This window comes from Microtus pennsylvanicus, chromosome 1 (genome assembly GCF_037038515.1).
Source record: "Microtus pennsylvanicus isolate mMicPen1 chromosome 1, mMicPen1.hap1, whole genome shotgun sequence".
NCBI lineage: Eukaryota > Metazoa > Chordata > Mammalia > Rodentia > Cricetidae > Microtus > Microtus pennsylvanicus.
The window spans coordinates 171,336,205-171,408,293 of record NC_134579.1 but is presented as its reverse complement, the minus strand read 5'-3'; positions in this window follow the sequence as shown (position 1 = coordinate 171,408,293).

Sequence of the window (72,089 nt, the reverse complement as noted above, 5' to 3'; positions counted from 1 at the left end):
ACTATGCGTTAGGAACACACTGTCTTCACTATGCGTTAGGAACATACTGTCTTCACTATACGTTAGGAACACACTGTCTTCACTATGCGGTACGAACACACTGTCTTCACTATGCGTTAGGAACACACTGTCTTAACTCTGCATTAGGAAAAATCTGTCTTCACTCTGCTCTAGGAACACACTCTCTTCACTCTGCTCCATGCACATACACCGCAATTCTGCGTTAGGAACACACTGTCTTCAATCATCTCTAGGAACACACTGTCTTCACTGTGATTTAGGAACACACTGTCTTCACTCTGCATTAGGAACACACTGTCTTCACTCTGCATTAGGAACACACTGTCTTCACTCAGCTCTGCGTTAGGAACACACTGTCTTCACTCTGCGTTAGGAACAAACTGTCTTCATTCTGCTGTAGGAACACACTGTCTTCACACTGCATTAGCAACACTGTCTTCACTATGCATTAGGAAAACACTGTCTTCATTCTGCTCTAGGAACACACTGTCTTCACTCTGCTCTAGGAACACACTGTCTTCACTCTGCTCTAGAAACACACTGTCTTCACTCTGCTCTAGGAACATACTGTCTTTACTCTGCTCTAGGAACACACTGTCTTCACTGTGCATTAGGAACATACTGTCTTCACTCTGCGTTAGGAACACACTGTCCTAACTCAACGTTAGGAACACACTGTCTTCACTCTGCTCCATGCACATACTTCGCAACTCTGCATTAGGAACGCACTGTCTTCACTCCGCGTTAGGAAAACACTGTCTTCATTCTGCTCCAGGAACACAGTGTCTTCACTCTGCGTTAGGAACAAACAGTCTTCACTCTGCTCTAGGAACACACTGGCTTCACTCTGCTCCATGCACGTACACCACAACTCTGCGGTAGGGACACACTGTCTTCACTCTGCTCTAAGAACACACTGTCTTCAGTCTGCTCGAGGAACACACTGTCTTCACTCTGCTCTAGGAACACACTCTCTTCACTCTGCATTAGGAACACACTGTCTTCACTCTGCTGTAGGAACACACTGTCTTCACTTTGATTTAGGAACACTGTCTTCACTCTGCTCTAGGAACTCACTGTCTTCACTCTGCATTACGAACACACTGTCTTCACTCTGCTCTAGGAACACACTGTCTTCACTCTGCCTCATGCACATACTTCGCAACTCTGCATTAGGAACACACTGTCTTCACTCTGCCTTAGGAACACACTGTCTTCATTCTGCTCCAGGAACACACTGTCTTCACTCTGTGTTAGGAACAAACTGTCTTCACTCTGCTCTAGGAACACACTGTCATCACTCTGCTCCATGCACATACACCGCAACTCTGCGTTAGGAACACACTGTCTTCACTCTGCGTTAGGAACACACTGTCTTCACTCTGCATTATGCACATACTGTCTTCACTCTGCTCTAGGATCACACTGTCTTCAATCTGCTCCATGCATGTACACCTCAACTCTGTGTTACGAGAACACTGTCTCTCTCTGCTCTAGGAACACACTGTCTTCAGTCTGCATTAGGAACACACTGTGTCCATCTGCTCTAGAAACACACTGCCTTCATTCTGCTATAGGAACACTGTCTTCACTATGCATTAGGAACACACTGTCTTCACTATGCGTTAGGAACACACTGTATTCACTCTCCTCTAGGAAGACGCTGTCTTCACTCTGCATTAGGAACACACTGTCTTCACTCTGCATTAGGAACACACTGTCTTCACTCTGCATTAGGAACACTGTCTTCACTTGCTCTAGGAACTCACTGTCTTCACTCTGCTCCATGAAAATACACTGCACCTCTGTGTTAGGAACACACTGTCTTCACTATGCGTTAGGAACATACTGTCTTCACTATACGTTAGGAACACACTGTCTTCACTATGCGGTAGGAACACACTGTCTTCACTATGCATTAGGAACACACTGTCTTAACTCTGCATTAGGAACAATCTGTCTTCACTCTGCTCTAGGAACACACTGTCTTCACTATGCTCCATGCACATAAACCGCAATTCTGCATTAGGAACACACTGTCTTCAATCATCTCTAGGAACACACTGTCTTCACTGTGATTTAGGAACACACTGTCTTCACTCTGCATTAGGAACACACTGTCTTCACTCTGCGTTAGGAACATAATGTCTTCACTCTGCTCTAGGAACACACTGTCTTCACTCTGCTCTAGGAACACACTGTCTTCACTCTGATTTAGGAACACACTGTCTTCACTCTGCATTAGGAACACACTGTCTTCCCTCTGCTCCATGCACATACACCGCAACTCTGCGTTAGGAACACACTGTCTTCACTCTGCGTTAGGAACACACTGTATTCACTTTCCTCTAGGAAGACACTGTCTTCACTCTGCCTTAAAAACACACTGTCTTCACTCTGCGTTAGGAACACACTGTCTTCACTGTGCTCTAGGAACACACTGTCTTCAATCTGCCTTAGGAACACACTGTCTTCACTCTGCTATAGGGACACACTGTCTTCACTTTGCATTAGGAACACTCTGTCTTTATTTTGCTCTATGAACATACTGTCTTCACTCTGCTCCATGCACATACACTGCAACTCTGCGTTAGGAACACACTGTCTTCAATCTGCGGTAGGAACACACTGTCTTCACTTTGCCTTAGGAACACACACTGTCTTCACTCTGCCGTAGGAACACACTGTCTTCACTCTGATTTAGGAACACTGTCTTCACTCTGCTCTAGGAACTCACTGTATTCACTCTGCATTACGAACACACTTTCTTCACTCTGCTCTAGGAACACACTGTCTTCACTCTGCTCCATGCACATACTTCGCAACTCTGCATTAGGAACGCACTGTCTTCACTCTGCGTTAGGAACACACTGTCTTCATTCTGCTCCAGGAACACACTGTCTTCACTCTGCGTTAGGAACAAACTGTCTTCCTCTGCTCTAGGAACACACTGGCTTCGCTCTGCTCCATGCACGTACACCACAACTCTGCGTTAGGTACACACTGTCTTCACTCTGCTTTAGGAACACACTGTCTTCACTATGCGTTAGGAACACACTGTCTTAACTCTGCATTAGGAACACACTGTCTTCACTCTGCTCGAGGAACACACTGTCTTCACTCTGCTCCATGCACATACACCGCAACTCTGCGTTAGGAACACACTGTCTTCACTCTGCATTAGGAACAAACTGTCTTCATTCTGCTGTAGGAACACACTGTCTTCACTCTGCTCTAGAAACACACTGTCTTCACTCTGCTCTAGGAACACACTGTCTTCACTCTGCTCTAGGAACACACTGTCTTTACTCTGCTCTATGAACACACTGTCTTCACTGTGCATTAGGAACATACTGTCTTCACTCTGCGTTAGGAACACACTGTCCTCACTCAACGTTAGGAACACACTGTCTTCACTCTGCTCCATGCACATACTTCGCAACTCTGCATTAGGAACGCACTGTCTTCACTCCGCGTTAGGAACACATTGTCTTCATTCTACTCCAGGAACACAGTGTCTTCACTCTGCGTTAGGAACAAACTGTCTTCACTCTGCTCTAGGAACATACTGGCTTCACTCTGCTCAATGCACGTACACCACAACTCTGCGGTAGGGACACACTGTCTTCACTCTTCTCTAAGAACACACTGTCTTCACTCTGCTCGAGGAACACACTGTCTTCACTCTGCTCTAGGAACACACTCTCTTCACTCTGCATTAGGAACACACTGTCTTCACTCTGCCGTAGGAACACACTGTCTTCACTCTGATTTAGGAACACTGTCTTCACTCTGCTCTAGGAACTCATTGTCTTCACTCTGCATTACGAACACACTGTCTTCACTCTGCTCTAGGAACACACTGTCATCACTCTGCTCCATGCACATACACCGCAACTCTCCGTTAGGAACACACTGTCTTCACTCTGCGTTAGGAACACACTGTCTTCATTCTGCTCTAGGAACACACTGTCTTCACTCTGCATTATGCACATACTGTCTTCACTCTGCTCTAGGATCACCCTGTCTTCAATCTGCTCCATGCACGTACACCACAACTCTGTGTTATGAGAATACTGTCTCTCTCTGCTCTAGGAACACACTGTCTTCAGTCTGCATTAGGAACACACTGTGTCCATCTGCTCTAGAAACACTCTGTCTTCACTCTGCTATAGGAACACTGTCTTCACTATGCATTAGGAACACACTGTCTTCACTATGCGTTAGGAACACACTGTATTCACTCTCCTCTAGGAAGACACTGTCTTCACTCTGCATTAGGAACACACTGTCTTCACTCTGCATTAGGAACACACTGTCTTCACTCTGCATTAGGAACACTGTCTTCACTTGCTCTAGGAACTCACTGTCTTCACTCTGCTCCATGAAAATACACTGCACCTCTGTGTTAGGAACACACTGTCTTCACTATTCGTTAGGAACATACTGTCTTCACTATACGTTAGGAACACACTGTCTTCACTATGCGGTAGGAACACACTGTCTTCACTATGCGTTAGGAACACACTGTCTTAACTCTGTATTAGGAACAATCTGTCTTCACTCTGCTCTAGGAACACACTGTCTTCACTCTGCTCCATGCACATACACCGCAATTCTGCGTTAGGAACACACTGTCTTCAATCATCTCTAGCAACACACTGTCGTCACTGTGTTTTAGGAACACACTGTCTTCACTCTGCATTAGGAACACACTGTCTTCACTCTGCGTTAGGAACATAATGTCTTCACTCTGCTCTAGGAACACACTGTCTTCACTCTGCTCTAGGAACACACTGTCTTCACTCTGATTTAGGAACACACTGTCTTCACTCTGCATTAAGAACACACTGTCTTCACTCTGCTCCATGCACATACACCGCAACTCTGCATTAAGAAGACACTGTCTTCACTCTGCTCTAGGAACACACTGTCTTCACTCTGCTCCATGCACATACACTGCAACTCTGCGTTAGGAACACACTGTCTTCACTCTGCGTTAGGAACAAACTGTCTTCATTCTGCTGTAGGAACACACTGTCTTCACTCTGCATTAGGAACACTGTCTTCACTCTGCATTAGGAAAACACTGTCTTCATTCTGTTCTAGGAACACACTCTCTTCACTCTGCTCTAGGAACACACTGTCTTCACTCTGCTCTAGAAACACACTGTCTTCACTCTGCTCTAGGAACACACTGTCTTCACTCTGCTCTAGGAACACACTGTCTTTACTCTGCTCTAGGAACACACTGTCTTCACTGTGCATTAGGAACTTACTGTCTTCACTCTGCCTTAGGAACACACTGTACTCACTCAACGTTAGGAACACACTGTCTTCACTCTGCTCCATGCACATACTTCGCAACTCTGCATTAGGAACGCACTGTCTTCACTCCTCATTAGGAACACACTGTCTTCATTCTGCTCCAGGAACACAGTGTCTTCACCCTGGTTAGGAACAAACTGTCTTCACTCTGCCCTAGAAACACACTGGCTTCACTCTGCTCCATGCACGTACACCACAACCCTGCGATAGGAACACACTGTCTTCACTCTGCCTTAGGAACACACTGTATTCACTTTCCTCTAGGAAGACACTGTCTTCACTCTGCCTTAAAAACACACTGTCTTCACTCTGCATTAGGAACACACTGTCTTCACTCTGCTCTAGGAACACACTGTCGTTACTCTCCTCCATGCACATACACCGCAACTCTGCGTTAGGAACACACTGTCTTCACTGTGCTCTAGGAACACACTGTCTTCAATCTGCCTTAGGAACACTCTGTCTTCACTCTGCTATAGGAACACACTGTCTTCACTTTGCTTTAGGAACACTCTGTCTTTATTTTGCTCTATGAACATACTGTCTTCACTCTGCTCCATGCACATACACTGCAACTCTGCGTTAGGACCACACTGTCTTCACTCTGCCATAGGAACACACTGTCTTCACTTTGCCTTAGGAACACACACTGTCTTCACTCTGCCGTAGGAACACACTGTCTTCACTCTGATTTAGGAACACTGTCTTCACTCTGCTCTAGGAACTCACTGTCTTCACTCTGCATTACGAACACACTTTCTTCACTCTGCTCTAGGAACACACTGTCTTCACTCTGCTCCATGCACATACTTCGCAACTCTGCATTAGGAACGCACTGTCTTCACTCTGCGTTAGGAACACACTGTCTTCATTCTGCTCCAGGAACACACTGTCTTCACTCTGCGTTAGGAACAAACTGTCTTCACTCTGCTCTAGGAACACACTGGCTTCGCTCTGCTCCATGCACGTACACCACAACTCTGCGTTAGGGACACACTGTCTTCACTCTGCTTTAGGAACACACTGTCTTCACTATGCGTTAGGAACACACTGTCTTCACTCTGCTCTAGGAAGACACTGTCTTCACTCTGACATAGGAACACACTGTCCTCACGCTGAATTAAAAACACATTGTCTTTACTCTGCTCCATGCACATACACCGTAACTCTGCATTAGGAACACTCTCTCTTCACTATGCATTAGGAACATACTGTCTTCACTCTGCTCTAGGCACACACTGTCTTCACTCTGCTCCATGCACATACCCTGCAACTCTGCGTTAGGAACACACTGTCTTCACTATCTGTTAGGAACACACTGTCTTTACTCTGCTCTAGGAACACACTGTCTTCACTGTGCATTAGGAACTTACTGTCTTCACTCTTCCTTAGGAACACACTGTACTCACTCAACGTTAGGAACACACTGTCTTCACTCTGCTCCATGCACATACTTCGCAACTCTGCATTAGGAACGCACTATCTTCACTCCTCATTAGGAACACACTGTCTTCATTCTGCTCCAGGAACACAGTGTCTTCACCCTGGTTAGGAACAAACTGTCTTCACTCTGCCCTAGGAACACACTGGCTTCACTCTGCTCCATGCACGTACACCACAACCCTGCGATAGGAACACACTGTCTTCACTCTGCGTTAGGAACACACTGTATTCACTTTCCTCTAGGAAGACACTGTCTTCACTCTGCCTTAAAAACACACTGTCTTCACTCTGCATTAGGAACACACTGTCTTCACTCTGCTCTAGGAACACACTGTCGTTACTCTCCTCCATGCACATACACCGCAACTCTGCGTTAGGAACACACTGTCTTCACTGTGCTCTAGGAACACACTGTCTTCAATCTGCCTTAGGAACACTCTGTCTTCACTCTGCTATAGGAACACACTGTCTTCACTTTGCATTAGGAACACTCTGTCTTTATTTTGCTCTATGAACATACTGTCTTCACTCTGCTCCATGCACATACACTGCAACTCTGCGTTAGGACCACACTGTCTTCACTCTGCCATAGGAACACACTGTCTTCACTTTGCCTTAGGAACACACACTGTCTTCACTCTGCCGTAGGAACACACTGTCTTCACTCTGATTTAGGAACACTGTCTTCACTCTGCTCTAGGAACTCACTGTCTTCACTCTGCATTATGAACACACTTTCTTCACTCTGCTCTAGGAACACACTGTCTTCACTCTGCTCCATGCACATACTTCGCAACTCTGCATTAGGAACACACTGTCTTCACTCTGCCTTAGGAACACACTGTCTTCATTCTGCTCCAGGAACACACTGTCTTCACTCTGTGTTAGGAACAAACTGTCTTCACTCTGCTCTAGGAACACACTGTCATCACTCTGCTCCATGCACATACACCGCAACTCTGCGTTAGGAACACACTGTCTTCACTCTGCGTTAGGAACACACTGTCTTCACTCTGCATTATGCACATACTGTCTTCACTCTGCTCTAGGATCACACTGTCTTCAATCTGCTCCATGCATGTACACCTCAACTCTGTGTTACGAGAACACTGTCTCTCTCTGCTCTAGGAACACACTGTCTTCAGTCTGCATTAGGAACACACTGTGTCCATCTGCTCTAGAAACACACTGCCTTCATTCTGCTATAGGAACACTGTCTTCACTATGCATTAGGAACACACTGTCTTCACTATGCGTTAGGAACACACTGTATTCACTCTCCTCTAGGAAGACGCTGTCTTCACTCTGCATTAGGAACACACTGTCTTCACTCTGCATTAGGAACACACTGTCTTCACTCTGCATTAGGAACACTGTCTTCACTTGCTCTAGGAACTCACTGTCTTCACTCTGCTCCATGAAAATACACTGCACCTCTGTGTTAGGAACACACTGTCTTCACTATGCGTTAGGAACATACTGTCTTCACTATACGTTAGGAACACACTGTCTTCACTATGCGGTAGGAACACACTGTCTTCACTATGCATTAGGAACACACTGTCTTAACTCTGCATTAGGAACAATCTGTCTTCACTCTGCTCTAGGAACACACTGTCTTCACTATGCTCCATGCACATAAACCGCAATTCTGCATTAGGAACACACTGTCTTCAATCATCTCTAGGAACACACTGTCTTCACTGTGATTTAGGAACACACTGTCTTCACTCTGCATTAGGAACACACTGTCTTCACTCTGCGTTAGGAACATAATGTCTTCACTCTGCTCTAGGAACACACTGTCTTCACTCTGCTCTAGGAACACACTGTCTTCACTCTGATTTAGGAACACACTGTCTTCACTCTGCATTAGGAACACACTGTCTTCCCTCTGCTCCATGCACATACACCGCAACTCTGCGTTAGGAACACACTGTCTTCACTCTGCGTTAGGAACACACTGTATTCACTTTCCTCTAGGAAGACACTGTCTTCACTCTGCCTTAAAAACACACTGTCTTCACTCTGCGTTAGGAACACACTGTCTTCACTGTGCTCTAGGAACACACTGTCTTCAATCTGCCTTAGGAACACACTGTCTTCACTCTGCTATAGGGACACACTGTCTTCACTTTGCATTAGGAACACTCTGTCTTTATTTTGCTCTATGAACATACTGTCTTCACTCTGCTCCATGCACATACACTGCAACTCTGCGTTAGGAACACACTGTCTTCAATCTGCGGTAGGAACACACTGTCTTCACTTTGCCTTAGGAACACACACTGTCTTCACTCTGCCGTAGGAACACACTGTCTTCACTCTGATTTAGGAACACTGTCTTCACTCTGCTCTAGGAACTCACTGTATTCACTCTGCATTACGAACACACTTTCTTCACTCTGCTCTAGGAACACACTGTCTTCACTCTGCTCCATGCACATACTTCGCAACTCTGCATTAGGAACGCACTGTCTTCACTCTGCGTTAGGAACACACTGTCTTCATTCTGCTCCAGGAACACACTGTCTTCACTCTGCGTTAGGAACAAACTGTCTTCCTCTGCTCTAGGAACACACTGGCTTCGCTCTGCTCCATGCACGTACACCACAACTCTGCGTTAGGTACACACTGTCTTCACTCTGCTTTAGGAACACACTGTCTTCACTATGCGTTAGGAACACACTGTCTTAACTCTGCATTAGGAACACACTGTCTTCACTCTGCTCGAGGAACACACTGTCTTCACTCTGCTCCATGCACATACACCGCAACTCTGCGTTAGGAACACACTGTCTTCACTCTGCATTAGGAACAAACTGTCTTCATTCTGCTGTAGGAACACACTGTCTTCACTCTGCTCTAGAAACACACTGTCTTCACTCTGCTCTAGGAACACACTGTCTTCACTCTGCTCTAGGAACACACTGTCTTTACTCTGCTCTATGAACACACTGTCTTCACTGTGCATTAGGAACATACTGTCTTCACTCTGCGTTAGGAACACACTGTCCTCACTCAACGTTAGGAACACACTGTCTTCACTCTGCTCCATGCACATACTTCGCAACTCTGCATTAGGAACGCACTGTCTTCACTCCGCGTTAGGAACACATTGTCTTCATTCTACTCCAGGAACACAGTGTCTTCACTCTGCGTTAGGAACAAACTGTCTTCACTCTGCTCTAGGAACATACTGGCTTCACTCTGCTCAATGCACGTACACCACAACTCTGCGGTAGGGACACACTGTCTTCACTCTTCTCTAAGAACACACTGTCTTCACTCTGCTCGAGGAACACACTGTCTTCACTCTGCTCTAGGAACACACTCTCTTCACTCTGCATTAGGAACACACTGTCTTCACTCTGCCGTAGGAACACACTGTCTTCACTCTGATTTAGGAACACTGTCTTCACTCTGCTCTAGGAACTCATTGTCTTCACTCTGCATTACGAACACACTGTCTTCACTCTGCTCTAGGAACACACTGTCATCACTCTGCTCCATGCACATACACCGCAACTCTCCGTTAGGAACACACTGTCTTCACTCTGCGTTAGGAACACACTGTCTTCATTCTGCTCTAGGAACACACTGTCTTCACTCTGCATTATGCACATACTGTCTTCACTCTGCTCTAGGATCACCCTGTCTTCAATCTGCTCCATGCACGTACACCACAACTCTGTGTTATGAGAAAACTGTCTCTCTCTGCTCTAGGAACACACTGTCTTCAGTCTGCATTAGGAACACACTGTGTCCATCTGCTCTAGAAACACTCTGTCTTCACTCTGCTATAGGAACACTGTCTTCACTATGCATTAGGAACACACTGTCTTCACTATGCGTTAGGAACACACTGTATTCACTCTCCTCTAGGAAGACACTGTCTTCACTCTGCATTAGGAACACACTGTCTTCACTCTGCATTAGGAACACACTGTCTTCACTCTGCATTAGGAACACTGTCTTCACTTGCTCTAGGAACTCACTGTCTTCACTCTGCTCCATGAAAATACACTGCACCTCTGTGTTAGGAACACACTGTCTTCACTATTCGTTAGGAACATACTGTCTTCACTATACGTTAGGAACACACTGTCTTCACTATGCGGTAGGAACACACTGTCTTCACTATGCGTTAGGAACACACTGTCTTAACTCTGTATTAGGAACAATCTGTCTTCACTCTGCTCTAGGAACACACTGTCTTCACTCTGCTCCATGCACATACACCGCAATTCTGCGTTAGGAACACACTGTCTTCAATCATCTCTAGCAACACACTGTCGTCACTGTGTTTTAGGAACACACTGTCTTCACTCTGCATTAGGAACACACTGTCTTCACTCTGCGTTAGGAACATAATGTCTTCACTCTGCTCTAGGAACACACTGTCTTCACTCTGCTCTAGGAACACACTGTCTTCACTCTGATTTAGGAACACACTGTCTTCACTCTGCATTAAGAACACACTGTCTTCACTCTGCTCCATGCACATACACCGCAACTCTGCATTAAGAAGACACTGTCTTCACTCTGCTCTAGGAACACACTGTCTTCACTCTGCTCCATGCACATACACTGCAACTCTGCGTTAGGAACACACTGTCTTCACTCTGCGTTAGGAACAAACTGTCTTCATTCTGCTGTAGGAACACACTGTCTTCACTCTGCATTAGGAACACTGTCTTCACTCTGCATTAGGAAAACACTGTCTTCATTCTGTTCTAGGAACACACTCTCTTCACTCTGCTCTAGGAACACACTGTCTTCACTCTGCTCTAGAAACACACTGTCTTCACTCTGCTCTAGGAACACACTGTCTTCACTCTGCTCTAGGAACACACTGTCTTTACTCTGCTCTAGGAACACACTGTCTTCACTGTGCATTAGGAACTTACTGTCTTCACTCTGCCTTAGGAACACACTGTACTCACTCAACGTTAGGAACACACTGTCTTCACTCTGCTCCATGCACATACTTCGCAACTCTGCATTAGGAACGCACTGTCTTCACTCCTCATTAGGAACACACTGTCTTCATTCTGCTCCAGGAACACAGTGTCTTCACCCTGGTTAGGAACAAACTGTCTTCACTCTGCCCTAGAAACACACTGGCTTCACTCTGCTCCATGCACGTACACCACAACCCTGCGATAGGAACACACTGTCTTCACTCTGCCTTAGGAACACACTGTATTCACTTTCCTCTAGGAAGACACTGTCTTCACTCTGCCTTAAAAACACACTGTCTTCACTCTGCATTAGGAACACACTGTCTTCACTCTGCTCTAGGAACACACTGTCGTTACTCTCCTCCATGCACATACACCGCAACTCTGCGTTAGGAACACACTGTCTTCACTGTGCTCTAGGAACACACTGTCTTCAATCTGCCTTAGGAACACTCTGTCTTCACTCTGCTATAGGAACACACTGTCTTCACTTTGCTTTAGGAACACTCTGTCTTTATTTTGCTCTATGAACATACTGTCTTCACTCTGCTCCATGCACATACACTGCAACTCTGCGTTAGGACCACACTGTCTTCACTCTGCCATAGGAACACACTGTCTTCACTTTGCCTTAGGAACACACACTGTCTTCACTCTGCCGTAGGAACACACTGTCTTCACTCTGATTTAGGAACACTGTCTTCACTCTGCTCTAGGAACTCACTGTCTTCACTCTGCATTACGAACACACTTTCTTCACTCTGCTCTAGGAACACACTGTCTTCACTCTGCTCCATGCACATACTTCGCAACTCTGCATTAGGAACGCACTGTCTTCACTCTGCGTTAGGAACACACTGTCTTCATTCTGCTCCAGGAACACACTGTCTTCACTCTGCGTTAGGAACAAACTGTCTTCACTCTGCTCTAGGAACACACTGGCTTCGCTCTGCTCCATGCACGTACACCACAACTCTGCGTTAGGGACACACTGTCTTCACTCTGCTTTAGGAACACACTGTCTTCACTATGCGTTAGGAACACACTGTCTTCACTCTGCTCTAGGAAGACACTGTCTTCACTCTGACATAGGAACACACTGTCCTCACGCTGAATTAAAAACACATTGTCTTTACTCTGCTCCATGCACATACACCGTAACTCTGCATTAGGAACACTCTCTCTTCACTATGCATTAGGAACATACTGTCTTCACTCTGCTCTAGGCACACACTGTCTTCACTCTGCTCCATGCACATACCCTGCAACTCTGCGTTAGGAACACACTGTCTTCACTATCTGTTAGGAACACACTGTCTTTACTCTGCTCTAGGAACACACTGTCTTCACTGTGCATTAGGAACTTACTGTCTTCACTCTTCCTTAGGAACACACTGTACTCACTCAACGTTAGGAACACACTGTCTTCACTCTGCTCCATGCACATACTTCGCAACTCTGCATTAGGAACGCACTATCTTCACTCCTCATTAGGAACACACTGTCTTCATTCTGCTCCAGGAACACAGTGTCTTCACCCTGGTTAGGAACAAACTGTCTTCACTCTGCCCTAGGAACACACTGGCTTCACTCTGCTCCATGCACGTACACCACAACCCTGCGATAGGAACACACTGTCTTCACTCTGCGTTAGGAACACACTGTATTCACTTTCCTCTAGGAAGACACTGTCTTCACTCTGCCTTAAAAACACACTGTCTTCACTCTGCATTAGGAACACACTGTCTTCACTCTGCTCTAGGAACACACTGTCGTTACTCTCCTCCATGCACATACACCGCAACTCTGCGTTAGGAACACACTGTCTTCACTGTGCTCTAGGAACACACTGTCTTCAATCTGCCTTAGGAACACTCTGTCTTCACTCTGCTATAGGAACACACTGTCTTCACTTTGCATTAGGAACACTCTGTCTTTATTTTGCTCTATGAACATACTGTCTTCACTCTGCTCCATGCACATACACTGCAACTCTGCGTTAGGACCACACTGTCTTCACTCTGCCATAGGAACACACTGTCTTCACTTTGCCTTAGGAACACACACTGTCTTCACTCTGCCGTAGGAACACACTGTCTTCACTCTGATTTAGGAACACTGTCTTCACTCTGCTCTAGGAACTCACTGTCTTCACTCTGCATTATGAACACACTTTCTTCACTCTGCTCTAGGAACACACTGTCTTCACTCTGCTCCATGCACATACTTCGCAACTCTGCATTAGGAACGCACTGTCTTCACTCTGCGTTAGGAACACACTGTCTTCATTCTGCTCCAGGAACACACTGTCTTCACTCTGCGTTAGGAACAAACTGTCTTCACTCTGCTCTAGGAACACACTGGCTTCGCTCTGCTCCATGCACGTACACCACAACTCTGCGTTAAGGACACACTGTCTTCACTCTGCTTTAGGAACACACTGTCTTCACTATGCGTTAGGAACACACTGTCTTCACTCTGCTCTAGGAAGACACTGTCTTCACTCTGACATAGGAACACACTGTCCTCACGCTGAATTAAAAACACATTGTCTTTACTCTGCTCCATGCACATACACCGTAACTCTGCATTAGGAACACTCTCTCTTCACTATGCATTAGGAACATACTGTCTTCACTCTACTCTAGGCACACACTGTCTTCACTCTGCTCCATGCACATACCCCGCAACTCTGCGTTAGGAACACACTGTCTTCACTAACTGTTAGGAACATACTGTCTTCACTATGCGTTAGCAACACACTGTCTTCACTATGCGGTAGGAACACACTGTCTTCACTATGCGTTAGGAACACACTGTCTTCATTCTGCTCTAGGAACACACTGTCTTCAGTCTGCATTAGGAACATAATGTCTTCACTCTGCTCTAGGAACACACTGTCTTCTCTCTGCTCCATGCACATACACCGCAACTCTGCATTAGGAAGACACTGTCTTCACTCTGCTCTAGGAACACACTGTCTTCACTCTGCTCCATGCACATACACTGCAACTCTGCGTTAGGAACACACTGTCTTCACTCTGCGTTAGGAACAAACTGTCTTCATTCTGCTGTAGGAACACACTGTCTTCACTCTGCATTAGGAACACTGTCTTCACTCTGCATTAGGAAAACACTGTCTTCATTCTGCTCTAGGAACACACTGTCTTCACTCTGCTCTAGGAACACACTGTCTTCACTCTGCTCTAGAAACACACTGTCTTCACTCTGCTCTAGGAACACACTGTCTTTACTCTGCTCTAGGAACACACTGTCTTCACTGTGCATTAGGAACTTACTGTCTTCACTCTGCCTTAGGAACACACTGTACTCACTCAACGTTAGGAACACACTGTCTTCACTCTGCTCCATGCACATACTTCGCAACTCTGCATTAGGAACGCACTGTCTTCACTCCTCATTAGGAACACACTGTCTTCATTCTGCTCCAGGAACACAGTGTCTTCACCCTGGTTAGGAACAAACTGTCTTCACTCTGCCCTAGGAACACACTGGCTTCACTCTGCTCCATGCACGTACACCACAACCCTGCGATAGGAACACACTGTCTTCACTCTGCGTTAGGAACACACTGTATTCACTTTCCTCTAGGAAGACACTGTCTTCACTCTGCCTTAAAAACACACTGTCGTCACTCTGCATTAGGAACGCACTGTCTTCACTCTGCGTTAGGAACACACTGTCTTCATTCTGCTCCAGGAACACACTGTCTTCACTCTGCGTTAGGAACAAACTGTCTTCACTCTGCTCTAGGAACACACTGGCTTTGCTCTGCTCCATGCACGTACACCACAACTCTGCGTTAGGGACACACTGTCTTCACTCTGCTTTAGGAACACACTGTCTTCACTATGCGTTAGGAACACACTGTCTTCACTCTGCTCTAGGAAGACACTGTCTTCACTCTGACTTAGGAACACACTGTCCTCACGCTGAATTAAAAACACATTGTCTTTACTCTGCTCCATGCACATACACCGTAACTCTGCGTTAGGAACACTCTCTCTTCACTATGCATTAGGAACATACTGTCTTCACTCTGCTCTAGGCACACACTGTCTTCACTCTGCTCCATGCACATACCCCGCAACTCTGCGTTAGGAACACACTGTCTTCACTATCTGTTAGGAACATACTGTCTTCAATATGCGTTAGCAACACACTGTCTTCACTATGCGGTAGGAACACACTGTCTTCACTATGCGTTAGGAACACACTGTCTTCATTCTGCTCTAGGAACACACTGTCTTCAGTCTGCATTAGGAACATAATGTCTTCACTCTGCTCTAGGAACACACTGTCTTCACTCTGCTCCATGCACATACACCGCAACTCTGCATTAGGAAGACACTGTCTTCACTCTGCTCTAGGAACACACTGTCTTCACTCTGCTCCATGCACATACACTGCAACTCTGCGTTAGGAACACACTGTCTTCACTCTGCGTTAAGAACAAACTGTCTTCATTCTGCTGTAGGAACACACTGTCTTCACTCTGCATTAGGAACACTGTCTTCACTCTGCATTAGGAAAACACTGTCTTCATTCTGCTCTAGGAACACACTGTCTTCACTCTGCTCTAGTAACACACTGTCTTCACTCTGCTCTAGAAACACACTGTCTTCACTCTGCACTAGGAACACACTGTCTTCACTCTGCTCTAGGAACACACTGTCTTTACTCTGCTCTAGGAACACACTGTCTTCACTGTGCATTAGGAACTTACTGTCTTCACTCTGCGTTAGGAACACACTGTACTCACTCAACGTTAGGAACACACTGTCTTTACTCTGCTCCATGCACATACTTCGCAACTCTGCATTAGGAACGCACTGTCTTCACTCCGCATTAGGAACACACTGTCTTCATTCTGCTCCAGGAACACAGTGTCTTCACCCTGGTTAGGAACAAACTGTCTTCACTCTGCCCTAGGAACACACTGGCTTCACTCTGCTCCATGCACGTACACCACAACCCTGCGGTAGGGACACACTGTCTTCACTCTGCTCTAGGAACACACTGTCTTCACTCTGCTCTAGGAACTCACTGTCTTCACTCTGCATTACGAACACACTGTCTTCATTCTGCTACAGGAACACACTGTCTTCACTCTGCTCGAGGAACACACTGTCTTCACTCTGCTCTAGGAACACACTCTCTTCACTCTGCATTAGGAACACACTGTCTTCACTCTGCCGTAGGAACACACTGTCTTCACTCTGATTTAGGAACACTGTCTTCACTCAGCTCTAGGAACTCACTGTCTTCACTCTGCATTACGAACACACTGTCTTCACTCTGCTCTAGGAACACACTGTCTTCACACTGCTTCAAGCACATACTTCGCAACTCTGCATTAGGAACACACTGTCTTCACTCTGCCTTAGGAACACACTGTCTTCATTCTGCTCCAGGAACACACTGCCTTCACTCTGTGTTAGGAACAAACTGTCTTCACTCTGCTCTAGGAACACACTGTCATCTCTCTGCTCCATGCACATACACCGCAACTCTGCGTGAGGAACACACTGCCTTCACTCTGCGTTAGGAACACACTGTCTTCATTCTGCTCTAGGAACACACTGTCTTCACTCTGCATTATGCACATACTGTCTTCACTCTGCTCTAGGATCACACTGTCTTCAATCTGCTCCATGCACGTACACCTCAACTCTGTGTTACGAGAACACTGTCTCTCTCTGCTCTAGGAACACACTGTCTTCAGTCTGCATTAGGAACACACTGTGTCCATCTGCTCTAGAAACACACTGTCTTCACTCTGCTATAGGAACACTGTCTTCACTATGCATTAGGAACACACTGTCTTCACTATGCGTTAGGAACACACTGTATTCACTCTCCTCTAGGAAGACACTGTCTTCACTCTGCCTTAGGAAAACACTGTCTTCACTCTGCATTAGGAACTCACTGTCTTCACTCTGCTATAGGAACACACTGTCTTCACTCTGCATTAGGAACACACTGTCTTTATTCTGCTCTAGGAACACACTGTCTTCACTCTGCTCCATGCACATACACTGCAACTCTGCGTTAGGAACACACTGTCTTCACTCTGCATTAGGAACTCACTGTCTTCACTCTGCATTAGGAACACACGGTCTTCACTCTGCATTAGGAAAACACTGTCTTCATTCTGCTATAGGAACACACTTTCTTCACTCTGCTCTATGAACACACTCTCTTCACTCTGCATTACGAACACACTGTCGTCACTCTGCCGTAGGAACACACTGTCTTCACTCTGATTTAGGAACACTGTCTTCACTCTGCTCTAGGAACTCACTGTCTTCACTGTGCGTTACGAACACACTGTCTTCACTCTGCTCTAGGAACACACTGTCCTCACTCTGCTCCATGCACATACTTCGTAGCTCTGCATTAGGAACGCACTGTCTTCACTCTGCGTTAGGAACACACTGTCTTCACTCTGCTCTAGGAACACACTGGCTTCACTCTGCTCCATGCACGTACACCACAACTCTGCGTTAGGGACACACTGTCTTCACTCTGCTCTAGGAACACACTGTCTTCACTATGCATTAGGAACACACTGTCTTCACTATGCGTGAGGAATACACTGTCTTCACTCTGCTCTAGGAAGACACTGTCTTCACTCTGACTTAGGAACACACTGTCCTCACGCTGAATTAAAAACACATTGTCTTTACTCTGCTCTATGCACATACACCGTAACTCTGCGTTAGGAACACTCTCTCTTCACTATGCATTAGGAACATACTGTCTTCACTCTGCTCTAGGCACACACTGTCTTCACTCTGCTCCATGCACATACCCGGCAACTCTGCGTTAGGAACACACTGTCTTCACTATGGGTTAGGAACATACTGTCTTCACTATGCGTTAGCAACACACTGTCTTCACTATGCGGTAGAACTCACTGTCTTCACTATGCGTTAGGAACACACTGTCTTCATTCTGCTCTAGGAACACACTGTCTTCAGTCTGCGTTAGGAACATAATGTCTTCACTCTGCTCTAGGAACACACTGTCTTCACTATGCTCCATGCACATACACCGCAACTCTGCATTAGGAAGACACTGTCTTCACTCTGCTCTAGGAACACACTGTTTTCACTCTGCATTAGGAACACACTGTCTTAACTCTGCATTAGGAAACACTGTCTTCACTCTGCTCTAGGAACACACTGTCTTCACTCTGCTCCATGCACATACACCGCAACTCTGCGTTAGGAACACACTGTCTTCACTCTGCGTTAGGAACAAACTGTCTTCATTCTGCTGTAGGAACACACTGTCTTCACTCTGCATTAGCAACACTGTCTTCACTATGCATTAGGAAAACACTGTCTTCATTCTGCTCTAGGAACACACTGTCTTCACTCTGCTCTAGGAACACACTGTCTTCACTCTGCTCTAGAAACACACTGTCTTCACTGTGCTCTAGGAACACACTGTCTTCACTCTGCTCTAGGAACACACTGTCTTTACTCTGCTCTAGGAACACACTGTCTTCACTGTGCATTAGGAACATACTGTCTTCACTCTGCGTTAGGAACACACTGTCTTCACTCTGCTCTAGAAACACACTGTCTTCACTCTGCTCTAGGAACACACTGTCTTCACTCTGCTCTAGGAACACACTGTCTTTATTCTGCTCTAGGAACACACTGTCTTCACTGTGCATTAGGAACTTACTGTCTTCACTCTGCCTTAGGAACACACTGTACTCACTCAACGTTAGGAACACACTGTCTTCACTCTGCTCCATGCACATACTTCGCAACTCTGCATTAGGAACGCACTGTCTTCACTCCTCATTAGGAACACACTGTCTTCATTCTGCTCCAGGAACACAGTGTCTTCACCCTGGTTAGGAACAAACTGTCTTCACTCTGCCCTAGGAACACACTGGCTTCACTCTGCTCCATGCACGTACACCACAACCCTGCGATAGGAACACACTGTCTTCACTCTGCGTTAGGAACACACTGTATTCACTTTCCTCTAGGAAGACACTGTCTTCACTCTGCCTTAAAAACACACTGTCTTCACTCTGCATTAGGAACACACTGTCTTCACTCTGCTCTAGGAACACACTGTCGTTACTCTCCTCCATGCACATACACCGCAACTCTGCGTTAGGAACACACTGTCTTCACTGTGCTCTAGGAACACACTGTCTTCAATCTGCCTTAGGAACACACTGTCTTCACTCTGCTATAGGTACACACTGTCTTCACTTTGCATTAGGAACACTCTGTATTTATTTTGCTCTATGAACATACTGGTCACTCTGCTCCATGCACATACACTGCAACTCTGCGTTAGGACCACACTGTCTTCACTCTGCCGTAGGAACACACTGTCTTCACTTTGCCTTAGTAACACACACTGTCTTCACTCTGCCGTAGGAACACACTGTCTTCACTCTGATTTAGGAACACTGTCTTCACTCTGCTCTAGGAACTCACTGTCTTCACTCTGCATTACGAACACACTTTCTTCACTCTGCTCTAGGAACACACTGTCTTCACTCTGCTCCATGCACATACTTCGCAACTCTGCATTAGGAACGCACTGTCTTCACTCTGCGTTAGGAACACACTGTCTTCATTCTGCTCCAGGAACACACTGTCTTCACTCTGCGTTAGGAACAAACTGTCTTCACTCTGCTCTAGGAACACACTGGCTTCGCTCTGCTCCATGCACGTACACCACAACTCTGCGTTAGGGACACACTGTCTTCACTCTGCTTTAGGAACACACTGTCTTCACTATGCGTTAGGAACACACTGTCTTCACTCTGCTCTAGGAAGACACTGTCTTCACTCTGACTTAGGAACACACTGTCCTCACGCTGAATTAAAAACACATTGTCTTTACTCTGCTCCATGCACATACACCGTAACTCTGCGTTAGGAACACTCTCTCTTCACTATGCATTAGGAACATACTGTCTTCACTCTGCTCTAGGCACACACTGTCTTCACTCTGCTCCATGCACATACCCCGCAACTCTGCGTTAGGAACACACTGTCTTCACTATCTGTTAGGAACATACTGTCTTCACTATGCGTTAGCAACACACTGTCTTCACTATGCGGTAGGAACACACTGTCTTCACTATGCGTTAGGAACACACTGTCTTCATTCTGCTCTAGGAACACACTGTCTTCACTCTGTATTAGGAATAAACTGTCTTCACTCTGCTCTAGGAACACACTGTCATCACTCTGCTCCATGCACATAACTGCAACTCTGCGTTAGGAACACACTGTCTTCACTCTGCGTTAGGAACAAACTGTCTTCACTCTGCATTAGGAACACACTGTCTTCACTCTGCGTTAGGAACAAACTGTCTTCACTCTGCTTTAGGAACACACTGTCTTCACTCTGCTCCATGCACATACACCGCAACTCTGCATTAGGAACACACTGTCTTCACTCTGCGTTAGGAACACACTGTCTTCATTCTGCTCTAGGAACACACTGTCTTCACTCTGCTCCATGCACGTACACCGCAACTCTGCGTTAGGAACACACTGTATTCACTCTGCTTCAGGAACACACTGTCTTCACTATGATTTAGGAACACACTGTCTTCACTCTGCTCCATGCACATACACCGCAACTCTGCTTTAGGAACACACTGTCTTCACTCTGCTCTAGGCACACACTGTCTTCACTCTGCTCCATGCACATACACCGCAACTCTGCTTTAGGAACACGCTGTCTTCACTCTGCTCTAGGAACACACAATCTTCACTCTGCTTTAGTAACACACTCTCTTCACTCTGCCTTAGGAACACACTGTCTTCACTCTGCTCTAGTAACACACTGTTCAGTCTGCATTAGGAACACACTGTCTTCACTCTGCTCTAGTAACACACTGTTCAGTCTGCATTAGGAACACACTGTCTTCACTCTGCTGTAGGAACACACTGTCTTCATTCAGCTCCATACACATACACCGCAACTCTGCGATAGGAACACACTGTCTTCACTCTGTTCTAGGAACACACTGTCTTCACTCTGCATTAGTAATACACTGACCTCCCTCTTCATTAGGAACACACTGTCTTCCCTCTTCTCTAGGAACACACTGTCTTTACTCTGCATTAGGAACACACTGTCTTCACTCTGCATTAGGAACACACTGTCTCCACTCTGCTGTAGGAACACAGTGTTTTCTTTCTCATTTAGGAACACACTGTCTTCACTCTGCTCTAGGAAGACACGGTCTTCACTCTGCCATAGGAACACACTGTCTTCACTCTGCATTAGGAACACACTGTCTTTATTCTGCTCTAGGAACACACTGTCTTCACTCTGCTCCATGGACATACACTGCAACTCTGCGATAGGAACACACTGTCTTCACTCTGCTCGAGGAACACACTGTCTTCAGTCTGCATTAGGAACACAAGGTCTTCACTCTTCATTAGGAACACACTGTCTTCACTCTGCATCAGGAACACACTGTCTTCACTCTGCATCAGGAAGACACTGTCTTCACTCTGCTCTAGGAACACACTGTTCACACTTCCTTAGGAACACACTGTCTTCACTATGCGTTAGGAACATACTGTCTTCACTCTGCTCTAGGAAGACACTGTCTTCACTATGCATTAGGAACACAGTGTCTTCACTATGCTTTAGCAACACAATGTCTTCACTCTGCTTAGGAACACACTGTTTTCACTATGCGTTAGGAACACTGTCTTCACTTGCTCTAGGAACTCACTGTCTTACCCTGCTCCATGCACATACACTGCAACTCTGTGTTAGGAAGACACTGTCTTCACTATGCATTAGGAACATACTGTCTTCACTATACGTTGGAACACACTGTCTTCACTATGCGGTAGGAACACACTGTCTTCACTATGCGTTAGGAACACACTGTCTTAACTCTGCATTAGGAACACACTGTCTTCACTCTGCATTAGGAACAAACTGTCTTCACTCTGCTCTAGGAACACACTGTCTTCACTCTGCTCCATGCACATACACCGCAACTCTGCGTTAGGAACACACTGTCTTCACTCTGCTCTACGAACACACTGTCTTCACTCTGATTTAGGAACACACTGTCTTCAATCTGCATTATGAACACACAGTCTTCACACTGCTCTAGGAACACACTGTATTTACTCTGCGTTAGGAACATAATGTCTTCACTCTGCTCTAGGAACACACTGTCTTCACTCTGCTCAATGCACATACACCGCATCTCTGCAGTAGGAACACACTGTCTTCACTCTGCTCTAGGCACACAGTGTCTTCACTCTGATTTAGGAACACACTGTCTTCACTCTGCTCTAAAAACACACTGTCTTTTCTCTGCGTTAGGTACAAATGTATTCATTCTGTTGTAGGAACACACTGTCTTCACTCTGCTCTAGGAAGACACTGTCTTCATGCTGCATTAGGAACACTCTCTTCACTATGCGTTAGGAACACACTGTCTTCACTCTGCTCTAGGAACACACTGTCTTCACTCTGCTCAATGCACATACACAGCAACTCTGCATTAGGAACACACTGTCTTCACTCTGCTCTAGGAACACACTGTCCTCACTCTGATTTAGGAACACACTGTCTTCACTCTGCTCTAGGAACACACTGTCTTCACTCTGCATTAGTTACAAACTGTATTCATTCTGTTGTAGGAACACACTGTTTTCACTCTGCTCTAGGAAGACAATGTCTTCACTCTGCATTAGGAACACACTGTCTTCACTCTGCATAGGAACACAGGGTCTTCACTGTGCATTAGGAACACAGTGTCTTCATTCTGCTCTAGGAACACACTGTCCTCACTCTGCTCTAGGTACACACTGTCTTCAATCTGCTCCATGAACGTACACAGCAACTCTGCGTTAGGAACGCACTGTCTTCACTCTGCGTTAGGAACACCTTGTCTTCATTCTGCTCTAGGAACACACTGTCTTCACTAGGCATTAGGAACACACTGTCTTCACTATGCGTTAGGAACACACTGTCTTCACTCTGCTCTAGGAAGACACTGTCTTCACTCTGCCTTAGGAACACACTGTCCTCACGCTGAATTAAAAACACTGTCTTCTTCACTCTGCTCCATGCACATACACCGTAACTCTGCGTTAGGAACACACTCTCTTCACTATGCATTAGGAACATACTGTCTACACTCTGCACTAGGCACACACTGTTCACTCTGCTTAATGCACATACCCCGTAACTCTGCGTTAGGAACACACTGTCTTCACTCTGCATTAAGAACTAACTGTCTTCACTCTGTATTAGGAACACACTGTCATCACTCTGCTCCATGCACATACACCGCAACTCTGCGTTAGGAACACACTTTATTCACTCTGCATTAGGAACACACTGTCTTCAATCTGCTCCATGCACGTACACCGCAACTCTGCGTTACGAACACACTGTCTTCACTCTGCTCGAGGAACACACTGTCTTCCCTCTGCATTAGGAACACACGGTCTTCACTCTGCTTTAGGAAAACACTGTCTTCATTCTGCTCTAGGAACACACTGTCTTCACTCTGCTCTAGGAACACACTCTCTTCACTCTGCATTAGGGACACACTGTCTTCACTCTGATTTAGGAACACTGTCTTCACTCTGCTCTAGGAACTCACTGTCTTCACTATGCATTACGAACACACTGTCTTCACTCTGCTCTAGGAACACACTGTCTTCACTCTGCTCCATGCACATACTTCGCAACTCTGCATTAGGAACGCACTGTCTTCACTCTGCGTTAGGAACACACTGTCTTCATTCTGCTCCATGAACACACTGTCTTCACTCTGCGTTAGGAACAAACTGTCTTCACTCTGCTCTAGGAACACACTGGCTTCATTCTGCTCCATGCACGTACACCACAACTCTGCGTTAGGGACACACTGTCTTCACACTGCTCTAGGAACACACTGTCTTCACTGCGCATTAGGAACACACTGTCTTCACTATGCGTTAGGAACACACTGTCTTCACTCTGCTCTAGGAAGACACTCTCTTCACTCTGCCTTAGGAACAAACACACTGTCCTCACGCTTAATTAAAAACACACTGTCATCACTCTGCTCCATGCACATACACCGTAACTCTGCGTTAGGAACACACTGTCTTCACTATGCATTAGGAACATACTGTCTTCACTCTGCTCTAGGCACACACTGTCTTCACTCTGCTCGATGCACATACCCCGCAACTCTGCATTAGGAACACACTGTCTTCACTATGCCTTAGGAACATACTGTCTTCACTATGCATTAGGAACACATTGTCTTCACTATGCGGTAGGAACACACTGTCTTCACTATGCGTTAGGAACACACTGTCTTCATTCTGCATTAGGAACACACTGTCTTCACTCTGTATTAGGAACAAACTGTCTTCACTCTGCTCTAGGAACACACTGTCATCACTCTGCTCCAAGCACATACACCGCAACTCTGCGTTAGGACACACTGTCTTCACTCTGCGTTAGGAACACACTGTCTTCATTCTGCTCTAGGAATACACTGTCTTCACCCTGCGATAGGAACATAATGTCTTCACTCTGCTCTAGGAACACACTGTCTTCACTCTGCTCCATGCACATACACCGCAACTCTGCATTAGGAACACACTGTCTTCACTCTGCTCTAGGAACACACTGTCTTCATTCTGCATTAGGAACACACTGTCTTAACTCTGCATTAGGAACACACTGTCTTCACTCTGCGTTAGGAACAAACTGTCTTCATTCTGCTTTAGGAACGCACTGTCTTCACTCTGCGTTAGGAACACCTTGTCTTCATTCTGCTCTAGGAACACACTGTCTTCACTATGCATTAGGAACACACAGTCTTCACACTGCTCTAGGAACACACTGCATTCACTCTGCGTTAGGAATATAATGTCTTCACTCTACTCAATGCACATACACCGCAACTCTGCATTAGGAACACACTGTCTTCACTCTGCTCTAGGAACACACTGTCCTCACTCTGATTTAGGAACACACTGTCTTCACTCTGCTCTAGGAACACACTGTCTTCACTATGCATTAGGAACACACTGTCTTCACTCTGCATTAGGAGCACACTGTCTTCACTCTGCGTTAAGAACACAGTGTCTTCATTCTGCTCTAGGAACACACTGTCTTCACTCTGCATTAGTTACAAACTGTATTCATTCTGTTGTAGGAACACACTGTTTTCACTCTGCTCTAGGAAGACAATGTCTTCACTCTGCATTAGGAACACACTGTCTTCACTCTGCATAGGAACACAGGGTCTTCACTGTGCATTAGGAACACAGTGTCTTCATTCTGCTCTAGGAACACACTGTCCTCACTCTGCTCTAGGTACACACTGTCTTCAATCTGCTCCATGAACGTACACAGCAACTCTGCGTTAGGAACGCACTGTCTTCACTCTGCGTTAGGAACACCTTGTCTTCATTCTGCTCTAGGAACACACTGTCTTCACTAGGCATTAGGAACACACTGTCTTCACTATGCGTTAGGAACACACTGTCTTCACTCTGCTCTAGGAAGACACTGTCTTCACTCTGCCTTAGGAACACACTGTCCTCACGCTGAATTAAAAACACTGTCTTCTTCACTCTGCTCCATGCACATACACCGTAACTCTGCGTTAGGAACACACTCTCTTCACTATGCATTAGGAACATACTGTCTACACTCTGCACTAGGCACACACTGTTCACTCTGCTTAATGCACATACCCCGTAACTCTGCGTTAGGAACAGACTGTCTTCACTCTGCATTAAGAACTAACTGTCTTCACTCTGTATTAGGAACACACTGTCATCACTCTGCTCCATGCACATACACCGCAACTCTGCGTTAGGAACACACTTTATTCACTCTGCATTAGGAACACACTGTCTTCAATCTGCTCCATGCACGTACACCGCAACTCTGCGTTACGAACACACTGTCTTCACTCTGCTCGAGGAACACACTGTCTTCCCTCTGCATTAGGAACACACGGTCTTCACTCTGCTTTAGGAAAACACTGTCTTCATTCTGCTCTAGGAACACACTGTCTTCACTCTGCTCTAGGAACACACTCTCTTCACTCTGCATTAGGGACACACTGTCTTCACTCTGATTTAGGAACACTGTCTTCACTCTGCTCTAGGAACTCACTGTCTTCACTATGCATTACGAACACACTGTCTTCACTCTGCTCTAGGAACACACTGTCTTCACTCTGCTCCATGCACATACTTCGCAACTCTGCATTAGGAACGCACTGTCTTCACTCTGCGTTAGGAACACACTGTCTTCATTCTGCTCCATGAACACACTGTCTTCACTCTGCGTTAGGAACAAACTGTCTTCACTCTGCTCTAGGAACACACTGGCTTCATTCTGCTCCATGCACGTACACCACAACTCTGCGTTAGGGACACACTGTCTTCACACTGCTCTAGGAACACACTGTCTTCACTGCGCATTAGGAACACACTGTCTTCACTATGCGTTAGGAACACACTGTCTTCACTCTGCTCTAGGAAGACACTGTCTTCACTCTGCCTTAGGAACAAACACACTGTCCTCACGCTTAATTAAAAACACACTGTCATCACTCTGCTCCATGCACATACACCGTAACTCTGCGTTAGGAACACACTGTCTTCACTATGCATTAGGAACATACTGTCTTCACTCTGCTCTAGGCACACACTGTCTTCACTCTGCTCGATGCACATACCCCGCAACTCTGCATTAGGAACACACTGTCTTCACTATGCCTTAGGAACATACTGTCTTCACTATGCATTAGGAACACATTGTCTTCACTATGCGGTAGGAACACACTGTCTTCACTATGCGTTAGGAACACACTGTCTTCATTCTGCATTAGGAACACACTGTCTTCACTCTGTATTAGGAACAAACTGTCTTCACTCTGCTCTAGGAACACACTGTCATCACTCTGCTCCAAGCACATACACCTCAACTCTGCGTTAGGACACACTATCTTCACTCTGCGTTAGGAACACACTGTCTTCATTCTGCTCTAGGAATACACTGTCTTCACCCTGCGATAGGAACATAATGTCTTCACTCTGCTCTAGGAACACACTGTCTTCACTCTGCTCCATGCACATACACCGCAACTCTGCATTAGGAACACACTGTCTTCACTCTGCTCTAGGAACACACTGTCTTCATTCTGCATTAGGAACACACTGTCTTAACTCTGCATTAGGAACACACTGTCTTCACTCTGCGTTAGGAACAAACTGTCTTCATTCTGCTTTAGGAACGCACTGTCTTCACTCTGCGTTAGGAACACCTTGTCTTCATTCTGCTCTAGGAACACACTGTCTTCACTATGCATTAGGAACACACAGTCTTCACACTGCTCTAGGAACACACTGCATTCACTCTGCGTTAGGAATATAATGTCTTCACTCTACTCAATGCACATACACCGCAACTCTGCATTAGGAACACACTGTCTTCACTCTGCTCTAGGAACACACTGTCCTCACTCTGATTTAGGAACACACTGTCTTCACTCTGCTCTAGGAACACACTGTCTTCACTATGCATTAGGAACACACTGTCTTCACTCTGCATTAGGAGCACACTGTCTTCACTCTGCGTTAAGAACACAGTGTCTTCATTCTGCTCTAGGAACGCACTCTCTTCACTCTGCGTTAGGAACACCTTGTCTTCATTCTGCTCTAGGAACACACTGTCTTCACTATGCATTAGGAACACACTGTCTTCACTATGCGTTAGGAACACACTGTCTTCACTCTGCTCTAGGAAGACACTGTCTTCACTCTGCCTTAGGAACACACTGTCCTCACGCTGAATTAAAAACACACTGTCTTGTTCACTCTGCTCCATGCACATACACCGTAACTCTGTGTTAGGAACACACTGTCTTCACTATGCATTAGGAACACACTGTCTACACTCTGCTCTAGGCACACACTGTTCACTCTGCTTAATGCACATACCCCGCAACTCTGCATTAGGAACACACTGTCTTCACTCTGCATTAGGAACTAACTGTCCTCACTCTGTATTAGGAACACACTCTCATCACTCTGCTCCATGCACATACACCGCAACTCTGCGTTAGGAACACACTGTCTTCACTCTGCATTAGGAACACACTGTCTTCAATCTGCTCCATGCACGTACACCGCAACTCTGCGTTACGAACACACTTTCTTCACTCTACTCGAGGAACACACTGTCTTGCCTCTGCATTAGGAACACACGGTCTTCACTCTGCTTTAGGAAAACACTGTCTTCATTCTGCTCTAGGAACACACTGTCTTCACTCTGCTCTAGGAACACACTGTCTTCATTCTGCTCCAGGAACACACTGTCTTCACTCTGCTTTAGGAACAAACTGTCTTCACTCTGCTCTAGGAACACACTGGCTTCACTCTGCTCCATGCACGTACACCACAACTCTGCGTTAGGGACACACTGTCTTCACACTGCTCTAGGAACACACTGTCTTCACTGCGCATTAGGAACACACTGTCTTCACTATGCGTTAGGAACACACTGTCTTCACTCTGCTCTAGGAAGACACTGTCTTCACTCTGCCTTAGGAACAAACACACTGTCCTCACGCTTAATTAAAAACACACTGTCATCACTCTGCTCCATGCACATACACCGTAACTCTGCGTTAGGAACACACTGTCTTCACTATGCATTAGGAACATACTGTCTTCACTCTGCTCTAGGCAAACACTGTCTTCACTCTGCTCGATGCACATACCCCGAAACTCTGCATTAGGAACACACTGTCTTCACTATGCATTAGGAACATACTGTCTTCACTATGCGTTAGGAACATATTGTCTTCAATATGCGGTAGGAACACACTGTCTTCACTATGCGTTAGGAACACACTGTCTTCATTCTGCATTAGGAACACACTGTCTTCACTCTGTATTAGGAACAAACTGTCTTCACTCTGCTCTAGGAATACACTGTCATCACTCTGCTCCAAGCACATACACCGCAACTCTGCGTTAGGACACACTGTCTTCACTCTGCGTTAGGAACACACTGTCTTCATTCTGCTCTAGGAATACACTGTCTTCACCCTGCGATAGGAACATAATGTCTTCCCTCTGCTCTAGGAACACACTGTCTTCACTCTGCTCCATGCACATACACCGCAACTCTGCATTAGGAACACACTGTCTTCACTCTGCTCTAGGAACACACTGTCTTCATTCTGCATTAGGAACACACTGTCTTAACTCTGCATTAGGAACACACTGTCTTCACTCTGCGTTAGGAACAGACTGTCTTCATTCTGCTGTAGGAACGCACTGTCTTCACTCTGCGTTAGGAACACCTTGTCTTCATTCTGCTCTAGGAACACACTGTCTTCACACTGCATTAGGAACACACAGTCTTCACACTGCTCTAGGAACACACTGTATTCACTCTGCGTTAGGAATATAATGTCTTCACTCTGCTCAATGCACATACAATGCAACTCTGCATTAGGAACACACTGTCTTCACTCTGCTCTAGGAACACACTGTCCTCACTCTGATTTAGGAACACACTGTCTTCACTCTGCTCTAGGAACACACTGTCTTCACTCTGCGTTAGTTACAAACTGTATTCATTCTGTTGTAGGAACACACTGTTTTCACTCTGTTCTAGGAAGACACTGTCTTCACTCTGCATTAGGAACACACTGTCTTCACTATGCGTTAGGAACACACTGTCCTCACGCTGCATTAAAAACACACTTTGTTCTTCACTCTGCTCCATGCACATACACCGTAACTCTGCGTTAGGAACACACTGTCTTCACCATGCATTAGGAACATACTGTCTTCACTCTGCTCTAGGCACACACTGTTCACTCTGCTCCATGCACATACCCCGCAACTCTGCGTTAGGAACACACTGTCTTCACTATGCGTTAGGAACATACTGTCTTCAATATGCTTTAGGAACACACTGTCTTCACTATGCGTTAGGAACACACTGTCTTCCCTCTGCGTTAGGAACACACTGTCTTCACTATGCGTTAGGAGCATACTTTCTTCACTATGAGTTAGGAACACACTGTCTTCACTCTGCTCCATGCACGTACTTCAAAACTCAGCGTTAGGAACGCACTGTCTTCACTCCGCGTTAGGAACACACTGTCTTCATTCTGCTCTAGGAACACACTGTCTTCACTCTGCTCCATGCACGTACACCTCAACTATGCGTTAGGAACACACTGTCTTCATTCGGCTCTAGAAACACTCTGTCTTCACTCTGCCTTAGGAACATACTGTCTTCACACTGCTCTAGGAACACACTGTCTTCACTCTGCTCTAGGAACACACTGTCTTCACTCTGCATTTGGAACACACTGTATTCACTCTGCATTAAGAACACACTGTCTTCACTCTACTCTAGGAACACACTGTCTTCTCTCTGCCCCATGCACCTACACAGCAACTCTTTGTTAGGAATACACTGTCTTCACTATGGTGTAGGAACATACTGTATTAAGTCTGCATTAGGAACACACTGTCTTCACACTGCTCTAGAAACACACTGTCTTCACTCTGCTCCATGCACATACACCGCAACTCTGCTTTAGGAACACACTGATTTACTATGCGTTAGGAACATTCTGTCTTCACTATGCGTTAGGAACATACTGTCTTCACTATGCGTTAGGAACACACTGTCTTCACTATGCGTTAGGAACACACTGTCTTCACTATGCAGTAGGAACACACTGTCTTCACTCTGCGTTAGGAACACACTGTCTTCCCTCTGCATTAGGAACACACTGTCTTCACTCTGTATTAGGAACACACTGTCTTCACTCTGTATTAGGAACAAACTGTCTTCACTCTGCTCTAGGGAAACACTGTCTTCACTCTGCTCCATGCACATACACCGCAACTCTGCGTTAGGAACACTGTCTTCACTCTGCTCTAGGAACACACTGTCTTCATTCTGCTCTAGGAACACACTGTCTTCACTCTGCGTTAGGAACATAATGTCTTTACTCTGCTCTAGGAACACACTGTCTTCACTCTGCTCTAGGAACTCACTGTCTTCACTCTGCATTACGAACACACTGTCTTCACTCTGCTCTAGGAACACACTGTCTTCACTCTGCTCCATGCACATACTTCGCAACTCTGCATTAGGAACGCACTGTCTTCACTCTGCGTTAGGAACACACTGTCTTCATTCTGCTCCAGGAACACACTGTCTTCACTCTGCGTTAGGAACAAACTGTCTTCACTCTGCTCTAGGAACACACTGGCTTCACTCTGCTCCATGCACGTACACCACAACTCTGCGTTAGGGACACACTGTCTTCACACTGCTCTAGGAACACACTGTCTTCACTGCGCATTAGGAACACACTGTCCTCACTATGCATTAGGAACATACTGTCTTCACTCTGCTCTAGGAAGACACTCTCTTCACTCTGCCTTAGGAACAAACACACTGTCCTCACGCTTAATTAAAAACACACTGTCATCACTCTGCTCCATGCACATACACCGTAACTCTGCGTTAGGAACACACTGTCTTCACTATGCATTAGGAACATACTGTCTTCACTCTGCTCTAGGCACACACTGTCTTCACTCTGCTCGATGCACATACCCCGCAACTCTGCATTAGGAACACACTGTCTTCACTATGCGTTAGGAACACACTGTCTTCATTCTGCATTAGGAACACACTGTCTTCACTCTGTATTAGGAACAAACTGTCTTCACTCTGCTCTAGGAACACACTGTCATCACTCTGCTCCAAGCACATACACCGAAACTCTGCCTTGGGACACACTGTCTTCACTCTGCGTTAGGAACACACTGTCTTCATTCTGCTCTAGGAATACACTGTCTTCACCCTGCGATAGGAACATAATGTCTTCACTCTGCTCTAGGAACACACTGTCTTCACTATGCTCCATGCACATACACCGCAACTATGCATTAGGAACACACTGTCTTCACTCTGCTCTAGGAACACACTGTCTTCATTCTGCATTAGGAACACACTGTCTTAACTCTGCATTAGGAACACACTGTCTTCACTCTGCGTTAGGAACAAACTGTCTTCATTCTGCTGTAGGAACGCACTGTCTTCACTCTGCGTTAGGAACACCTTGTATTCATTTTGCTCTAGGAACACACTGTCTTCACTATGCATTAGGAACACACAGTCTTCACACTGCTCTAGGAACACACTGTATTCACTCTGCGTATGGAATATAATGTCTTCACACTGCTCAATGCATATACACCGCAACTCTGCATTAGGAACACACTGTCTTCACTCTGCTCTAGGAACACACTGTCCTCACTCTGATTTAGGAACACACTGTCTTCACTCTGCTCTAGGAACACACTGTCTTCACTCTGCGTTAGTTACAAACTGTATTCATTCTGTTGTAGGAACACACTGTTTTCACTCTGCTCTAGGAAGACACTGTCTTCACTCTGCATTAGGAACACACTGTCTTCACTCTGCATAGGAACACACGGTATTCACTGTGCATTAGGAACACAGTGTCTTCATTCTGCTCTAGGAACACACTGTCCTCACTCTGCTCTAGGTACACACTGTCTTCAATCTGCTCCATGAACGTACACAGCAACTGTGCGTTAGGAACGCACTGTCTTCACTCTGCGTTAGGAACACCTTGTCTTTATTCTGCTCTAGGAACACACTGTCTTCACTATGCATTAGGAACACACTGTCTTCACTATGCGTTAGGAACACACTGTCCTCACGCTGAATTAAAAACACACTGTGTTCTTCACTCTGCTCCATGCACATACACCTTAACTCTGCGTTAGGAACACACTGTCTTCACTACGCATTAGGAACATACTGTCTTCACTCTGCTCTAGGCACACACTGTTCACTCTGCTCCATGCACATACCCCGCAACTCTGCGTTAGGAACACACTGTCTTCACTATGCGTTAGGAACATACTGTCTTCAATATGCGTTAGGAACACACTGTCTTCACTATGCGTTAGGAACACACTGTCTTCCCTCTGCATTAGGAACACACTGTCTTCACTCTGTATTAGGAACACACTGTCTTCACTCTGTATTAGGAACATACTATCTTCACTCTGCTCTAGGCACACACTGTTCACTCTGCTCCAAGCACATACCCCGCAAATCTGCGTTAGGAACACACTGTCTTCACTATGCGTTAGGAACATACTTTCTTCACTATGCGTTAGGAACACACTGTCTTCACTCTGCTCCATGCACTGACTTCAAAACTCAGCGTTAGGAACGCACTGTCTTCACTCTGCGTTAGGAACACACTGTCTTCATTCTGCTCTAGGAACACACTGTCTTCACTCTGCTCCATGCACGTACACCGCAACTCTGCGTTAGGAACACACTGTCTTCATTCGGCTCTAGAAACACTCTGTCTTCACTCTGCCTTAGGAACATACTGTCTTCACACTGCTCTAGGAACACACAGTCTTCAATCTGCTCCATGCACGTACACCACAAATCTGCGTTAGGAACACACTGTCTTCACTCTGCTCTAGGAACACAATGTGTTCACTCTGCATTAGGAACACACTGTCTTCACTCTGCATTTGGAACACACTGTATTCACTCTGCATTAAGAACACACTGTCTTCACTCTACTCTAGGAACACACTGTCTTCTCTCTGCCCCATGCACCTACACAGCAACTCTTTGTTAGGAATACACTGTCTTCACTATGGTGTAGGAACATACTGTATTAAGTCTGCATTAGGAACACACTGTCTTCACACTGCTCTAGAAACACACTGTCTTCACTCTGCTCCATGCACATACACCGCAACTCTGCTTTAGGAACACACTGTCTTCACTATGCGTTAGGAACATTCTGTCTTCACTATGCGTTAGGAACACACTGTCTTCACTATGCGTTAGGAACACACTGTCTTCACTATGCGTTAGGAACACACTGTCTTCACTATGCGGTAGGAACACACTGTCTTCACTCTGCGTTAGGAACACACTGTCTTCCCTCTGCATTAGGAACACACTGTCTTCACTCTGTATTAGGAACACACTGTCTTCACTCTGTATTAGGAACAAACTGTCTTCACTCTGCTCTAGGAAAACACTGTCTTCACTCTGCTCCATGCACATACACCGCAACTCTGCGTTAGGAACACTGTCTTCACTCTGCTCTAGGAACACACTGTCTTCATTCTGCTCTAGGAACACACTGTCTTCACTCTGCGTTAGGAACATAATGTCTTTACTCTGCTCTAGGAACACACTGTCTTCACTCTGCTCCATGCACATACACCGCAACTCTGCATTAGGAACACACTGTCTTCACTCTGCTCTAGGAACACACTGTCTTCACTCTGCATTAGGAACACACTGTCTTCACTCTGATTTAGGAGCACTGTCTTCACTCTGCTCTTGGAACTCACTGTCTTCACTCTGCATTAGGAACACACTGTCTTCACTCTGTTCTAGGAACACACTGTCTTCACTCTGCTCCATGCACGTACTTCAGATCTCTGCTTTAGGAAGGCACTGTCTTCACTCTGTGTTAGGAACACACTCTCTTCATTCTGCTCTAGGAACACACTGTCTTCACTCTGCTCCATGCACGTACACCGCAACTCTGCGTTAGGAACACACTGTCTTCACTCTGCTTCAGGAACACACTGTCTTCACTATGCTTTAGGAACACACTGTCTTCACTCTGCTCCATGCACATACACATAAACTCTGCTTTAGGAACACACTGTCTTCACTCTGCTCTAGGCACACACTGTCTTCACTTTGCTCCATGCACATACACCGCAACTCTGCTTTAGGAACACACTGTCTTCACTCTGCTATAGGAACACACTATCTTCACTCTGCTTTAGTAACACACTCTCTTCATTCTGCCTTAGGAACACACTGTCTTCACTCTGCTCTAGTAACACACTGTTCAGTCTTCATTAGTAACACACTGTCTTCACTCTGCTCTAGTAACACACTGTTCAGTCTGCATTAGGAACACACTGTCTTCACTCTGCTCTAGGAACACACTGTCTTCACGCAGCTCCATACACATACACCGCAACTCTGCGATAGGAACACACTGTCTTCACTCTGTTCTAGGAACACACTGTCTTCACTCTGCATTAGTAATACACTGACCTCCCTCTTCATTAGGAACACACTGTCTTCCCTCTTCTCTAGGAACACACTGTCTTTACTCTGCATTAGGAACACACTGTCTTCACTCTGCATTAGGAACACACTGTCTCCACTCTGCTGTAGGAACACAGTGTTTTCTTTCTCATTTAGGAACACACTGTCTTCACTCTGCTCTGGGAAGACACTGTCTTCACTCTGCCATAGGAACATACTGTCTTCACTCTGCATTAGGAACACACTGTCTTCACTATGCGTTAGGAACACACTGTCTTCCCTCTGCGTTAGGAACACACTGTCTTCACTATGCGTTAGGAGCATACTTTCTTCACTATGAGTTAGGAACACACTGTCTTCACTCTGCTCCATGCACGTACTTCAAAACTCAGCGTTAGGAACGCACTGTCTTCACTCCGCGTTAGGAACACACTGTCTTCATTCTGCTCTAGGAACACACTGTCTTCACTCTGCTCCATGCACGTACACCTCAACTATGCGTTAGGAACACACTGTCTTCATTCGGCTCTAGAAACACTCTGTCTTCACTCTGCCTTAGGAACATACTGTCTTCACACTGCTCTAGGAACACACTGTCTTCACTCTGCTCTAGGAACACACTGTCTTCACTCTGCATTTGGAACACACTGTATTCACTCTGCATTAAGAACACACTGTCTTCACTCTACTCTAGGAACACACTGTCTTCTCTCTGCCCCATGCACCTACACAGCAACTCTTTGTTAGGAATACACTGTCTTCACTATGGTGTAGGAACATACTGTATTAAGTCTGCATTAGGAACACACTGTCTTCACACTGCTCTAGAAACACACTGTCTTCACTCTGCTCCATGCACATACACCGCAACTCTGCTTTAGGAACACACTGATTTACTATGCGTTAGGAACATTCTGTCTTCACTATGCGTTAGGAACATACTGTCTTCACTATGCGTTAGGAACACACTGTCTTCACTATGCGTTAGGAACACACTGTCTTCACTATGCAGTAGGAACACACTGTCTTCACTCTGCGTTAGGAACACACTGTCTTCCCTCTGCATTAGGAACACACTGTCTTCACTCTGTATTAGGAACACACTGTCTTCACTCTGTATTAGGAACAAACTGTCTTCACTCTGCTCTAGGGAAACACTGTCTTCACTCTGCTCCATGCACATACACCGCAACTCTGCGTTAGGAACACTGTCTTCACTCTGCTCTAGGAACACACTGTCTTCATTCTGCTCTAGGAACACACTGTCTTCACTCTGCGTTAGGAACATAATGTCTTTACTCTGCTCTAGGAACACACTGTCTTCACTCTGCTCTAGGAACTCACTGTCTTCACTCTGCATTACGAACACACTGTCTTCACTCTGCTCTAGGAACACACTGTCTTCACTCTGCTCCATGCACATACTTCGCAACTCTGCATTAGGAACGCACTGTCTTCACTCTGCGTTAGGAACACACTGTCTTCATTCTGCTCCAGGAACACACTGTCTTCACTCTGCGTTAGGAACAAACTGTCTTCACTCTGCTCTAGGAACACACTGGCTTCACTCTGCTCCATGCACGTACACCACAACTCTGCGTTAGGGACACACTGTCTTCACACTGCTCTAGGAACACACTGTCTTCACTGCGCATTAGGAACACACTGTCCTCACTATGCATTAGGAACATACTGTCTTCACTCTGCTCTAGGAAGACACTCTCTTCACTCTGCCTTAGGAACAAACACACTGTCCTCACGCTTAATTAAAAACACACTGTCATCACTCTGCTCCATGCACATACACCGTAACTCTGCGTTAGGAACACACTGTCTTCACTATGCATTAGGAACATACTGTCTTCACTCTGCTCTAGGCACACACTGTCTTCACTCTGCTCGATGCACATACCCCGCAACTCTGCATTAGGAACACACTGTCTTCACTATGCGTTAGGAACACACTGTCTTCATTCTGCATTAGGAACACACTGTCTTCACTCTGTATTAGGAACAAACTGTCTTCACTCTGCTCTAGGAACACACTGTCATCACTCTGCTCCAAGCACATACACCGAAACTCTGCGTTGGGACACACTGTCTTCACTCTGCGTTAGGAACACACTGTCTTCATTCTGCTCTAGGAATACACTGTCTTCACCCTGCGATAGGAACATAATGTCTTCACTCTGATCTAGGAACACACTGTCTTCACTATGCTCCATGCACATACACCGCAACTATGCATTAGGAACACACTGTCTTCACTCTGCTCTAGGAACACACTGTCTTCATTCTGCATTAGGAACACACTGTCTTAACTCTGCATTAGGAACACACTGTCTTCACTCTGCGTTAGGAACAAACTGTCTTCATTCTGCTGTAGGAACGCACTGTCTTCACTCTGCGTTAGGAACACCTTGTATTCATTTTGCTCTAGGAACACACTGTCTTCACTATGCATTAGGAACACACAGTCTTCACACTGCTCTAGGAACACACTGTATTCACTCTGCGTATGGAATATAATGTCTTCACACTGCTCAATGCATATACACCGCAACTCTGCATTAGGAACACACTGTCTTCACTCTGCTCTAGGAACACACTGTCCTCACTCTGATTTAGGAACACACTGTCTTCACTCTGCTCTAGGAACACACTGTCTTCACTCTGCGTTAGTTACAAACTGTATTCATTCTGTTGTAGGAACACACTGTTTTCACTCTGCTCTAGGAAGACACTGTCTTCACTCTGCATTAGGAACACACTGTCTTCACTCTGCATAGGAACACACGGTATTCACTGTGCATTAGGAACACAGTGTCTTCATTCTGCTCTAGGAACACACTGTCCTCACTCTGCTCTAGGTACACACTGTCTTCAATCTGCTCCATGAACGTACACAGCAACTGTGCGTTAGGAACGCACTGTCTTCACTCTGCGTTAGGAACACCTTGTCTTTATTCTGCTCTAGGAACACACTGTCTTCACTATGCATTAGGAACACACTGTCTTCACTATGCGTTAGGAACACACTGTCCTCACGCTGAATTAAAAACACACTGTGTTCTTCACTCTGCTCCATGCACATACACCTTAACTCTGCGTTAGGAACACACTGTCTTCACTACGCATTAGGAACATACTGTCTTCACTCTGCTCTAGGCACACACTGTTCACTCTGCTCCATGCACATACCCCGCAACTCTGCGTTAGGAACACACTGTCTTCACTATGCGTTAGGAACATACTGTCTTCAATATGCGTTAGGAACACACTGTCTTCACTATGCGTTAGGAACACACTGTCTTCCCTCTGCATTAGGAACACACTGTCTTCACTCTGTATTAGGAACACACTGTCTTCACTCTGTATTAGGAACATACTATCTTCACTCTGCTCTAGGCACACACTGTTCACTCTGCTCCAAGCACATACCCCGCAAATCTGCGTTAGGAACACACTGTCTTCACTATGCGTTAGGAACATACTTTCTTCACTATGCGTTAGGAACACACTGTCTTCACTCTGCTCCATGCACTGACTTCAAAACTCAGCGTTAGGAACGCACTGTCTTCACTCTGCGTTAGGAACACACTGTCTTCATTCTGCTCTAGGAACACACTGTCTTCACTCTGCTCCATGCACGTACACCGCAACTCTGCGTTAGGAACACACTGTCTTCATTCGGCTCTAGAAACACTCTGTCTTCACTCTGCCTTAGGAACATACTGTCTTCACACTGCTCTAGGAACACACAGTCTTCAATCTGCTCCATGCACGTACACCACAAATCTGCGTTAGGAACACACTGTCTTCACTCTGCTCTAGGAACACAATGTGTTCACTCTGCATTAGGAACACACTGTCTTCACTCTGCATTTGGAACACACTGTATTCACTCTGCATTAAGAACACACTGTCTTCACTCTACTCTAGGAACACACTGTCTTCTCTCTGCCCCATGCACCTACACAGCAACTCTTTGTTAGGAATACACTGTCTTCACTATGGTGTAGGAACATACTGTATTAAGTCTGCATTAGGAACACACTGTCTTCACACTGCTCTAGAAACACACTGTCTTCACTCTGCTCCATGCACATACACCGCAACTCTGCTTTAGGAACACACTGTCTTCACTATGCGTTAGGAACATTCTGTCTTCACTATGCGTTAGGAACACACTGTCTTCACTATGCGTTAGGAACACACTGTCTTCACTATGCGTTAGGAACACACTGTCTTCACTATGCGGTAGGAACACACTGTCTTCACTCTGCGTTAGGAACACACTGTCTTCCCTCTGCATTAGGAACACACTGTCTTCACTCTGTATTAGGAACACACTGTCTTCACTCTGTATTAGGAACAAACTGTCTTCACTCTGCTCTAGGAAAACACTGTCTTCACTCTGCTCCATGCACATACACCGCAACTCTGCGTTAGGAACACTGTCTTCACTCTGCTCTAGGAACACACTGTCTTCATTCTGCTCTAGGAACACACTGTCTTCACTCTGCGTTAGGAACATAATGTCTTTACTCTGCTCTAGGAACACGCTGTCTTCACTCTGCTCCATGCACATACACCGCAACTCTGCATTAGGAACACACTGTCTTCACTCTGCTCTAGGAACACACTGTCTTCACTCTGCATTAGGAACACACTGTCTTCACTCTGATTTAGGAGCACTGTCTTCACTCTGCTCTTGGAACTCACTGTCTTCACTCTGCATTAGGAACACACTGTCTTCACTCTGTTCTAGGAACACACTGTCTTCACTCTGCTCCATGCACGTACTTCAGATCTCTGCTTTAGGAAGGCACTGTCTTCACTCTGTGTTAGGAACACACTCTCTTCATTCTGCTCTAGGAACACACTGTCTTCACTCTGCTCCATGCACGTACACCGCAACTCTGCGTTAGGAACACACTGTCTTCACTCTGCTTCAGGAACACACTGTCTTCACTATGCTTTAGGAACACACTGTCTTCACTCTGCTCCATGCACATACACATAAACTCTGCTTTAGGAACACACTGTCTTCACTCTGCTCTAGGCACACACTCTCTTCACTTTGCTCCATGCACATACACCGCAACTCTGCTTTAGGAACACACTGTCTTCACTCTGCTATAGGAACACACTATCTTCACTCTGCTTTAGTAACACACTCTCTTCATTCTGCCTTAGGAACACACTGTCTTCACTCTGCTCTAGTAACACACTGTTCAGTCTTCATTAGTAACACACTGTCTTCACTCTGCTCTAGTAACACACTGTTCAGTCTGCATTAGGAACACACTGTCTTCACTCTGCTCTAGGAACACACTGTCTTCACGCAGCTCCATACACATACACCGCAACTCTGCGATAGGAACACACTGTCTTCACTCTGTTCTAGGAACACACTGTCTTCACTCTGCATTAGTAATACACTGACCTCCCTCTTCATTAGGAACACACTGTCTTCCCTCTTCTCTAGGAACACACTGTCTTTACTCTGCATTAGGAACACACTGTCTTCACTCTGCATTAGGAACACACTGTCTCCACTCTGCTGTAGGAACACAGTGTTTTCTTTCTCATTTAGGAACACACTGTCTTCACTCTGCTCTGGGAAGACACTGTCTTCACTCTGCCATAGGAACATACTGTCTTCACTCTGCATTAGGAACACACTGTCTTTATTCTGCTCTAGGAACACACTGTCTTCACTCTGCTCCATGCACATACACTGCAACTCTGCGATAGGAACACACTGTCTTCACTCTGCTCGAGGAACACACTGTCTTCAGTCTGCATTAGGAACACAAGGTCTTCACTCTTCATTAGGAACACACTGTCTTCATTCTGCTCTAGGAACACACTGTCTTCACTCTGCTCTAGGAATACACTCTCTTCACTCTGCATTTGGAACACACTGTCTTCACTCTGCCTAAGGAACACACTGTCTTCACTCTGATTTAGGAACACTGTCTTCACTCTGCTCTAGGAACTCACTGTGTTCACTCTGCATTACGAATACACTGTCTTCACTCTGCTATAGGAACACACTGTCTTCACTCTATTCCATGCATATACTTCGCAACTCTGCATTAAGTACGCACTGTCTTCACTCTGCGTTAGGAACAGACTGTCTTCATTCTACTCCAGGAACACACTGTCTTCACTCTCCGTTAGGAACAAACTGTCTTCACTCTGCTCTAGGAACACACTGTCTTCACTCTGCTCTAGGAACACACTGTCTTCACTATGCATTAGGAACACACTGTCTTCACTCTGCATTAGGAGCACACTGTCTTCACTCTGCTCTAGGAACACACTGTCTTCACTCTGCTCCATGCACATACACCGCAAATGCGTTAGGAACACACTGTCTTCACTCTGCTCTAGGAACACACTGTCTTCACTCTGCCTTAGGAACACACTGACCTCACTCTGCATTAGAAACACACTGTCTTCATTCTGCTGTAGGAACACACTGTCTTCACTCTGCATGAAGAACACACTGTCTTCACTCTGCTCTAGGAACACACTGTCTACAGACTGCTCTAGGAACACACTGTATTCTTTCTCCTCTAGGAACATTATGTCTTAACTCTGCGTAAAGAACATACTGTCTTCACTCTGCTCTAGGAACACATTGTCTTCACTCTGCATCAGGAACACACTGTCTTCACTCTGCATTAGGAACACACTGTCTTCACTCTGCATCAGAAACACACTGTCTTCACTCTGCATCAGGAAGACACTGTCTTCACTCTGCTCTAGGAACACACTGTTCACACTGCCTTAGGAACACACTGTCTTCACTATGCGTTAGGAACATACTGTCTTCACTCTGCTCTAGGAAGACACTGTCTTCACTATGCATTAGGAACACAGTGTCTTCACTATGCTTTAGCAACACAATGTCTTCACTCTGCTTAGGAAGACACTGTCTTCACTATGCGTTAGGAACACTGTCTTCACTTGCTCTAGGAACTCACTGTCTTCACTCTGCTCCATGCACATACACTGCAAATCTGTGTTAGGAACACACTGTCTTCACTATGCATTAGGAACATACTGTCTTCACTATACGTTGGAACACACTGTCTTCACTATGCGGTAGGAACACACTGTCTTCACTATGCGTTAGGAACACACTGTCTTAACTCTGCATTAGGAACACACTGTCTTCACTCTGCATTAGGAACAAACTGTCTTCACTCTGCTCTAGGAACACACTGTCTTCAATCTGCTCCATGCACATACACCGCAACTCTGCGTTATGAACACACTGTCTTCACTCTGCTCCACGAACACACTGTCTTCACTCTGATTTAGGAACACACTGTCTTCACTCTGCATTAGGAACACACAGTCTTCACACTGCTCTAGGAACACACTGTATTCACTCTGCGTTAGGAACATAATGTCTTCACTCTGCTCTAGGAACACACTGTCCTCACTCTGCTCAATGCACATACACCGCAACTCTGCAGTAGGAACACACTGTCTTCACTCTGCTCTAGGAACACACTGTCTTCACTCTGATTTAGGAACACACTGTCTTCACTCTGCTCTAGGAACACACTGTCTTCACTCTGCGTTAGGTACAAACTGTATTCATTCTGTTGTAGGAACACACTGTCTTCACTCTGCTCTAGGAAGACACTGTCTTCATGCTGCATTAGGAACACACTGTCTTCACTATGCGTTAGGAACACACTGTCTTCACTCTGCTCTAGGAACACACTGTCTTCACACTGCTCAATGCACATACACAGCAACTCTGCATTAGGAACACACTGTCTTCACTCTGCTCTAGGAACACACCGTCCTCACTCTGATTTAGGAACACACTGTCTTCACTCTGCTCTAGGAACACACTGGCTTCACTCTGTATTAGGAACACACTGTCTTCACTCTGTATTAGGAACATACTATCTTCACTCTGCTCTAGGCACACACTGTTCACTCTGCTCCAAGCACATACCCCGCAAATCTGCGTTAGGAACACACTGTCTTCACTATGCGTTAGGAACATACTTTCTTCACTATGCGTTAGGAACACACTGTCTTCACTCTGCTCCATGCACTGACTTCAAAACTCAGCGTTAGGAACGCACTGTCTTCACTCTGCGTTAGGAACACACTGTCTTCATTCTGCTCTAGGAACACACTGTCTTCACTCTGCTCCATGCACGTACACCGCAACTCTGCGTTAGGAACACACTGTCTTCATTCGGCTCTAGAAACACTCTGTCTTCACTCTGCCTTAGGAACATACTGTCTTCACACTGCTCTAGGAACACACAGTCTTCAATCTGCTCCATGCACGTACACCACAAATCTGCGTTAGGAACACACTGTCTTCACTCTGCTCTAGGAACACACTGTCTTCACTCTGCATTTGGAACACACTGTATTCACTCTGCATTAAGAACACACTGTCTTCACTCTACTCTAGGAACACACTGTCTTCTCTCTGCCCCATGCACCTACACAGCAACTCTTTGTTAGGAATACACTGTCTTCACTATGGTGTAGGAACATACTGTATTAAGTCTGCATTAGGAACACACTGTCTTCACACTGCTCTAGAAACACACTGTCTTCACTCTGCTCCATGCACATACACCGCAACTCTGCTTTAGGAACACACTGTCTTCACTATGCGTTAGGAACACTCTGTCTTCACTATGCGTTAGGAACACACTGTCTTCACTATGCGTTAGGAACACACTGTCTTCACTATGCGGTAGGAACACACTGTCTTCACTCTGCGTTAGGAACACACTGTCTTCCCTCTGCATTAGGAACACACTGTCTTCACTCTGTATTAGGAACACACTATCTTCACTCTGTATTAGGAACAAACTGTCTTCACTCTGCTCTAGGAAAACACTGTCTTCACTCTGCTCCATGCACATACACCGCAACTCTGCGTTAGGAACACTGTCTTCACTCTGCTCTAGGAACACACTGTCTTCATTCTGCTCTAGGAACACACTGTCTTCACTCTGCGTTAGGAACATAATGTCTTTACTCTGCTCTAGGAACACACTGTCTTCACTCTGCTCCATGCACATACACCGCAACTCTGCATTAGGAACACACTGTCTTCACTCTGCTCTAGGAACACACTGTCTTCACTCTGCATTAGGAACACACTGTCTTCACTCTGATTTAGGAGCACTGTCTTCACTCTGCTCTTGGAACTCACTGTCTTCACTCTGCATTAGGAACACACTGTCTTCACTCTGTTCTAGGAACACACTGTCTTCACTCTGCTCCATGCACGTACTTCAGATCTCTGCTTTAGGAAGGCACTGTCTTCACTCTGTGTTAGGAACACACTGTCTTCATTCTGCTCTAGGAACACACTGTCTTCACTCTGCTCCTTGCACGTACACCGCAACTCTGCGTTAGGAACACACTGTCTTCACTCTGCTTCAGGAACACACTGTCTTCACTATGCTTTAGGAACACACTGTCTTCACTCTGCTCCATGCACATACACATAAACTCTGCTTTAGGAACACACTGTCTTCACTCTGCTCTAGGCACACACTGTCTTCACTTTGCTCCATGCACATACACCGCAACTCTGCTTTAGGAACACACTGTCTTCACTCTGCTATAGGAACACACTATCTTCACTCTGCTTTAGTAACACACTCTCTTCATTCTGCCTTAGGAACACACTGTCTTCACTCTGCTCTAGTAACACACTGTTCAGTCTGCATTAGTAACACACTGTCTTCACTCTGCTCTAGTAACACACTGTTCAGTCTGCATTAGGAACACACTGTCTTCACTCTGCTCTAGGAACACACTGTCTTCACGCAGCTCCATACACATACACCGCAACTCTGCGATAGGAACACACTGTCTTCACTCTGTTCTAGGAACACACTGTCTTCACTCTGCATTAGTAATACACTGACCTCCCTCTTCATTAGGAACACACTGTCTTCCCTCTTCTCTAGGAACACACTGTCTTTACTCTGCATTAGGAACACACTGTCTTCACTCTGCATTAGGAACACACTGTCTCCACTCTGCTGTAGGAACACAGTGTTTTCTTTCTCATTTAGGAACACACTGTCTTCACTCTGCTCTGGGAAGACACTGTCTTCACTCTGCCATAGGAACATACTGTCTTCACTCTGCATTAGGAACACACTGTCTTTATTCTGCTCTAGGAACACACTGTCTTCACTCTGCTCCATGCACATACACTGCAACTCTGCGATAGGAACACACTGTCTTCACTCTGCTCGAGGAACACACTGTCTTCAGTCTGCATTAGGAACACAAGGTCTTCACTCTTCATTAGGAACACACTGTCTTCATTCTGCTCTAGGAACACACTGTCTTCACTCTGCTCTAGGAATACACTCTCTTCACTCTGCATTTGGAACACACTGTCTTCACTCTGCCTAAGGAACACACTGTCTTCACTCTGATTTAGGAACACTGTCTTCACTCTGCTCTAGGAACTCACTGTGTTCACTCTGCATTACGAATACACTGTCTTCACTCTGCTATAGGAACACACTGTCTTCACTCTATTCCATGCATATACTTCGCAACTCTGCATTAAGTACGCACTGTCTTCACTCTGCGTTAGGAACAGACTGTCTTCATTCTACTCCAGGAACACACTGTCTTCACTCTGCGTTAGGAACAAACTGTCTTCACTCTGCTCTAGGAACACACTGTCTTCACTCTGCTCTAGGAACACACTGTCTTCACTATGCATTAGGAACACACTGTCTTCACTCTGCATTAGGAGCACACTGTCTTCACTCTGCTCTAGGAACACACTGTCTTCACTCTGCTCCATGCACATACACCGCAAATGCGTTAGGAACACACTGTCTTCACTCTGCTCTAGGAACACACTGTCTTCACTCTGCCTTAGGAACACACTGACCTCACTCTGCATTAGAAACACACTGTCTTCATTCTGCTGTAGGAACACACTGTCTTCACTCTGCATGAAGAACACACTGTCTTCACTCTGCTCTAGGAACACACTGTCTACAGACTGCTCTAGGAACACACTGTATTCTTTCTCCTCTAGGAACATTATGTCTTAACTCTGCGTAAAGAACATACTGTCTTCACTCTGCTCTAGGAACACATTGTCTTCACTCTGCATCAGGAACACACTGTCTTCACTCTGCATTAGGAACACACTGTCTTCACTCTGCATCAGGAACACACTGTCTTCACTCTGCATCAGGAAGACACTGTCTTCACTCTGCTCTAGGAACACACTGTTCACACTGCCTTAGGAACACACTGTCTTCACTATGCGTTAGGAACATACTGTCTTCACTCTGCTCTAGGAAGACACTGTCTTCACTATGCATTAGGAACACAGTGTCTTCACTATGCTTTAGCAACACAATGTCTTCACTCTGCTTAGGAAGACACTGTCTTCACTATGCGTTAGGAACACTGTCTTCACTTGCTCTAGGAACTCACTGTCTTCACTCTGCTCCATGCACATACACTGCAAATCTGTGTTAGGAACACACTGTCTTCACTATGCATTAGGAACATACTGTCTTCACTATACGTTGGAACACACTGTCTTCACTATGCGGTAGGAACACACTGTCTTCACTATGCGTTAGGAACACACTGTCTTAACTCTGCATTAGGAACACACTGTCTTCACTCTGCATTAGGAACAAACTGTCTTCACTCTGCTCTAGGAACACACTGTCTTCAATCTGCTCCATGCACATACACCGCAACTCTGCGTTATGAACACACTGTCTTCACTCTGCTCTACGAACACACTGTCTTCACTCTGATTTAGGAACACACTGTCTTCACTCTGCATTAGGAACACACAGTCTTCACACTGCTCTAGGAACACACTGTATTCACTCTGCGTTAGGAACATAATGTCTTCACTCTGCTCTAGGAACACACTGTCCTCACTCTGCTCAATGCACATACACCGCAACTCTGCAGTAGGAACACACTGTCTTCACTCTGCTCTAGGAACACACTGTCTTCACTCTGATTTAGGAACACACTGTCTTCACTCTGCTCTAGGAACACACTGTCTTCACTCTGCGTTAGGTACAAACTGTATTCATTCTGTTGTAGGAACACACTGTCTTCACTCTGCTCTAGGAAGACACTGTCTTCATGCTGCATTAGGAACACACTGTCTTCACTATGCGTTAGGAACACACTGTCTTCACTCTGCTCTAGGAACACACTGTCTTCACACTGCTCAATGCACATACACAGCAACTCTGCATTAGGAACACACTGTCTTCACTCTGCTCTAGGAACACACCGTCCTCACACTGATTTAGGAACACACTGTCTTCACTCTGCTCTAGGAACACACTGGCTTCACTCTGCATTAGTTACAAACTGTATTCATTCTGTTGTAGGAACACACTGTTTTCACTCTGGTCTAGGAAGACAATGTCTTCACATTGCATTAGGAACACACTGTCTTCACTCTGAAAAGGAACACAGGGTCTTCACTGTGCATTAGGAACACAGTGTCTTCATTCTGCTGTAGGAACACACTGTCCTCACTCTGCTCTAGGTACACACTGTCTTCAATCTGCTCCATGAACGTACACAGCAACTCTGCGTTAGGAACGCACTGTCTTCACTCTGCGTTAGGAACACCTTGTCTTCATTCTGCTCTAGGAACACACTGCCTTCACTATGCATTAGGAACACACTGTCTTCACTATGCGTTAGGAACACACTGTCTTCACTCTGCTCTAGGAAGACACTGTCTTCACTCTGCCTTAGGAACACACTGTCCTCACGCTGAATTAAAAACACACTGTCTTCTTCACTCTGCTCCATGCACATACACCGTAACTCTGCGTTAGGAACACTCTGTCTTCACTATGCATTAGGAACATACTGTCTACACTCTGCTCTAGGCACACACTGTCTTCACTCTGCTCCATGCACATACCCTACAACTCTGCGTTAGGAACACACTGTCTTCACTATGCGTTAGGAACATACTGTCTTCACTATGCATTAGGAACACACTGTCTTCAATCTGCTCCATGCACGTACACCGCAACTCTGCGTTACGAACACACTGTCTTCACTCTGCTCTAGGAACACACTGTCTTCACTCTGCATTATGAACATACTGTCTTCACTCTGCTCTAGAAACACACTGTATTCACTCTGCTATAGGAAGACACTGTCTTCACTCTGCATTAGGAACACACTGTCTTCACTATGCGTTAGGAACACACTGTATTCACTCTCCTTTAGGAAGACACTGTCTTCACTCTGCCTTAGGAACACACTGTCTTCACTCTGCATTAGGAACACACTGTCTTCACTCTGCTCTAGGAACACACTGTGTTCACTCTCCTCCATGCACATACACCGCAACTCTGCGTTAGGAACACACTGTCTTCACTGTGCTCTAGGAACACACTGTCTTCAATCTGCCTTAGGAACACACTGTCTTTACTCTGCTATAGGAAAACACTGTCTTCACTCTGCATTAGGAACACACTGCCTTTATTCTGCTCTAGGAAGACACTGTCTTCACTCTGCTGCATGCACAAACACTGCAACTCTGGGTTAGGAACACACTGTCTTTACTCTGCTCGAGGAACACACTGTCTTCCCTCTGCATTAGGAACACACGGTCTTCACTCTGCTTTAAGAAAACACTGTCTTCATTCTGCTCTAGGAACACACTATCTTCACTCTGCTCTAGGAACACACTCTCTTCACTCTGCATTAGGGACACACTGTCTTCACTCTGATTTAGGAACACTGTCTTCACTCTGCTCTAGGAACTCACTGTCTTCACTCTGCATTACGAACACACTGTCTTCACTCTGCTCTAGGAACACACTGTCTTCACTCTGCTCCATGCACATACTTCGCAACTCTGCATTAGGAACGCACTGTCTTCACTCTGCGTTAGGAACACACTGTCTTCATTCTGCTCCAGGAGCACACTGTCTTCACTCTGCGTTAGGAACAAACTGTCTTCACTCTACTCTAGGAACACACTGGCTTCACTCTGCTCCATGCACGTACACCACAACTCTGCATTAGGGACACACTGTCTTCACACTGCTCTACGAACACACTGTCTTCACTGCGCATTAGGAACACACTGTCTTCACAATGCGTTAGGAACACACTGTCTTCATTCTGCTCTTGGAAGACACTGTTTTCACTCTGCCTTAGGAACAAACACACTGTCCTCACGCTTAATTAAAAACACTCTGTCATCACTCTGCTCCATGCACATACACCGTAAGTCTGCGTTAGGAACACACTGTCTTCACTATGCATTAGGAACATACTGTCTTCACTCTGCTCTAGGCACACACTGTCTTCACTCTGCTCGATGCACATACCTCGCAACTCTGCATTAGGAACACACTGTCTTCACTATGCGTTAGGAACATACTGTCTTCACTATGCGTTAGGAACACATTGTCTTCACTATGCGGTAGGAACAAACTGTCTTCACTCTGCTCTAGGAACACACTGGCTTCACTCTGCTCCATGCACGTACACCACAACTCTGCGTTAGGGACACACTGTCTTCACACTGCTCTAGGAATAAACTGTCTTCACCCTGCGATAGGAACATAATGTCTTCACTCTGCTCTAGGAACACACTGTCTTCACTCTGCTCCATGCACATACCTCGCAACTCTGCATTAGGAACACACTGTCTTCACTATGCGTTAGGAACAAACTGTCTTCACTCTGCTCTAGGAACACACTGGCTTCACTCTGCTACATGCACGTACACCACAACTCTGCGTTAGGGACACACTGTCTTCACCCTGCTCTAGGAATACACTGTCTTCACCCTGCGATAGGAACATAATGTCTTCACTCTGCTCTAGGAACACACTGTCTTCACTCTGCTCCATGCACATACACTGCAACTCTGCATTAGGAACACACTGTCTTCACTCTGCTCTAGGAACACACTGTCTTCATTCTGCATTAGGAACATACTGTCTTAACTCTGCATTAGGAACACACTGTCTTCACTCTGCTCTAGGAACACACTGTCTTCACTCTGCGCCATGCACATACACCGCAACTCTGTGTTAGGAACACACTGTCTTCACTCTTCGTTAGGAACAAACTGTCTTCATTCTACTGTAGGAACGCACTGTCTTCACTCTGCGTTAGGAACACCTTGTTTTCATTCTGCTCTAGGAACACACTGTCTTCACTCTGCATTAGGAACACACAGTCTTCACACTGCTCTAGGAACACACTGTATTCACTCTGCGTTAGGAACATAATGTCTTCACTCTGCTCTAGGAACACACTGTCAAAACTCTGCTCAATGCACATACACCGCAACTCTGAATTAAGAACACACTGTCTCCACTCTGCTCTAGGAACACACTGTCTTCACTCTGATTTAGGAACACACTGTCTTCACTCTGCTCTAGGAACACACTGTCTTCACTCTGCGTTAGGTACAAACTGTATTCATTCTGTTGTAGGAACACACTGTCTTCACTCTGCTCTAGGAAGACACTGTCTTCATGCTGCATTAGGAACACACTGTCTTCACTCTGCTCTAGGAACACACTGTCTTCACTCTGCTCTAGGAACACACTGTCTTCACTCTGCTCAATGCACATACACCGCAACTCTGAATTAAGAACACACTGTCTCCACTCTGCTCTAGGAACACACTGTCTTCACTCTGATTTAGGAACACACTGTCTTCACTCTGCATAGGAACACACTGTCTTCACTCTGCATAGGAAAACACGGTCTTCACTGTGCATTAGGAACACAGTGTCTTCATTCTGCTCTAGGAACACACTGTCCTCACTCTGCTCTAGGTACACACTGTCTTCAATCTGCTCCATGAACGTACACAGCAACTGTGCGTTAGGAACGCACTGTCTTCACTCTGCGTTAGGAACACCTTGTCTTTATTCTGCTCTAGGAACATACTGTCTTCACTATGCATTAGGAACACACTGTCTTCACTATGCGTTAGGAACACACTGTCCTCACGCTGAATTAAAAACACACTGTCTTCTTCACTCTGCTCCATGCACATACACCGTAACTCTGCGATAGGAACACACTGTCTTCACTATGCATTAGGAACATACTGTCTTCACTCTGCTCTAGGCACACACTGTTCACTCTGCTCCATGCACATACCCCGCAACTCTGCGTTAGGAACACACTGTCTTCACTATGCTTTAGGAACATACTGTCTTCACTATGCGTTAGGAACACACTGTCTTCACTATGCGTTAGGAACACACTGTCTTCCCTCTGCATTAGGAACACACTGTCTTCACTCTGTATTAGGAACACACTGTCTTCACTCTGTATTAGGAACATACTGTCTTCACTCTGCTCTAGGCACACACTGTTCACTCTGCTCCATGCACATTCCCCGCAACTCTGCGTTAGGAACACACTGTCTTCACTATGCGTTAGGAACATACTGTCTTCACTATGCGTTAGGAACACACTGTCTTCACTCTGCTCTAGGAACACACTGTGTTCACTCTGCATTAGGAACACACTGTCTTCACTCTGTATTAGGAACACACTGTCTTCACTCTGCATTAGGAACACACTGTCTTCACTCTGCTCCATGCACATACACCGCAACTCTGCGTTAGGAACACACTGTCTTCACTGTGCTCTAGGAACACACTGTCTTCAATCTGCCTTAGGAACACACTGTCTTTACTCTGCTATAGGAAAACACTGTCTTCACTCTGCATTAGGAACACACTGCCTTTATTCTGCTCTAGGAAGACACTGTCTTCACTCTGCTGCATGCACAAACACTGCAACTCTGGGTTAGGAACACACTGTCTTTACTCTGCTCGAGGAACACACTGTCTTCCCTCTGCATTAGGAACACACGGTCTTCACTCTGCTTTAAGAAAACACTGTCTTCATTCTGCTCTAGGAACACACTATCTTCACTCTGCTCTAGGAACACACTCTCTTCACTCTGCATTAGGGACACACTGTCTTCACTCTGATTTAGGAACACTGTCTTCACTCTGCTCTAGGAACTCACTGTCTTCACTCTGCATTACGAACACACTGTCTTCACTCTGCTCTAGGAACACACTGTCTTCACTCTGCTCCATGCACATACTTCGCAACTCTGCATTAGGAACGCACTGTCTTCACTCTGCGTTAGGAACACACTGTCTTCATTCTGCTCCAGGAGCACACTGTCTTCACTCTGCGTTAGGAACAAACTGTCTTCACTCTACTCTAGGAACACACTGGCTTCACTCTGCTCCATGCACGTACACCACAACTCTGCATTAGGGACACACTGTCTTCACACTGCTCTACGAACACACTGTCTTCACTGCGCATTAGGAACACACTGTCTTCACAATGCGTTAGGAACACACTGTCTTCATTCTGCTCTTGGAAGACACTGTTTTCACTCTGCCTTAGGAACAAACACACTGTCCTCACGCTTAATTAAAAACACTCTGTCATCACTCTGCTCCATGCACATACACCGTAACTCTGCGTTAGGAACACACTGTCTTCACTATGCATTAGGAACATACTGTCTTCACTCTGCTCTAGGCACACACTGTCTTCACTCTGCTCGATGCACATACCTCGCAACTCTGCATTAGGAACACACTGTCTTCACTATGCGTTAGGAACATACTGTCTTCACTATGCGTTAGGAACACATTGTCTTCACTATGCGGTAGGAACAAACTGTCTTCACTCTGCTCTAGGAACACACTGGCTTCACTCTGCTCCATGCACGTACACCACAACTCTGCGTTAGGGACACACTGTCTTCACACTGCTCTAGGAATAAACTGTCTTCACCCTGCGATAGGAACATAATGTCTTCACTCTGCTCTAGGAACACACTGTCTTCACTCTGCTCCATGCACATACCTCGCAACTCTGCATTAGGAACACACTGTCTTCACTATGCGTTAGGAACAAACTGTCTTCACTCTGCTCTAGGAACACACTGGCTTCACTCTGCTCCATGCACGTACACCACAACTCTGCGTTAGGGACACACTGTCTTCACCCTGCTCTAGGAATACACTGTCTTCACCCTGCGATAGGAACATAATGTCTTCACTCTGCTCTAGGAACACACTGTCTTCACTCTGCTCCATGCACATACACTGCAACTCTGCATTAGGAACACACTGTCTTCACTCTGCTCTAGGAACACACTGTCTTCATTCTGCATTAGGAACATACTGTCTTAACTCTGCATTAGGAACACACTGTCTTCACTCTGCTCTAGGAACACACTGTCTTCACTCTGCGCCATGCACATACACCGCAACTCTGCGTTAGGAACACACTGTCTTCACTCTTCGTTAGGAACAAACTGTCTTCATTCTACTGTAGGAACGCACTGTCTTCACTCTGCGTTAGGAACACCTTGTTTTCATTCTGCTCTAGGAACACACTGTCTTCACTCTGCATTAGGAACACACAGTCTTCACACTGCTCTAGGAACACACAGTATTCACTCTGCGTTAGGAACATAATGTCTTCACTCTGCTCTAGGAACACACTGTCAAAACTCTGCTCAATGCACATACACCGCAACTCTGAATTAAGAACACACTGTCTCCACTCTGCTCTAGGAACACACTGTCTTCACTCTGATTTAGGAACACACTGTCTTCACTCTGCTCTAGGAACACACTGTCTTCACTCTGCGTTAGGTACAAACTGTATTCATTCTGTTGTAGGAACACACTGTCTTCACTCTGCTCTAGGAAGACACTGTCTTCATGCTGCATTAGGAACACACTGTCTTCACTCTGCTCTAGGAACACACTGTCTTCACTCTGCTCTAGGAACACACTGTCTTCACTCTGCGTTAGGTACAAACTGTATTCATTCTGTTGTAGGAACACACTGTCTTCACTCTGCTCTAGGAAGACACTGTCTTCATGCTGCATTAGGAACACACTGTCTTCACTCTGCTCTAGGAACACACTGTCTTCACTCTGCTCTAGGAACACACTGTCTTCACTCTGCTCAATGCACATACACCGCAACTCTGAATTAAGAACACACTGTCTCCACTCTGCTCTAGGAACACACTGTCTTCACTCTGATTTAGGAACACACTGTCTTCACTCTGCATAGGAACACACTGTCTTCACTCTGCATAGGAAAACACGGTCTTCACTGTGCATTAGGAACACAGTGTCTTCATTCTGCTCTAGGAACACACTGTCCTCACTCTGCTCTAGGTACACACTGTCTTCAATCTGCTCCATGAACGTACACAGCAACTGTGCGTTAGGAACGCACTGTCTTCACTCTGCGTTAGGAACACCTTGTCTTTATTCTGCTCTAGGAACATACTGTCTTCACTATGCATTAGGAACACACTGTCTTCACTATGCGTTAGGAACACACTGTCCTCACGCTGAATTAAAAACACACTGTCTTCTTCACTCTGCTCCATGCACATACACCGTAACTCTGCGTTAGGAACACACTGTCTTCACTATGCATTAGGAACATACTGTCTTCACTCTGCTCTAGGCACACACTGTTCACTCTGCTCCATGCACATACCCCGCAACTCTGCGTTAGGAACACACTGTCTTCACTATGCTTTAGGAACATACTGTCTTCACTATGCGTTAGGAACACACTGTCTTCACTATGCGTTAGGAACACACTGTCTTCCCTCTGCATTAGGAACACACTGTCTTCACTCTGTATTAGGAACACACTGTCTTCACTCTGTATTAGGAACATACTGTCTTCACTCTGCTCTAGGCACACACTGTTCACTCTGCTCCATGCACATTCCCCGCAACTCTGCGTTAGGAACACACTGTCTTCACTATGCGTTAGGAACATACTGTCTTCACTATGCGTTAGGAACACACTGTCTTCACTCTGCTCTAGGAACACACTGTGTTCACTCTGCATTAGGAACACACTGTCTTCACTCTGTATTAGGAACACACTGTCTTCACTCTGCATTAGGAACACACTGTCTTCACTCTGCTCCATGCACATACACCGCAACTCTGCGTTAGGAACACACTGTCTTCACTGTGCTCTAGGAACACACTGTCTTCAATCTGCCTTAGGAACACACTGTCTTTACTCTGCTATAGGAAAACACTGTCTTCACTCTGCATTAGGAACACACTGCCTTTATTCTGCTCTAGGAAGACACTGTCTTCACTCTGCTGCATGCACAAACACTGCAACTCTGGGTTAGGAACACACTGTCTTTACTCTGCTCGAGGAACACACTGTCTTCCCTCTGCATTAGGAACACACGGTCTTCACTCTGCTTTAAGAAAACACTGTCTTCATTCTGCTCTAGGAACACACTATCTTCACTCTGCTCTAGGAACACACTCTCTTCACTCTGCATTAGGGACACACTGTCTTCACTCTGATTTAGGAACACTGTCTTCACTCTGCTCTAGGAACTCACTGTCTTCACTCTGCATTACGAACACACTGTCTTCACTCTGCTCTAGGAACACACTGTCTTCACTCTGCTCCATGCACATACTTCGCAACTCTGCATTAGGAACGCACTGTCTTCACTCTGCGTTAGGAACACACTGTCTTCATTCTGCTCCAGGAGCACACTGTCTTCACTCTGCGTTAGGAACAAACTGTCTTCACTCTACTCTAGGAACACACTGGCTTCACTCTGCTCCATGCACGTTCACCACAACTCTGCATTAGGGACACACTGTCTTCACACTGCTCTACGAACACACTGTCTTCACTGCGCATTAGGAACACACTGTCTTCACAATGCGTTAGGAACACACTGTCTTCATTCTGCTCTTGGAAGACACTGTTTTCACTCTGCCTTAGGAACAAACACACTGTCCTCACGCTTAATTAAAAACACTCTGTCATCACTCTGCTCCATGCACATACACCGTAACTCTGCGTTAGGAACACACTGTCTTCACTATGCATTAGGAACATACTGTCTTCACTCTGCTCTAGGCACACACTGTCTTCACTCTGCTCGATGCACATACCTCGCAACTCTGCATTAGGAACACACTGTCTTCACTATGCGTTAGGAACATACTGTCTTCACTATGCGTTAGGAACACATTGTCTTCACTATGCGGTAGGAACAAACTGTCTTCACTCTGCTCTAGGAACACACTGGCTTCACTCTGCTCCATGCACGTACACCACAACTCTGCGTTAGGGACACACTGTCTTCACACTGCTCTAGGAATAAACTGTCTTCACCCTGCGATAGGAACATAATGTCTTCACTCTGCTCTAGGAACACACTGTCTTCACTCTGCTCCATGCACATACCTCGCAACTCTGCATTAGGAACACACTGTCTTCACTATGCGTTAGGAACAAACTGTCTTCACTCTGCTCTAGGAACACACTGGCTTCACTCTGCTCCATGCACGTACACCACAACTCTGCGTTAGGGACACACTGTCTTCACCCTGCTCTAGGAATACACTGTCTTCACCCTGCGATAGGAACATAATGTCTTCACTCTGCTCTAGGAACACACTGTCTTCACTCTGCTCCATGCACATACACTGCAACTCTGCATTAGGAACACACTGTCTTCACTCTGCTCTAGGAACACACTGTCTTCATTCTGCATTAGGAACACACTGTCTTCACTCTGCGCCATGCACATACACCGCAACTCTGTGTTAGGAACACACTGTCTTCACTCTTCGTTAGGAACAAACTGTCTTCATTCTACTGTAGGAACGCACTGTCTTCACTCTGCGTTAGGAACACCTTGTTTTCATTCTGCTCTAGGAACACACTGTCTTCACTCTGCATTAGGAACACACAGTCTTCACACTGCTCTAGGAACACACTGTATTCACTCTGCGTTAGGAACATAATGTCTTCACTCTGCTCTAGGAACACACTGTCAAAACTCTGCTCAATGCACATACACCGCAACTCTGAATTAAGAACACACTGTCTCCACTCTGCTCTAGGAACACACTGTCTTCACTCTGATTTAGGAACACACTGTCTTCACTCTGCTCTAGGAACACACTGTCTTCACTCTGCGTTAGGTACAAACTGTATTCATTCTGTTGTAGGAACACACTGTCTTCACTCTGCTCTAGGAAGACACTGTCTTCATGCTGCATTAGGAACACACTGTCTTCACTCTGCTCTAGGAACACACTGTCTTCACTCTGCTCTAGGAACACACTGTCTTCACTCTGCTCAATGCACATACACCGCAACTCTGAATTAAGAACACACTGTCTCCACTCTGCTCTAGGAACACACTGTCTTCACTCTGATTTAGGAACACACTGTCTTCACTCTGCATAGGAACACATTGTCTTCACTCTGCATAGGAAAACACGGTCTTCACTGTGCATTAGGAACACAGTGTCTTCATTCTGCTCTAGGAACACACTGTCCTCACTCTGCTCTAGGTACACACTGTCTTCAATCTGCTCCATGAACGTACACAGCAACTGTGCGTTAGGAACGCACTGTCTTCACTCTGCGTTAGGAACACCTTGTCTTTATTCTGCTCTAGGAACATACTGTCTTCACTATGCATTAGGAACACACTGTCTTCACTATGCGTTAGGAACACACTGTCCTCACGCTGAATTAAAAACACACTGTCTTCTTCACTCTGCTCCATGCACATACACCGTAACTCTGCGTTAGGAACACACTGTCTTCACTATGCATTAGGAACATACTGTCTTCACTCTGCTCTAGGCACACACTGTTCACTCTGCTCCATGCACATACCCCGCAACTCTGCGTTAGGAACACACTGTCTTCACTATGCTTTAGGAACATACTGTCTTCACTATGCGTTAGGAACACACTGTCTTCACTATGCGTTAGGAACACACTGTCTTCCCTCTGCATTAGGAACACACTGTCTTCACTCTGTATTAGGAACACACTGTCTTCACTCTGTATTAGGAACATACTGTCTTCACTCTGCTCTAGGCACACACTGTTCACTCTGCTCCATGCACATTCCCCGCAACTCTGCGTTAGGAACACACTGTCTTCACTATGCGTTAGGAACATACTGTCTTCACTATGCGTTAGGAACACACTGTCTTCACTCTGCTCTAGGAACACACTGTGTTCACTCTGCATTAGGAACACACTGTCTTCACTCTGTATTAGGAACACACTGTCTTCACTCTGCATTAGGAACACACTGTCTTCACTCTGCTCCATGCACATACACCGCAACTCTGCGTTAGGAACACACTGTCTTCACTGTGCTCTAGGAACACACTGTCTTCAATCTGCCTTAGGAACACACTGTCTTTACTCTGCTATAGGAAAACACTGTCTTCACTCTGCATTAGGAACACACTGCCTTTATTCTGCTCTAGGAAGACACTGTCTTCACTCTGCTGCATGCACAAACACTGCAACTCTGGGTTAGGAACACACTGTCTTTACTCTGCTCGAGGAACACACTGTCTTCCCTCTGCATTAGGAACACACGGTCTTCACTCTGCTTTAAGAAAACACTGTCTTCATTCTGCTCTAGGAACACACTATCTTCACTCTGCTCTAGGAACACACTCTCTTCACTCTGCATTAGGGACACACTGTCTTCACTCTGATTTAGGAACACTGTCTTCACTCTGCTCTAGGAACTCACTGTCTTCACTCTGCATTACGAACACACTGTCTTCACTCTGCTCTAGGAACACACTGTCTTCACTCTGCTCCATGCACATACTTCGCAACTCTGCATTAGGAACGCACTGTCTTCACTCTGCGTTAGGAACACACTGTCTTCATTCTGCTCCAGGAGCACACTGTCTTCACTCTGCGTTAGGAACAAACTGTCTTCACTCTACTCTAGGAACACACTGGCTTCACTCTGCTCCATGCACGTACACCACAACTCTGCATTAGGGACACACTGTCTTCACACTGCTCTACGAACACACTGTCTTCACTGCGCATTAGGAACACACTGTCTTCACAATGCGTTAGGAACACACTGTCTTCATTCTGCTCTTGGAAGACACTGTTTTCACTCTGCCTTAGGAACAAACACACTGTCCTCACGCTTAATTAAAAACACTCTGTCATCACTCTGCTCCATGCACATACACCGTAACTCTGCGTTAGGAACACACTGTCTTCACTATGCATTAGGAACATACTGTCTTCACTCTGCTCTAGGCACACACTGTCTTCACTCTGCTCGATGCACATACCTCGCAACTCTGCATTAGGAACACACTGTCTTCACTATGCGTTAGGAACATACTGTCTTCACTATGCGTTAGGAACACATTGTCTTCACTATGCGGTAGGAACAAACTGTCTTCACTCTGCTCTAGGAACACACTGGCTTCACTCTGCTCCATGCACGTACACCACAACTCTGCGTTAGGGACACACTGTCTTCACACTGCTCTAGGAATAAACTGTCTTCACCCTGCGATAGGAACATAATGTCTTCACTCTGCTCTAGGAACACACTGTCTTCACTCTGCTCCATGCACATACCTCGCAACTCTGCATTAGGAACACACTGTCTTCACTATGCGTTAGGAACAAACTGTCTTCACTCTGCTCTAGGAACACACTGGCTTCACTCTGCTCCATGCACGTACACCACAACTCTGCGTTAGGGACACACTGTCTTCACCCTGCTCTAGGAATACACTGTCTTCACCCTGCGATAGGAACATAATGTCTTCACTCTGCTCTAGGAACACACTGTCTTCACTCTGCTCCATGCACATACACTGCAACTCTGCATTAGGAACACACTGTCTTCACTCTGCTCTAGGAACACACTGTCTTCATTCTGCATTAGGAACATACTGTCTTAACTCTGCATTAGGAACACACTGTCTTCACTCTGCTCTAGGAACACACTGTCTTCACTCTGCGCCATGCACATACACCGCAACTCTGCGTTAGGAACACACTGTCTTCACTCTTCGTTAGGAACAAACTGTCTTCATTCTACTGTAGGAACGCACTGTCTTCACTCTGCGTTAGGAACACCTTGTTTTCATTCTGCTCTAGGAACACACTGTCTTCACTCTGCATTAGGAACACACAGTCTTCACACTGCTCTAGGAACACACTGTATTCACTCTGCGTTAGGAACATAATGTCTTCACTCTGCTCTAGGAACACACTGTCAAAACTCTGCTCAATGCACATACACCGCAACTCTGAATTAAGAACACACTGTCTCCACTCTGCTCTAGGAACACACTGTCTTCACTCTGATTTAGGAACACACTGTCTTCACTCTGCTCTAGGAACACACTGTCTTCACTCTGCGTTAGGTACAAACTGTATTCATTCTGTTGTAGGAACACACTGTCTTCACTCTGCTCTAGGAAGACACTGTCTTCATGCTGCATTAGGAACACACTGTCTTCACTCTGCTCTAGGAACACACTGTCTTCACTCTGCTCTAGGAACACACTGTCTTCACTCTGCGTTAGGTACAAACTGTATTCATTCTGTTGTAGGAACACACTGTCTTCACTCTGCTCTAGGAAGACACTGTCTTCATGCTGCATTAGGAACACACTGTCTTCACTCTGCTCTAGGAACACACTGTCTTCACTCTGCTCTAGGAACACACTGTCTTCACTCTGCTCAATGCACATACACCGCAACTCTGAATTAAGAACACACTGTCTCCACTCTGCTCTAGGAACACACTGTCTTCACTCTGATTTAGGAACACACTGTCTTCACTCTGCATAGGAACACACTGTCTTCACTCTGCATAGGAAAACACGGTCTTCACTGTGCATTAGGAACACAGTGTCTTCATTCTGCTCTAGGAACACACTGTCCTCACTCTGCTCTAGGTACACACTGTCTTCAATCTGCTCCATGAACGTACACAGCAACTGTGCGTTAGGAACGCACTGTCTTCACTCTGCGTTAGGAACACCTTGTCTTTATTCTGCTCTAGGAACATACTGTCTTCACTATGCATTAGGAACACACTGTCTTCACTATGCGTTAGGAACACACTGTCCTCACGCTGAATTAAAAACACACTGTCTTCTTCACTCTGCTCCATGCACATACACCGTAACTCTGCGTTAGGAACACACTGTCTTCACTATGCATTAGGAACATACTGTCTTCACTCTGCTCTAGGCACACACTGTTCACTCTGCTCCATGCACATACCCCGCAAGTTTGCGTTAGGAACACACTGTCTTCACTATGCTTTAGGAACATACTGTCTTCACTATGCGTTAGGAACACACTGTCTTCACTATGCGTTAGGAACACACTGTCTTCCCTCTGCATTAGGAACACACTGTCTTCACTCTGTATTAGGAACACACTGTCTTCACTCTGTATTAGGAACATACTGTCTTCACTCTGCTCTAGGCACACACTGTTCACTCTGCTCCATGCACATTCCCCGCAACTCTGCGTTAGGAACACACTGTCTTCACTATGCGTTAGGAACATACTGTCTTCACTATGCGTTAGGAACACACTGTCTTCACTATGCGTTAGGAACACACTGTCTTCACTCTGCATTAGGAACAAACTGTCTTCCCTCTGTATTAGGAACACACTGTCATCACTCTGCTCCATGCACATACACCGCAACTCTGCGTTAGGAACACAATGTCCTAACTCTGCATTAGGAACACACTGTCTTCAATCTGCTCCATGCACGTACACCGCAACTCTGCGTTACGAACACACTGTCTTTACCTTGCTCTAGGAACACACTGTCCTCACTCTGCACTACATACACACTGTCTTCAATCTGCTCCATGAACGTACACAGCAACTGTGCGTTAGGAACGCACTGTCTTCACTCTGCGTTAGGAACACCTTGTCTTTATTCTGCTCTAGGAACTCGCTGTCTTCAGTATGCATTAGGAACACACTGTCTTCCCTATGCGTTAGGAACACACTGTCCTCACGCTGAATTAAAAACACACTGTCTTCTTCACTCTGCTCCATGCACATACACCGTAACTCTGCGTTAGGAACACACTGTCTTCACTATGCATTAGGAACATACTGTCTTCACTCTGCTCTAGGCACACACTGTTCACTCTGCTCCATGCACATACCCCGCAACTCTGCGTTAGGAACACACTGTCTTCACTATGCGTTAGGAACATACTGTCTTCACTATGCGTTAGGAACACACTGTCTTCACTATGCGTTAGGAACTCACTGTCTTCCCTCTGCATTAGGAACACACTGTCTTCACTCTGTATTAGGAACACACTGTCTTCACTCTGTATTAGGAATATACTGTCTTCACTCTGCTCTTAGCAAACACTGTTCACTCTGCTCCATGCACATACTCCGCAACTCTGCGTTAAGAACACACTGTCTTCACTATGCGTTAGGAACATACTGTCTTCACTATGCGTTAGGAACACACTGTCTTCACTATGCGTTAGGAACACACTGTCTTCACTCTGCATTAGGAACAAACTGTCTTCACTCTGTATTAGGAACACACTGACATCACTCTGCTCCATGCACATACACCGCAACTCTGCGTTAGGAACACACTGTCTTCAATCTGCATTAGGAACACACTGTCTTCAATCTGCTCCATGCACGTACACCGCAACTCTGCGTTACGAACACACTGTCTTCACTCTGCTCTAGGAACACACTGTCTTTACTCTGCATTATGAACATACTGTCTTCACTCTGCTCTAGAAACACACTGTCTTCACTCTGCTATAGGAAGACACTGTCTTCACTATGAATTAGGAACACACTGTCTTCACTATGCGTTAGGAACACACTGTATTCACTCTCCTTTAGGAAGACACTGTCTTCACTCTGCCTTAGGAACACACTGTCTTCACTCTGCATTAGGAACACACTGTCTTCACTCTGCTCTAGGAACACACTGTGTTCACTCTCCTCCATGCACATACACCGCAACTCTGCGTTAGGAACACACTGACTTCACTGTGCTCCATGCACATACACCGCAATTCTGCGTTAGGACACACTGTCTTCACTCTGCGTTAGGAACACACTGTCTTCATTCTGCTCTAGGAACACACTGTGTTCACTCTGCTGAAGGAACATACTGTCTTTATTCTGCTCTAGGAACACACTGTCTTCACTCTGCATCAAGAACACACTGTCTTCACTCTGCATTAGGATCACACTGTCTTCACTCTGCATTAGGAACACACTGTCTTCACTGTGCATTAGGAACACACTGTCTTCACTCTGCATTAGGAACACACTGTCTTCATTCTGTATTAGGAACAAACTGACTTCACTCTGCATTAGGAACACACTGTCTTCACTCTGCTCTAGGAACACACTGTCTTCACTCTGCTCCATGCACATACACTGCAACTCTGCGTTAGGAACACACTGTCTTCACTCTGCGTTAGGAACAAACTGTCTTCATTCTGCTGTAGGAACACACTGTCTTCACTGTGCTCCATGCACATACACCGCAACTCTGCGTTAGGAACACACTGTCTTCACTCTGCTCGAGGAACGCACTGTCTTCACTCTGCATTAGGAACACACGGACTTCACTCTGCATTAGGAACACACTGTCTTCATTCTGCTCTACGAACACAATGTCTTCACTCTGCACTAGGAACACGCTGTCTTCACTCTGCATTAGGAACACACTGTCTTCACTCTGCATTAGGAACACACTGTCTTCAATCTGCTCCATGCACGTACTTCAAAACTCAGCGTTAGGACGCACTGTCTTCACTCTGCGTTAGGAACACACTGTCTTCATTCTGCTCTAGGAACACACTGTCTTCACTCTGCTCCATGCACGTACACCGCAACTCTGCGTTATGAACACACTGTCTTCACTCTGCTCTGGGAACACACTGTGTTCACTCTGCATTAGGAACACACTGTCTTCACTCTGCATTAAGAACACACTGTATTCACTCTGCATTAGGAACACACTGTCTTCACTCTACTCTAGGAACACACTGTCTTCTCTCTGCCCCATGCACCTACACAGCAACTCTGCTTTAGGAATACACTGTCTTCACTATGGTGTAGGAACATACTGTATTAACTCTGCATTAGGAACACACTGTCTTCACACTGCTCTAGAAACACACTGTCTTCATCTGCTCCATGCACATACACCGCAACTCTGCTTTAGGAACACACTGTCTTCACTATGCGTTAGGAACATTCTGTCTTCACTACGCGTTAGGAACACACTGTCTTCACTATGCGTTAGGAACACACTGTCTTCACTATGCGTTAGGAACACACTGTCTTCACTATGCGGTAGGAACACACTGTCTTCACTCTGCGTTAGGAACACACTGTCTTCCCTCTGCATTAGGAACACACTGTCTTCACTCTTATTAGGAACACACTGTCTTCACTCTGTATTAGGAACAAACTGTCTTCACTCTGCTCTAGGAAAACACTGTCTTCACTCTGCTCCAAGCACATACACCGCAACTCTGCGTTAGGAGCACTGTCTTCACTCTGCTCTAGGAACACACGGTCTTCATTCTGCTCTAGGTACACACTGTCTTCACTCTGCGTTAGGAACATAATGTCTTTACTTTGCTCTAGGAACACACGGTCTTCACTCTGCTCCATGCACATACACCGCAACGCTGCATTAGGAACACACTGTCTTCACTCTGCTCGAGGAACACACTGTCTTCAGTCTGCATTAGGAACACAAGGTCTTCACTCTGCATTAGGAACACACTGTCTTCATTCTGCTCTAGGAACACACTGTCTTCACTCTGCTCTAGGAATACACTCTCTTCACTCTGCATTTGGAACACACTGTCTTCACTCTGCCTAAGGAACACACTGTCTTCACTCTGATTAAGGAACACTGTCTTCACTCTGCTCTAGGAACTCACTGTCTTCACTCTGCATTAAGAACACACTGTCTTCATTCTGCTCCAGGAACAGACTGTCTTCACTCTGCGTTAGGAACAAACTGTCTTCACACTGCTCTAGAAACACACTGGATTCACTCTGCTCCATGCACGTACACCACAACTCTGCGTTAGGGACACACTGTCTTCACTATGCGTTAGGAAATCATTGTCTTCACTATGCGGTAGGAACACACTGTCTTCACTATGCGTTAAGAACACACTGTCTTCATTCTGCATTAGGAACACACTGTCTTCACTCTGTATTAGGAACAAACTGTCTTCACTCTGCTCTAGGAACACACTGTCATCACTCTGCTCCATGCACATACACCGCAACTCTGCATTAGGAACACACTGTCTTCACTCTGCTCTGGGAACACACTGTCTTCATTCTGCATTAGGAACACACTGTCTTAACTCTGCATTAGGAACACACTGTCTTCACTCTGCCTTAAGAACACACTGTCTTCACTCTGACCTAGTAACACACTGTTCAGTCTGCATTAGGAACACACTGTCTTCACTCTGCTCTAGTAACACACTGTTCAGTCTGCATTAGGAACACACTGTCTTCACTCTGCTCTAGGAACACACTGTCTTCACTCAGCTCCATACACATACACCGCAACTCTGCGATAGGAACACACTGTCTTCACTCTGTTCTAGGAACACACTGTCTTCACTCTGCATTAGTAATACTCTTACCTCCCTCTTCATTAGGAACACACTGTCTTCACTCTACTCTAGGGACACAGTGTTTTCTTTCTCATTAAGGAACACACTGTCTTCACTATACTCTAGGAGGACACTGTCTTCACTCTGCTATAGGAACACACTGTCTTCACTCTGCATTAGGAACACACTGTCTTTATTCTGCTCTAGGAACACTCTGTCTTCACTCTGCTCCATGCACATACACTGCAACTCTGCGTTAGTAACACACTGTCTTCACTCTGCTCGAGGTACACACTGTCTTCAGTCTGCATTAGGAACACAAGGTCTTCACTCTGCATTAGGAACACACTGTCTTCATTCTGCTCTAGGAACACACTGTCTTCACTCTGCTCTAGGAATACACTCTCTTCACTCTGCATTTGGAACACACTGTCTTCACTCTGCCTAAGGAACACACTGTCTTCACTCTGATTAAGGAACACTGTCTTCACTCTGCTCTAGGAACTCACTGTCTTCACTCTGCATTACGAACACACTGTTTTCATTCTGCTCCAGGAACAGACTGTCTTCACTCTGCGTTAGGAACAAACTGTCTTCACTCTGCCCTAGAAACACACTGGCTTCACTCTGCTCCATGCACGTACACCACAACTCTGCGTTAGGGACACACTGTCTTCACTATGCGTTAGGAAATCATTGTCTTCACTATGCGGTAGGAACACACTGTCTTCACTATGCGTTAGGAACACACTGTCTTCATTCTGCATTAGGAACACACTGTCTTCACTCTGCTCTGGGAACACACTGCCTTCATTCTGAATTAGGAACACACTGTCTTAACTCTGCATTAGGAACACACTGTCTTCACTCTGCTCTAGGAAGAAACTGTCTTCACTATGCGTTAGGAACACACTGTCTTCACTCTGCTCCATGCACATACACCTCAACTCTGCGTTAGGAACACACTGTCTTCACTCTGCGTTAGGAACAAACTGTCTTCATTCTGCTGTAGGAACACACTGTCTTCACTCTCCATTAGGAACACACAGTCTTCACTCTGCCTTAGGAACACACTGTCTTCAGTATGCGTTAGGAACACACTGTCTTCACTCTGCTCTAGGAAGAAACTGTCTTCACTATGCATTAGGAACACAGTGTCTTCACTATGCGTTAGGAACACACTGTCTTCACTCTGCTCTAGGAAGACACTGCCTTCACTCTGCCGTAGGAACACACTGTCCTCACGCTGCATTAGGAACACACTGTCTTCACTATGCGATAGGAACAAACTGTCTTCACTCTGTTCTAGGAAAACACTGTCTTCACTGTGCTCCATGCACATACGCCACAACTCTGCGTTAGGAACACACTGTCTTCACTCTGCATTAGGAACACACTATCTTCACTCTGATTTAGGAGCACTGTCTTCACTCTGCTCTTGGAACTCACTGTCTTCACTCTGCATTAGGAACACACTGTCTTCACTCTGCTCTAGGATCACACTGTCTTCACTCTGCTCCATTCACGTACTTCAGATCTCTGCTCTGGAAGGCACTGTCTTCACTCTGCTATAGGAACACACTGTCTTCACTCTGCATTAGGAACACACTGTCTTTATTCTGCTCTAGGAACACACTGTCTTCACTCTGCTCCATGCACATACACTGCAACTCTGCTTTAGGAACACACTGTCTTCACTCTGCTCGAGGTACACACTGTCTTCAGTCTGCATTAGGAACACAAGGTCTTCACTCTGCATTAGGGACACACTGTCTTCATTCTGCTCTAGGAACACACTGTCTTCACTCTGCTCTAGGAATACACTCTCTTCACTCTGCATTTGGAACACACTGTCTTCACTCTGCCTAAGGAACACACTGTCTTCACTCTGATTAAGGAACACTGTCTTCACTCTGCTCTAGGAACTCACTGTCTTCACTCTGCATTACGAACACACGGTCTTCATTCTGCTCCAGGAACACACTGTCTTGACTCTGCGTTAGGAACAAACTGTCTTCACTCTGCCCTAGAAACACAGTGGCTTCACTCTGCTCCATGCACGTACACCACAACTCTGCGTTAGGGACACACTGTCTTCACTATGCGTTAGGAAATCATTGTCTTCACTATGCGGTAGGAACACACTGTCTTCACTATGCGTTAGGAACACACTGTCTTCATTCTGCATTAGGAACACACTGTCTTCACTCTGCTCTGGGAACACACTGTCTTCATTCTGCATTAGGAACACACTGTCTTAACTCTGCATTAGGAACACACTGTCTTCACTCTGCTCTAGGAAGGAACTGTCTTCACTATGCGTTAGGAACACACTGTCTTCACTCTCCATTAGGAACACACTGTCTTCACTCTGCCTTAGGAACACACTGTCTTCAGTATGCGTTAGGAACACACTGTCTTCACTCTGCTCTAGGAAGAAACTGTCTTCACTATGCATTAGGAACACAGTGTCTTCACTATGCGTTAGGAACACACTGTCTTCACTCTGCTCTAGGAAGACACTGCCTTCACTCTGCCGTAGGAACACACTGTCCTCACGCTGCATTAGAAACACACTGTCTTCACTATGCGATAGGAACAAACTGTCTTCACTCTGTTCTAGGAAAACACTGTCTTCACTGTGCTCCATGCACATACGCCACAACTCTGCGTTAGGAACACACTGTCTTCACTCTGCATTAGGAACACACTGTCTTCACTCTGATTTAGGAGCACTGTCTTCACTCTGCTCTTGGAACTCACTGTCTTCACTCTGCATTAGGAACACACTGTCTTCCCTATGCGTTAGGAACACACTGTCCTCACGCTGAATTAAAAACACACTGTCTTCTTCACTCTGCTCCATGCACATACACCGTAACTCTGCGTTAGGAACACACTGTCTTCACTATGCATTAGGAACATACTGTCTTCACTCTGCTCTAGGCACACACTGTTCACTCTGCTCCATGCACATACCCCGCAACTCTGCGTTAGGAACACACTGTCTTCACTATGCGTTAGGAACATACTGTCTTCACTATGCGTTAGGAACACACTGTCTTCACTATGCGTTAGGAACTCACTGTCTTCCCTCTGCATTAGGAACACACTGTCTTCACTCTGTATTAGGAACACACTGTCTTCACTCTGTATTAGGAATATACTGTCTTCACTCTGCTCTTAGCAAACACTGTTCACTCTGCTCCATGCACATACTCCGCAACTCTGCGTTAAGAACACACTGTCTTCACTATGCGTTAGGAACATACTGTCTTCACTATGCGTTAGGAACACACTGTCTTCACTATGCGTTAGGAACACACTGTCTTCACTCTGCATTAGGAACAAACTGTCTTCACTCTGTATTAGGAACACACTGACATCACTCTGCTCCATGCACATACACCGCAACTCTGCGTTAGGAACACACTGTCTTCAATCTGCATTAGGAACACACTGTCTTCAATCTGCTCCATGCACGTACACCGCAACTCTGCGTTACGAACACACTGTCTTCACTCTGCTCTAGGAACACACTGTCTTTACTCTGCATTATGAACATACTGTCTTCACTCTGCTCTAGAAACACACTGTCTTCACTCTGCTATAGGAAGACACTGTCTTCACTATGAATTAGGAACACACTGTCTTCACTATGCGTTAGGAACACACTGTATTCACTCTCCTTTAGGAAGACACTGTCTTCACTCTGCCTTAGGAACACACTGTCTTCACTCTGCATTAGGAACACACTGTCTTCACTCTGCTCTAGGAACACACTGTGTTCACTCTCCTCCATGCACATACACCGCAACTCTGCGTTAGGAACACACTGACTTCACTGTGCTCCATGCACATACACCGCAATTCTGCGTTAGGACACACTGTCTTCACTCTGCGTTAGGAACACACTGTCTTCATTCTGCTCTAGGAACACACTGTGTTCACTCTGCTGAAGGAACATACTGTCTTTATTCTGCTCTAGGAACACACTGTCTTCACTCTGCATCAAGAACACACTGTCTTCACTCTGCATTAGGATCACACTGTCTTCACTCTGCATTAGGAACACACTGTCTTCACTGTGCATTAGGAACACACTGTCTTCACTCTGCATTAGGAACACACTGTCTTCATTCTGTATTAGGAACAAACTGACTTCACTCTGCATTAGGAACACACTGTCTTCACTCTGCTCTAGGAACACACTGTCTTCACTCTGCTCCATGCACATACACCGCAACTCTGCGTTAGGAACACACTGTCTTCACTCTGCGTTAGGAACAAACTGTCTTCATTCTGCTGTAGGAACACACTGTCTTCACTGTGCTCCATGCACATACACCGCAACTCTGCGTTAGGAACACACTGTCTTCACTCTGCTCGAGGAACGCACTGTCTTCACTCTGCATTAGGAACACACGGACTTCACTCTGCATTAGGAACACACTGTCTTCATTCTGCTCTACGAACACAATGTCTTCACTCTGCACTAGGAACACGCTGTCTTCACTCTGCATTAGGAACACACTGTCTTCACTCTGCATTAGGAACACACTGTCTTCAATCTGCTCCATGCACGTACTTCAAAACTCAGCGTTAGGACGCACTGTCTTCACTCTGCGTTAGGAACACACTGTCTTCATTCTGCTCTAGGAACACACTGTCTTCACTCTGCTCCATGCACGTACACCGCAACTCTGCGTTATGAACACACTGTCTTCACTCTGCTCTGGGAACACACTGTGTTCACTCTGCATTAGGAACACACTGTCTTCACTCTGCATTAAGAACACACTGTATTCACTCTGCATTAGGAACACACTGTCTTCACTCTACTCTAGGAACACACTGTCTTCTCTCTGCCCCATGCACCTACACAGCAACTCTGCTTTAGGAATACACTGTCTTCACTATGGTGTAGGAACATACTGTATTAACTCTGCATTAGGAACACACTGTCTTCACACTGCTCTAGAAACACACTGTCTTCATCTGCTCCATGCACATACACCGCAACTCTGCTTTAGGAACACACTGTCTTCACTATGCGTTAGGAACATTCTGTCTTCACTACGCGTTAGGAACACACTGTCTTCACTATGCGTTAGGAACACACTGTCTTCACTATGCGTTAGGAACACACTGTCTTCACTATGCGGTAGGAACACACTGTCTTCACTCTGCGTTAGGAACACACTGTCTTCCCTCTGCATTAGGAACACACTGTCTTCACTCTTATTAGGAACACACTGTCTTCACTCTGTATTAGGAACAAACTGTCTTCACTCTGCTCTAGGAAAACACTGTCTTCACTCTGCTCCATGCACATACACCGCAACTCTGCGTTAGGAGCACTGTCTTCACTCTGCTCTAGGAACACACGGTCTTCATTCTGCTCTAGGTACACACTGTCTTCACTCTGCGTTAGGAACATAATGTCTTTACTTTGCTCTAGGAACACACGGTCTTCACTCTGCTCCATGCACATACACCGCAACGCTGCATTAGG